Source organism: Pristiophorus japonicus, chromosome 4 (assembly GCF_044704955.1).
Source record: "Pristiophorus japonicus isolate sPriJap1 chromosome 4, sPriJap1.hap1, whole genome shotgun sequence".
NCBI lineage: Eukaryota > Metazoa > Chordata > Chondrichthyes > Pristiophoridae > Pristiophorus > Pristiophorus japonicus.
Genome location: NC_091980.1, coordinates 293,941,156 through 294,002,103, shown reverse-complemented (window position 1 = coordinate 294,002,103; position 60,948 = coordinate 293,941,156). Strand labels below are relative to the sequence as shown.

Here is a 60,948-nt window from a genome sequence, read left to right as displayed (position 1 = left end):
CTTAGAGGGAGTGCAATGAAGGTCCACTAGACGGATTCCTGGGATGAGTGGATTGTCCTACGAGGAGAGATTGAGTAGACTAGGCCTATATTCCTTAGAGTTTAGAAGAATGAGAGGTGATCTCATGAAACATACAACATTCTTAAGGGGCTTGACAGGATAGATGCAAGGAAGATGGTTCCCCTGGCTGGAGAGTCTAGAATCAGGGGTCACAGTCTCCGAATAAAGGGTTGGCCATTTAGGACTGAGATGGAGAAATTTCTTCACTCAGAGGATGGTGAAGCTTTGGAATTTTGCACCCCAGAGGACTGTGGACTCAGTTGTTGAGTACTGAGAGAACCAAGGGATATGGGGATAGCGGAGTTGAGGTACAAGATCAGCCATGATCTTACTGAATGACGGAGCAGGCTCAAAGGGCCTACTCCTGCTCCTATGTTCTTAAGTCACTTGCCGTATTTTTCAAAGAGAATAAACTATTCATCGAGGGTTACATGGTATTTGGTCCTCTAAACCACTTCTTAAAACCTACCTCTTTGACCAAGTTTTGGTAACTTGTCCTAATATCTCCTTATGTGGCTCGGTGTCAAATAATGTTTGATAAGGCTCCTGTGAACGCCTTGGGACATTTTACTACGTTAAAAGCACTATATAAATGCAATTTTTTGTTGTATCATGTGCAACAGGGTACACTGTAGTGACAGTAAAAGCTGTAAGCTGATCTTACATTTCCACCTACATAACCTGGCCAGCGCTGAGAAAAGGACAAGAGTAAGGATGAAATAAGACAAAGTTGGGGAGTCAGAGAGAAAAGTGGGCATTTTAAAAACTGCAACAAAAAAAAATGTTTTAAATGCTGTGAAGTAAAAAGATATGAGAAGTAGAAAATAGAGGGCAGAAATTAAATTCATAAAATTGAGACCTATAAATATAAATATGATCTTCACCATTGTTCTTATCCCAGAAACCATTTTTAATTAAATCTCATATAAGCCAGCTTGATGTGAGCTCAGAATTCTATACACAGTAGGTTGCTGCTCTGTAGAAGACTATAACCAAATCTCCTACCCGTCTGAGAATAGGTAAAGAGAATAAAGATAAAGTTTCACACAGACCCTTTGTGCTGGTATCAAGGTCGCGATGCGAGTTCAGGACTCTGCTTCATGTTCTTCTCTCTGGTGCAGACTAGCATCATGCAGACTTCCGATAATGGCACAGCCGCACTGGACAAGTCAGCTCATGAATTTTTTTCTATGTTACAAATTAACTTTAAAGAAAAATGTTAAAAAACGATAGTGAAGGTACTTATAATGGTAATCACACCAATTTATTTCTTACACTAAGTAAATTTAGGGAGAACACCACAGACAGCATTGGGGAAAGGAGGAGGAACAGAGCAGAAAAAAATGTTTCTGGGGTTCTCTGGACCAATGGTCAACTTCAGGACTTAGTGAAATAAACTTCTGCCTCAGTCTAGTTGTCTTATGTGCAGATGACTGAATGCAGATTAGAGCCGTTAACTTCAGACAGGAAGCAAATTGCCACATGAGACTTTAACAGATTCTAGTCCCACAAGTAGAGACTAGAGAAGCTGGGATTGTTCTCCTTGGAGCAGAGAAGGTTTTGGAAAGATTTGATAGAGGTGTTCAAAATTATGAGGGGTTTCGATAGAGTAAATGGGGAGAAACTGTTTCCACTAGCAGGAGGGTCGTTAAACCGGGGGCACAGATTTAAGGTAATTGGCAAATGAACCAGAGGGAAGACGAGAAGAATTGTGTATTACACAGAGAGTTGTTATGATCTGGAACGTAATGCCTGAAAGGGTGGTGGGAGCAGATTCAATAATAACTTTCAAAAAGGAATTGGATAAATACATAGGGGAAAAATTTGCTGGGCTATGGGGAAAGAGCAGGGAGGGGAGTGGTTCTAATTGGATAGCTCTTTCAAAGAGCCGGCAGAGGCACAGTGGGCCCAATGGCCTCCTTCTGTGCTGTATGATGCTAAGCTGACGCTTGGTGAAACATCAGAGCTGACCAAGCAAGTTAAAACATTTGAAGATTACCAAGTCTCTGTGGCATTTCAACACAGCCACCCATCTCAACATTAGCAACAGGACAGAGATGGTCCATCGGAGCCAAGGTATGCCAACGCAGTGCGTAAACCTAATTAAAAGATAAATCATGGCTGTTACTGAGCATTTTACTTTAGCGTGAGTGCCAAACAGGGAAGGGTGTTGATACATGATCAAGTGAATGGGGGTTAGTTGGTCACTTCCACCCTCGTCAAGTCTCCAAGAAGCGGAGACACCATGCTAGATATTTCTCTTCAGATAAGAAATACTGCAAATAGTTTTTCCAGTCTTTCTTGAGGTGTGGGGAGACGCACTTTAGATTCAATTCCTTCACTGTCCCTCATATTATTTCACTTTGAAGAGTCAAAAAGCTATCACGTCATGAAAAGAAAACATTTGTACAACTCATGCTACTACTAGCACATTTTGTTCCAACACATTTGGCAGTATCCCATTACAAAGCATAAATAATGCAACTCAAGTGTTCTCTTAACGTTTGTTCTCTTTGTAATCCTCAACTAGGCTACAAGGTCACTACATTGTTTTAAGCTTGGCTGGGCCTTCTCCAGGGCAGGCCAGGTTTAGTGAGGAATTTTTTTTAATGGAAGATGGAAGACGAGCTGCAACACAAGAGGTCTCACTTAGAGTTTGATGGAAAAGGAGCTCCCACAGGAACATCCATGTTCTGCCTGTGGATTGTGGATCACATGAAATGAGCTACGGATCAGTTCTTCACTGTAATCCACCGTCCCTCCCTTCAGGTACACCAGACTGTCGGAGTCAACGACAATGCAAACTCCATCCTGTTCAAAGACCCTAATTTGTAAAGACAACCATACAATTAACAGAGTGTAAAATTAGTATATATATATATTTTTTTTAAAGATATTTCATGCCAGACTCATTTATAATTCATGCTGGAGTTAAATTAACAGTCATGAGCTCTCCTTCAGCACGTCATGTACATTTTGGGAATTCAGGCTCTCTTATGATACAATTGTGCTACAACCCAGAGTGCATCACTTGTACTGCAATGTGCCTTTTAGATTAAGCAACATTTAGACAGAGTCACTGCAGCATCAAGCTGCATTTGAGAGAGTCCCTTACTCCTCCAAGCCTCAATGCTATAAACTCAACTGCATTTGGCAGCTCCCATTTTGAATTTATTGTGATTGAAAGTGGTTCTTTTTGTAATGTGTGTTTTACCTGCTGCTATCCACAAGACTATAAAGCATAGAATCATAAAAGTTTACAGCACGGAAGGAGGCCATTTCGGGCCCATTTTGTCCGTGCCGGCCAACAAGAGGTTATCCAGTCTAATCCCACTTTTCAGCTCTTGGTCCGTAGCCCTGTAGGTTACGGCACTTCAAGTGCACATCCAAGTACTTTTTAAATGTGGTGAAGGTTTCTGCCTCTACCACCCTTTCAAGCAGTGAGTTCCATACCCCCACAAACTCTGCATGAAGAAATTTCCCCTCAATACCCCTCTAAACCTTCGACCAATTACTTTAAATTTAATCCCCCTGGTTGTTAACAATCTGCTATCCTTTGTATCCACTCTATCTAGGCCCCTCATGATTTTATACACCTCAATGAGGTCTGCCCTCAGCCTCCTCTGTTCCAAGGAAAACAAATCCAGCCTATCCAATCTGTCCCCATAGCCAAGATTCTCCACTCCCGGCAACATCCTTGTAAATCTCCTCTGTACCCTCTCCAGTGCAATCACATCCTTCCTGCAATGCAGTGACCAGAACTGTACGCAGAACTCCAGCTGTGGCCTAACTAGTGTTTTATACAGTTCAAGCATAACCACCCTGCTCATATATTCTATGCCTCAGCTAAAAAAGGCAAGCATTCCGGATGCCTTAACCACCTTACCTATCTGGCCCGACACTTTCAGGGATCTTGTTGACATAGAAACATAGAAAATAGGTGCAGGAGTAGGCCATTCGGCCCTTCGAGCCTGCACCGCCATTCAATGAGTTCATGGCTGAACATGCAACCTCAGTACCCCATTCCTGCTTTCTCGCCATACTCCTTGATCCCCCCTAGTAGTAAGGACTACATCGAACTCCCTTTTGAATATATTTAGTGAATTAGCCTCAACAACTTTTTGTGGTAGAGAATTCCACAGGTTCACCACTCTCTGGGTGAAGAAGTTTCTCCTCATCTCGGTCCTAAATGGCTTACCCCTTATCCTTAGACTGTGACCCCTGGTTCTGGACTTCCCCAACATTGGGAACATTCTTCCTGCATCTAACCTGTCTAAACCCATCAGAATTTTAAACGTTTCTATGAGATCCCCTCTCATTCTTCTGAACTCCAGTGAATACAAGCCCAGTTGATCCAGTCTTTCTTGATATGTCAGTCCCGCCATCCTGGGAATCAGTCTGGTGAACCTTCGCTGCACTCTCTCAATAGCAAGAATGTCCGTCCTCAAGTTAGGAGGCCAAAACTGTACACAATACTCCAGGTGTGGCCTCACCAAGGCCCTGTGCAACTATAGTAACACCTCCCTGCTCATGTACTCAAATCCCCTCGCTATGAAGGCCAACATGCCATTTGCTTTCTTAACCGCCATGCACTCCAAGGTCCCTTTGTTGCTCTACACTTCTCAGCGTCCTACCATTTAATGTGCATTCCCTTTCCTTGTCAGCCCTCACACTTCTCTGGATAAAATTCCATTTGCCACTGTTCTTCCCACCTGACCAGTTGATTGATATTCCCGTGCAGTCCGCAGCTTTCTTCTTCATTATCAACCACACAGCCAATTTTAGTACCATCTGCAAACTTCTTAATCATACCCCCTATATTCAAGTCTAGATCATTGATGTATATCACAAAAAGCAAGGGACCTAGTACTGAGCCCAGCAGAACCCCACTGGAAACATCCTTCCAGTCTCAAAAACACCCATCAACCATTACCCTTTGCGCAAGATGTTGCCTACTTTTTTTGGTTTGTAACAACAGAACACAGTGCACAATTCTGGTGCAGCACACACTCTAGCTGGACCTAGATAGTGACTTGAATATAAATGTGGGGGTATTTCCAGATTTCAAAACCTGGGGACAGATGGGAAAATGAGAGAAAGTGTATTCTCAGATATTCAGGATTAGAATCTGATGTTGGTTAAGAAGGATTGAAATTGGCACACTGAACCTATTTTGAACCTGGATGGCAATCTCTCATTAAACTCAATGAGCTCTAACCTTCTTTAAAAGGTAAAAACTTTGCCAAATGCCTGGTAAAATCCCAATTAAAAGGTATATCCAAGGATGGTTGTCATACACAAACGTAGTTCCTTCCTCAAAAGAATCCTAATGGGTTTCTGAGAAATTACTTACTGATTCTAAAATCACACTGACTACTTCGAATGCCTGCTGTCCTCTTTAGATGAGGACTGATAGCATCCCATCAAATATGCTATTCATGACTGATATTCAACTTACTTCGGGAGATCAGGAGAACCTGAGTGCCCAACCATCACCTGCTTCACAATCCGGCGAATAATGCCCATCTCTATGAAGGAAGCATACTTTCCAAAGGGAAAAGGTGAATGATCGATAGTACAATAAAGTTCCCAGTGGCTTATTAGGGCAGCCACATACCACACCACAGAATGGCAGACCATAGGCTAGCATCTCCGTTCCTCCACACGATCTGTGCAGTGCCTCCCGTGAAGAAGATTAGAACTAAATCAGAAAGGTGAGCAGATCAGAGTAGTTTTAGCAGGCCATAGCCTATTCTGCATGTGTGATGTCGGGTGAACTTTACTATTGAGCAACAAAGCGTGGAACACCAGTGAATAGATAATGTTTTTTTTTTTACCTGTCATCTGGTTCTATTGTTTTATCCAGTATGAATTTGTACTGGAATCCTGAGCAGCCACCTCCTTCCACTTGTACCCTCAGGAACTCATCCTTTTCCAAAATCTTCTGTAGCCGCTGTAACACAGATATAATTAAATGAACTTAAAAATGTTATAATTTATTTAGAAGCTTCATAAAGTTGCTATGAATACAGTGAGCTGTTAGAACATAGAAATCTACAGCGCAGAAGGAGGCCATTTCGGCCCATCGTGTCCGCGCCGGCCGACAAAGAGCCACACGGCCCTCGCTCAGCAGCCCTGAAGGTTACATATAAACCTATGAACAATGAACAATGGCGGAAAGATAAAGAGCATCCGGCCCAATCAGTCCCGTCCCACACTACTGCAACACCTCTTACACCGAAACATTCTACACTCCACCCCAACCGGAGCCATATGATCTCCTGGGAGAAGCAAAAAACAGATAAAAACCCAGGCTAATTGGGGGAAAAACATCTGGGAAAATTCCTCTTCGACCCATCCAGGCGATTGAAACTAGTCCAGGAGATCACCCTGGCCATATTCGATTCCCTGCAGTACTTACCATCGTACCTGCGCCAGCCAACAACAGGTTATCCAGTCTAATCCCACTTACCAGCTCTAGGTCCATAACCCTGCAGGTTATGGCACTTAAAGTGCCCATCCAAACACCTTTTAAATGTGGTGAGGGTTTCTGCATCCACCACATCTCCAGGCCATGAAATTTCTTACTAATTGACTACAGGTTATATCGCATCATGTTAAGAGTGGAAGCAAGTCTACCTCGATTCCGAGGGACTGTCTATGATGATGATATCACATCATAGTGTGGGAAATTGCTTGTGTTGTGGGTTTGGTCACTGCCTGGGACCAGGGCTAGAATCCACCACAGGCCGATGGAAAGAAAGCCACTTTCTCCTCTTTCCTCATGAAGGTTAATGAGTTTGGGAGGGGTCTCAACCAAATACAAGGCACAGCACAAAACTGCTCATAATTCTGTACTAATTGGTAAATTCACGCAGAGATACTATAAGCATGAAACGTTACACTGGTTAGGAGAGAGATGTTAGTCTATATCTGGGAGACTGATTTCCCCTACTAATTTAGCAAACAACATAGTTAGGAACTCCTTATTGGTATCCCGTTAGTATATTTAACACTCCCTATAGCAGCTCCATGTCATTTGTAACTAATAGTGGTAAACCGTACCATCTTACTCTCTTTACCTGAACACAGCTGTCACTGATGGACACAGTGTCCTGGGATGCACCAGATTTTGATTCAGTTTCTTGACCAGCTGAGAAGCACCTTCTAGTTATTCGTGAAGCTAGCAATTCCCTGTGGGCCACAAAGCGAGTTGTCTTAGCCAATAACACAGGCTGGCTCTGCAAACAAATGGACAAACACGGCACCCTATTGAAAAACATAAAAATGAAAAATGTCAGTTGGCAGAAAGGTGGGCAAACTAAGAGACAGAATGACCTGGCTTGCGCACATGAGCAAATTGGAAAAAAACTGCAATGCTTAAAAGAAAGAAGTACTTTTGGAGTGTAGTCACTGTTGTAATGTGGGAAACGCGGCAGCCAATTTGTGCACAGCAAGCTCCCACAAACAGCAATGTGATAATGACCAGATAATCTGTTTTTTTTTGTTATATTGATTGAGGGATAAATATTGGCCAGGACACCAGGGATAACTCCTCTGCTCGTCTTTGAAATAGTGCTATGGGATCTTTTATGTCCACTTGAGAGGGCAGACGGGGCCTCTGTTTAACGTCTCATCCAAAAGACGGCACCTCTGACAGTGCAGCACTCCCTCAGCAGTGAACTGGAATGTCAGCCTAGATTAGTGTGCTCAAGTCTCTGGAGTGGGTACTTGAATCCACAACCTTCTGACTCAGAGACGAGTGTGCTACCCACTGAGCCACAGCTGACACATGACACTAAAGAGCCTAGTAAGTCAAATTCCACTATGCTTTGGTCCCAATTAGAAGAATGCAATGTAAATACTTGTCAACACCGACATTAGGACTCAGGGCAGTGTCAGAGCCGCTTTTCTGAGATTGGGGCATCGCACATTGTAGGGACAGAGAAAGAAGCTACACTCTCCATCTAACTGAAAATGTACTTGATCATGCCTACTGGATGCTGAAAGTGGAAAGTGTTCTGCTCACGATTATAACAAGCACTAAAAATGACAATGGGAATTCAGACTGATTTGAAAATCTTGCTTAAACAATGAGCCATGAGAAATGAGAGATGGTCCTGAATTAACTTGTCATTAACCCCAGGATGCATCAGCAAGCTCTCTGCACATATTCATTCTGCTCCCACACCATTAGACTCTGACAGCGACACATCCTCTGATTACGTCAGCATTTCAGTATTAAGGAATTGATAGGAGCTGCATGGGATCAGTGGCTAAAGAGTTTGTTCCAACTGAGTGTGTGACCTTGATGCCTTGCTTATTTTAAATGCAAGTCAGGGGTGAAAGAGAGAAAGCCTTGCATTTGCATTCAAAGCACTTTGCAGCCAAAAAAACATTTTCAATGAGCAATCACTATTGTTTTGTTGGTAGACACTGTAGTCAATTTGCATCTGGCACAAAAGGAGGCCATTTGGCCCATTGTGTCTGTGCCGGCTGACAAAGAGCTACCCAGCCTAATCCCACTTTCCAGCTCTTGGTCAGTAGCCTTGTAGGTTACGACACTGCTAATGCATATCCAAGTACTTTTTAAATGTGATGAGGGTTTTTTGCCTCTTCCACTCTTTCAGGCAGTTAATTCCAGACTCCCATCACCCTCTGGGTGAAAAGCTCTCTCATCTCCCCTCTAATCCTTCTACCTTTAAATCTGCCCCCTGGTTACTTGACCTCTCTGCTAAGGGGAATAGGTCCCTCCTATCCACTCTATCTGGTCCCTTCATAATTTCATGCACTTCACTTAAATTCTCCCCTCAGCCTCCTCATTTTTAAAGAAAACAACCTCAGCATATCCAATCTTACCTTGAGATAAAATTCTCCAGTCCTGACAATACCCTCGTAAATCTCTGCTGTACCCTCTGTAGCGCAATCACATCTTTCCTGTAATGTGGTGACCAGACTGCACGTAGTACTCCAGCTGTGGCCTAACTAGTGTTTTATACAATTGAAGCATAACCTCCCTGCTCTTATATTTTATGACTTATATTTTTTTTTTTAGAACTTAAAGAAGGGTAACTTTGAAGGTATGAGGCATGAATTGGCTAGGATATATTGGCGAATGATACTTAAGAGGTTGACTGTGGATGGGCAATGGCAGACATTTAGAGACTGCATGGATGAACTACAACAATTGTACATTCCTGTCTGGCGTAAAAATAAAAAAGGGAAGGTGGCTCAACCGTGGCTATCAAGGGAAATCAGGGATAGTATTAAAGCCAAGGAAGTGGCATACAAATTGGCCAGAAATAGCAGCGAACCCGGGGACTGGGAGAAATTTAGAACTCAGCAGAGGAGGACAAAGGGTTTGATTAGGGCAGGGAAAATGGAGTACGAGAAGAAGCTTGCAGGGAACATTAAGGCGGATTACAAAAGTTTCTATAGGTATGTAAAGAGAAAAAGGTTAGTAAAGACAAACGTAGGTCCCCTGCAGTCAGAATCAGGGGAAGTCATAACGGGGAACAAAGAAATGGCAGACCAATTGAACAAGTACTTTGGTTCGGTATTCACTAAGGAGGACACCAACAACCTTCCGGATATAAAAGGGGTCAGAGGGTCTAGTAAGGAGGAGGAACTGAGGGAAATCTTTATTAGTCGGGAAATTGTGTTGGGGAAATTGATGGGATTGAAGGCCGTGCATCCCAGAGTACTTAAGGAGGTGGCCTTGGAAATAGCGGATGCAATGACAGTCATTTTCCAACATTCCATTGACTCTGGATCAGTTCCTATCGAGTGGAGGGTAGCCAATGTAACCCCACTTTTTAAAAAAGGAGGGAGAGAGAAAACAGGGAATTATAGACCGGTCAGCCTGACCTCAGTAGTGGGTAAAATGATGGAATCAATTATTAAGGATGTCATAGCAGCGCTTTTGGAAAGAGGTGACATGATAGGTCCAAGTCAGCATGGATTTGTGAAAGGGAAATCATGCTTGACAAATCTTCTGGAATTTTTTGAGGATGTTTCCAGTAAAGTGGACAAGGGAGAACCAGTTGGTACATTTGGACTTTCAGAAGGCTTTCGACAAGGTCCCACACAAGAGATTAATGTGCAAAGTTAAAGCACATGGGATTGGGGGTAGTGTGCTGACGTGGATTGAGAACTGGTTGTCAGACAGGAAGCAAAGAGTAGGAGTAAATGGGTACTTTTCAGAATGGCAGGCAGTGACTAGTGGGGTACCGCAAGGTTCTGTGCTGGGGCCCCAGCTGTTTACATTGTACATTAATGATTTAGACGAGGGGATTAAATGTAGTATCTCCAAATTTGCGGATGACACAAAGTTGGGTGGCAATGTGAGCTGCGAGGAGGATGCAATGAGGCTGCAGAGTGACTTGGATAGGTTAGGTGAGTGGGCAAATGCATGGCAGATGAAGTATAATGTGGATAAATGTGAGGTTATCCACTTTGGTGGTAAAAACAGAGAGACAGACTATTATCTGAATGGTGACAGATTAGGAAAAGGAGAGGTGCAACGAGACCTGGGTGTCATGGTACATCAGTCATTGAAGGTTGGCATGCAGGTACAGCAGGCGGTTAAGAAAGCAAATGGCATGTTGCCCTTCATAGCGAGGGGATTTGAGTACAGGGGCAGGGAGGTGTTGCTACAGTTGTACAGGGCCTTGGTGAGGCCACACCTGGAGTATTGTGTATAGTTTTGGTCTCCTAACTTGAGGAAGGACATTCTTGCTCTTGAGGGAGTGCAGCGAAGATTCACCAGACTGATTCCCGGGATGGTGGGACTGACCTATCAAGAAAGACTGGATCAACTGGGCTCATATTCACTGGAGTTCAGAAGAATGAGAGGGGACCTCATAGAAACTTTTAAAATTCTGACGGGTTTAGACTGGTTAGATGCAGGAAGAATGTTCCCAATATTGGGGAAGTCCAGAACCAGGGGTCACAGTCTAAGGATAAGGGGTAAACCATTTAGGACCGAGATGAGGAGAAACTTCTTCACCCAGAGAGTGGTGAACCTGTGGAATTCTCTACCACAGAATGTTGTTGAGGCCAATTCACTAAATATATTCAAAAGGGAGTTAGATGAAGTCCTTACTACTAGGGGGGATCAAGGAGTATGGCGAGAAAGCAGGAAGGGGATACTGAAGTTGCATGTTCAGCCATGAACTCATTGAATGGCGGTGCAGGCTAGAAGGGCTGAATGGCCTACTCCTGCACCTATTTTCTATGTTTCTATGACTCTGCTAATAAAGGAAAGTATCCCGTATGCCTTCTTAACCACCTTATCTACCTGGCCTGCTACCTTCAGGAATCTGTGGACTCCAAGGTCTCTCTGTTCCTCTATACTCCTCAGTATCCCACCGCGTAATGTGTATTCCCTTGCCTTGTTTGTCCTCCCCAAACACATTAACCTCACACTTCTCCGGATTGAATTCCATTTGCCACTTTTCTGCCCACCTGACCAGTCCATTGATATCTTCTTGCAGTCTACAGCTTTCTTACTATAAACCACACAGCCAATCATCTGCAAATTCTTAATCAAGCCCCCTACATTCAAGTCTAAATCATTGATATATACCATGAAAAGCAAGGGTCATAGTACTGAGCCCTGCGGAACTCCACTGGAAAACGCCTTCCAGTCACAAAAACATCGCCGACCATTACCCTTTACTTCCTGCCACTGAGTCAATTAATGTGTTTTGCAGTGCTGTTTGAAAGATAAATGTTGGCCAGGATATGAAGAGAATTTCCCTGCTCGTTTTCCAAATAGTGCCATAGAATATTTTATATCCACGTCAAGAAGCAGGTGGGTCTCATCTGATAGACAATGTAGCACGGCCTCAACACTACACTGAAATATCAGGCTTGATTATGGTGAAGTACAATTAGGTGACAGGGTCCCACAGGCTAAACAAATCTGTGATATACAACCACCCTATATCAGGAACATGATTAATTTACAATCACTTCCTGTCTATTTAAAAAGTTCCTGTAACATAACTCTTTACAGAATCAATTTGTGATGTACCCCTTAAGGTACCCTAAAAAAGGAAAGTTAAAATGAAACTGGTCAACAGGTATTTACTAGATCCCTTTAGAAACCTTATGGATTCAAAAGAGAAAGTACTACAAGTTTTACGAAAGGCTTGGACTCGGTCCCTTTATAATGCACGGATCCTCAGAATTTACAGACATGCAATGAGTGAGTGGTGGTGGGGGGGGAGGGGGGGGAAAGAGGAAGAGAGCGATTGCTAAACGGAATCATTAGGGACCAAAAAATGGGCGAGAAATAAGCAACTTTAAAAATTAAAAATCAAGGACTCTGGCGGGACAAGAGTTACTTCTGCTCCCCTTTAACACAGTGCTCCATGACAGTTGCTTTGTGTTTCACTATCAGCACTGTTCAGTACATTCTGTTTTGTGTTTTATAGTACACAGCAATATTTCAAACTCCCAAAAAGCAAAGCTTAACTGAAACCTGAAGGTAAATTCTGAAACATATGGCCTTGCAACCAACATCACCAAAACAAGCGATCTGGACACTATTACACTGCAATTTGTGGGAGCTTGCTGTGTACAATATGGCTGCCGCATTTTCTACATTACAACAGTGACTACAACCTCAGAAAGTACTTCGTTGGCAGTAAAGCACTTTGGGATGCCCCAATGTTGTGACGGCGCAATATAAATGCAAGTCCTTTCTTTATTTACATAGAATTTCTGTGCCCCTTCCTGTCCATCCCCAGTCTTTGGTCTTTGGAAATAAAGATTATGCTGCATTGTAGTCCGAATCCTGAAACAAACCAAACGTGTTAAAATGCAGAATTTTGCTGCTTTAATAATGCAAATAATTGTGTAGTCAGCCATATGTTAACATCCCACATTCATATCATGCATCTGTGGTGTCTACTTTGAAATACTCTTTCCATATTAAGCAATTGCCTCCTAGATTATTACAACTACAAAACAAACATCATTGTTACCAGAGATCTTTTGATCCTCTATTTCATTTCCCTCCTCTATACCAGAGCTACTCTGAATTAGGTTATGGCTGCATTCTATGGCAGCTGGACCCAAGCACTACTTTCCAGCAGAGTCTGTATAGATGTAACCTAGATCACTAGAGTTACTCTGGATAGGAGAGCAGAAATGCAGAATCTTCAGCAGGAAGAACTACTTTCTACAAGGCAGAATAATATAAGTTTGTTGAAATTACACAGATGAAAATACTCTTCCTTCTTCCCTATTAAACTATATTCTCATTTATAAACCTATTGACACTTTTTCCTTTAACGCTGTAGAACTTTTATATGATCCCTAATGCTGCTCCTTCAGATCAATGACCCGCTTCACCCAGTCTACTTATTTGCTGATGATTCCATTCTATATTCAGTTACTTCCTCCAGAGTGCTCTCATTCGGTCCTCTCTAATAGCTGAATCAGCAGCATGTGCCCAGAGCAGATGGTCCAAGAATGTCCCGAATTTGTCTTTGGGCCTCATCTTAATAACCGGCACTCCCTAAGGGATCAATTTGGGCTGTCTGTCTCTCTGGCAGTGACAAGTGTGAGGATGGGGAGAAGGAGAATGGCAGAACGTGATCGCAGGCAGCCAGCAGTGCTGTGGAGCAGGGGGTGGTGGGGTGTATAATATTCCTTGCTCCTCCCCAGCACCACATTAAAAATAATTACTGGCTTTTTTTTTCCCTGTGGCCATCAGCGGTCCCTAGAGAGACCACTGGCTCAGCTGCTGGAGAACTGGAAGAACTAGTTGGAACGTGCATATTTAAATTGGGCCAATGCTGGTCGCCAGGGATGTCTATAAGAAACAGTGCAGGCTCGAAGGGCCGAATGGCCTACTCCTGCACCTATTTTCTATGTTTCTATATCGTGGTGGCCATACTGACAGCTCAGATTGGTCCCAGGATCTCACACCCAAAAATTGGTATACACAGCGAGCATTTGATTCCCCAAAGAAACAGGTGCACACATATAAATTTCTCCCCACTACATCTCCATGTCCCACAATAGGGCAATGAAAATCTTGTGTGTCTTCCAGTTAAATTTCAGACAGTTTTTCCACAAGTGCAACCAATTGCTTCTTAATCATTGATGACTCTATCCTAAGTCCTTTCTTTGATTCAAAGGGCTGAATGGCCTACCCCAGCTCCTATTTCTTGTGCTCATTTATTACCGTCTTGTGTCCCTGCTCATCTCAAATAGAACTCTCACATTTCCAATGCAAATATGGCTGATTTCCCCTTCACCAGTATCATTTTTTTTCCTTCAGCAACTCTTTTAAAATGCTAAATCTGCCCAAGACTTGAGTATATAAAGTCAATTCTAATTGTTCCCTCATACACCTCAGAAAGAAAGACTCTGAGGCATCCTGAGGGCGCCTTTCACAACCTCCGGGTGTACCAAAGTGCTTTACAGCCAATATAATACTGTTGAAGTGTATTCACAGTTGTAGTGTAGGAAACATTATGGTCAGGATACCAGATAAAGAATGTACGTTGATCCCACTAGCCTCTGACCACTGTCATTCTCTCCAATTTAAAATCAACATTGCTCAGTGCTTCACTGGACTTTTTTCTCTTGTCCCTTTAACTCAAAATAAGCCATCCTGCGCTTTTCTTGCTACCTAATTTGAGTGCTGAAATCCAGATTTAAGATCACCTCATTCATTTTATTTCTTCTTGGATGTGGATGCATGGCATGCAGGCCAGACATTAGTGATAGGACATTTGTGAATCAATTGGATTTCTCATCAATCTGGCAGCTTTCATGGTCATTTCTGATGCTAGCCCACATATGACCAGATTTATTGAATTCAATTTCACAATTTGCTGATGCGGTGGATTTTAACTTGTGACCTCTGTATCACAATCGCTAGGCTATGGCAAGCCTTACTCTAACTCAATTTCCCCAAGAACTCAAAATTGTGGAACTGTTTATCTCCCTTTCTGTCCTCCCAGTGTTAAAAATTTTAAAATGTAAGTTTGGCATCTGTTGGTCATCACCTCTTAATTTATACTGCCTTTCTCCTATTTATTTTATCCTTGGTAGTGTTCTATGCTATGGGCATTTCGCCTTGGTTTCTCAGCTAAAAAAAAAAGAAGTGCTGACTAATAAGAGGTGGCAGAAATACTGGAGTTTCAAACCTTTAGCTTAATGAAAATGCACTCAAGTATAAATCCACGGTTAGCTGGTTCACAGTGCAATGTCCTACAGCTTTTGGTACTGAAAGTATTAAGTGTTTAAATTTCTCCACTCTTAAAAAAAATTAGTCTACAGATTTCTTATAGATCACTGTACATACTACATTCCACACTCTGTCTGTGAAACAGTCCCAGTTGAAGGCTACATTTTGCAGACTGCTGGGTTAGCATTGAGTTAAGCAGTATAAGAAAGTGACACAACAATCAACTAAGAATTGAATTCGATGGAATGTAATAATAAGAATGGATTTCCACATACACCCCAACCCACACAGAAATACAATAGTACACTTAGGTTACAAAGTGGTTTCATTTTCCACTTTACAACAATACTAAAGTTATGGAGTCGTGGACAGACCTCCACTGAAGGGGGCATTCTCATACGGTTTGGAGTTTTGACAGTATATGGGAATATAACCCGTGTGATGTCAAATCTGCTTTAAACAGTGCTCAAGTGGTCCTTTGGATCTCTTGAGAACTTATCTGGAATCAATTTAAATGTAAATGTAAACTGTGTGTAAGGATGAATGCAAGTACGGATTCAAGTGTAAAGTCTTCTCCTGTGCAGAACTCCAGTTGAAATTTTGCAGTATAAACAAGGTGTTGCCTGTTTGGAATAATAGTTTCAATATAAATGCAACCCAAGAGAGGAGTGTGTGTATTTTTTTAATTTTCATGCAAGTATTTGGAGTTTTTAAAATATCTTAGCCTTTTTGACTCTCTCGTGCTGTAGATAGTTCTTTAAATAACCAAGCCACAAAGCTTCCAGTAACTGCAATGTTGAGCAAGTGGGCAAACTGAAGTAAAAGTTCAAGTCCAGGTTCTGCACTAGCAATGTGAAGGCCGAGCGATAAAACAAGGCCAAATGATAAAACAAGGCCAAATGATAAAACAAGGCCAAATGATGTGAATGAGTGCCAAGGAGGTCAGTTCAATGGCTGTTGTTCAGAATAAGCAAACGATATTTGGGTTGTGCCCATTCATGTGGAACGCAGCATATTTCTTCAGTTCCAGTAATATTGTGTGGCTTGCTTCAGCAGTTGATATAGTTAGATTTTAGCAACTATATGCCAATATCAATTTGTTCTCAACATACTTATATACTATATTTTAAATGAAGAGCTTGTAATGTTAGCTACTTTTAAAAACGTGACAAGAAACCCAAGTTCACAGTGCAAGACTCCATGTTGGTTTAAAAATTACATTTTTCACACATCTCACTTGTAAAAATAAACATATTAAAATGGATTTACAATCAGCCTCACTTATTTTACATTATATATATAATTTCTAACATTTCCCAGTATGGTTTTATTTTAATGAAAAACTACTGTCAAAGCTGTGACTTTCTGCAGCAAGCAGGCACAATCAATAGTGACAGAGGTGGTCACACACAAGACTAGTCACACTGGCAGTTGCATCAAGTTTGCCATTGGCAATACCGCAACACTACGACTCGTCCGCAACTGTGGAACAAAATCAATTTGATCTTAAGCTTCAATTCAGATGATGTATGAAATGATTTGATCAAATAAAGTGCAAGTTCCACACTGGTTTGATAACAAGTGCATACGAATTGGGATCTGAAAACCTGGCTTGCTTCTCTTTTACCAATGATGAAAGCTCACTGAAAATGTTAATAACTAATATCTCTGAGATAAAACAGAGAAAAGGTGCGGAGGGCAATCATTTTTTAAAAATTGGCTCTGGATTTCCAATGTCCAGATAAAGATATTTCCAATGTCCACCAAAAAAAGAGCAATCTCAAATTGGAGCCCATTCCTAATGTCAGCCTTTCAAAGAATCATAGAAATTTACGGCACGGAAGGAGGCCATTTCGGCCCATTGTGTCCGTGCCGGCCGACCAAGAGCTATCCAGCCTAATCCCACTTTCCAACTCTTGGTCCGTAGCCTTGTAGGTTACGGCACTTTAAGTGCATATCCAGGTACTTTTAAAAATGTGGTGAGGGTTTCTGCCTCTACCACCCTTTCAGGTAGCGAGTTCCCTCCAAGTGAAAAAATGTCCTGTCTAAACCTCCCACCAAGTACTTTAAATCTGTGCCTCTGGTTGTTGACCCCTCTGCTAAGGGAAACAGGTCCTTCCTATCCACCCTATCTAGGCCCTTCATAATTTTATAGACTTCAATTAGGTCTCCCCTCAGGCTCCTCTGTTCCAAAGAAAACAAACAGTCACAGCCTACTCAGTCTTTCCTCATAGCTAAAATGTATCTAAAGAAGAGAACGGCCAGTGTTTTTATTCTGTCACTTCAGAGCTGATGGAGAGGTAGCTGTCCCAGTGATGCAGGCTCGTCCACAAGAGTCCTCTGTGAACATGACCTGTTTGGAGGGCGCTGATCCGACTTAACTATAAATGACAAGCAAGAGGCTTTTCACAGTTACCGTTGCTCACCTTCTCCAGCAAAGCTCAACAGCAGCTGACAGCAGGCCTTTCCTCACCAGCCCGGCTGCTGTCATCTTGCCCCTGGGTAACCAAGGCGACCCCTAACCTCAACCCCTTCCCAAAAAAGCAACCCAACGACAGCCACCGGAAGTACCGCCCCGCAACCGCCTCTCCATTGGCGCAAACGCACGCCGGGTTTTTTTTTAAAAGCGGCGATCTCCATTGGGTACTGCGCACGCCCGTCACAACCGCCGCGTTATCCCGCCTCCTCTGTGGGTGCAGTGGGCAGCGGGTCTGAGGGACGACAGTGATTGGATTGCGCCGGGGAGCGGCGCGGTTTGATTGGCTTTTTCTCCTGTCAATTAAAGTAGAGGATTGGCGGCGGGAGCCAGTTACGCACGCCGTGAAGCGAAGACCGTAACTGCACGACCTTGGGCAAATGAGCGGAGCATTTAAAAAAAAAAGCATTTTTAATACTTATTTTTTTTCTTTTTAAATAGCGATTGTATAGGATATAAATTTAAATATTCAAAAGTATTCCAGTCAATGTTCGCTCATGTTGAGGCGGTTCCGGCCGCGCCACGAGCACAGGACGAGGGCAGCGAGTGAAACAAAATGGAGCCCGCGGAGCAGGAGCGAGTCAATGGTGCCGCTGTTCTCCAGCCTCCTCCTCCCCTCCTCCCTCTCTGCTTTAGGATGGGCGGGCTATCACCCCATCAGTCCTCCCGCCCACCCTATGGGCCCGCCCAGGGGTGGGTTGGAGCTCGGGTGAAGCCGGGAATTGGGCTTCTTAAGCCGCCCCGACTCGAGCCCTCCGCTGCTTAGCTTCTCCCCCTGTCAGCCCGGGATGATGGCGATGGAGACGGTGCGGTGCGGGCTGCTGGCCGCCCTCCTGGCCCTGGGGGCTCTGTGTGGAGCCCAGCCGGTGAAGTTTAAGGACTGCGGTGAGTGAAAGGATTCCCCCCCCTTTTGAAATAAAATAACTTGTGGAAAGAAGCTGCTATTCTGTGAATCACGGTTCTTCTGAGATCCTTCAAGCCTCTAAAGGAAAGCGCTGGCATTTTATGAAGCGCCTGTCACCAGCTCAGGATGTCCCAAAGCGAAAGTGCTTCAACTGAGCCAACTCTGGCACCTATCTCCATTATGATTTTTATAATGCATTTGATTCTCTTCTGCTAAAGGTTAGAGTTAATATTTTCCGTGATTTATTTTTGAAATGGAGTAACTTTCTGCTAAAATCAGAATTTATCTGTAGTATGCCACCTTTTGAAAGCCACCTTTTTAAAGAGCATCTGTCTACATGCAGGTACTGGGGGTTTGGGGGCACGAGATGTGAAGTAGAAATAATGATTGGCAAAATCTCTACAAAGTTTTAAAGTCTTGGGCTCTTATTGTCTTGAACAGTGTCTTCATTGAATGTCAGTTTTAGCGTTCCATCAAACTGTTTGATGGGGCTGGTGCATCAAGTGCCCATTAGCTCTCCCTAGAGAATTAATATTTCTTTGCAGAGTTTTATTTTTTTGGAGATTTTTGTGGGTTACTGCCAAATTTCAGAAAAGTTTCTGATGGGACTCGAATATCAAACAAACTCTTAGCTTCCAGAAACCCTGTATAACTAAAGATCTGAAAAGTGGGTGGGTTAACACTTTAATTCAAAGTTTTCACTTTTTTGTTTTGGCTTTTTCTGAGTCCCACCTGAAACTTTTCTGTAATTTGGCAGTAACCCACAAAAAGTTCCAAACAAATAAAATCCTGCAAGGAAATATTAATTCTCTCGGGAGAGCTAATGGACACTTGATGCAATAGCCCCATCAAACTGCTTGCTTATAATGAAATACTAAAACTGACATTCAATGAAGACACTGTTCAAGACAATAAGAGCCCAAGATTTTAAAACGTTGTAGAGATTTTGCCAATCATTATTTCTACTTCACATCTCGTCCCCCAGTACCTGCATGTATACAGATACTCTTTTTCAAAAGGTGGCATACTACAGAGATAAATTCTGATTTTAGCAGAAAGCTAAACTCTTACTATATTTCAAAAATAAATCACAGAAATATTAACTCTACCCTTTTTAGCAGAAGAGAATCAAATGCATTATAAAAATCATAGGTTGCTGACTTGGCTCAATTGAAGCACTTTTGCTTTGGGACATCCTGAGCTGGTGACAGGCACTTCATAAATGAGAAATTGCAAGCTCTCCCCTTGTTTAAAACCACTGTGATTATTGCTGTGCTGGTTATGCTTCTGTTACTAACTAACCCATTATAATGTCTTGAGGTTTAGTTCCTGTAGTACAGTCTTGTGCCTGTCACACTGCATATCATTGAGCTGCACGCATGAAAAATTCAAACTCCTAAAAATGAACTGTTAACAACTTAAATATTTTTTCCTCTTTCTATTTTCCCCCCCCCCCCCCCCCCCCCCAAAAAAAATAGGACCTGTGAAGTCAAAGTTGTCGTCTTCTGTTTTGAGAGGCTTATGTTATGGCTCCTGGTACCAGAAAGCTCTACACTAGTAGATGCCCACAAACAACCTTGTGCAAGTTCCAGGTTGTCCTGTGTCTGAAGAATTTATGCTTGGCTTTCGTACACTGGCCGGTGCGGACACGATGGGCCAAAATTACCTCCTTCCGTGCTATAAATTTCTGATTGCCACATCTTCTCTCTGATGAGAGCTGGCAGAAATCTTTGTTTTGATGAAAATATGCACAGTTAGCAGACCATAGAGCAACTTTTCCCCCTCCTGTGCTTGTACATTTAAAAAGAAACTTTATATTTAGATCAGACTTCTTGATCACCCAAACAAGAATGGGCTGCTAGTCATGGGTCATCTGGTTAAAATATAGTCAGTAGCCCTTAAATATTGGTGATTTAAAATCTTGTGCTTGTTTGTGTTCACAATTTGGTGAGTGGTATGGTCCCTGTAAGCAATATCCACAGATGTTACTCAGGTGGATTTGTAAAAGAACATGCCATTTTCAGTCTTTCATTCCACCTGCAGAGGACTCCTAGAAGTACCTGCGCTAACGGGACCTTGTCTAGAACCTCAACACTTGGAAAATTTCATGTAGCTTCTTATGAGGTTTGCTCGAGATTGCTACTGTACAAGTGGACTCAAGTTATGTGGAACTGACTTGCTGTGCGGTGGGGGTGAAAGGAGAGGGGATGGTGTTCACTGACAGGTCTAATTGCTTTCAGAAATAGCCTATTAAAACAAATTGAACTGCTATTTTCTCTCATCTGTGCTTTACCTTTTATGCAGTAATCCATACATTCATGCATCAAACTTCTTTCATCTGTGCAACTGTCTGAGTTCTGTGATGACAACTGTCCCTTGTATTACAGGATCTGCAGCTGGAAAAATTATTATAGTGGATATCACCCCCTGCCCCTCTCTGCCATGTGTACTTCGCAAAGGACAATCCTATGCTGTGAATGTTACCTTTTCCAGCAGTAAGTGTCTTGATTTTAAAATGCAAAGCTTAAAAAGAATAAACCTTTCCACACAGTCTACTAGTTCTTGTCTTGTTGGGACATTTATTTAAAAAAGGCATTTTTCTCAAATATGTACAACAACTTGTATTTATATAATACCTTTAACATAGTAAAACATTCCAAGGTGCTTCACAGGAATTTTATGAGACACAAAATTTGACACCGAGTCACCATAAGGAGAAATTTGGACCAAAAGCTCAGAGGTAGGCTTTAAGGGGCATCTTAAAAGGAGGAAAGAGAGGCGGAGAGGTTTAGGCAGGAAATTCCAGACCTTGGGGCCTAGGCAACAGAAGGCACGGCCATCAATGGTTGAGCGATTTTATAATTTGGGATACCTCGCAGATTAATAAATATTTAAATTGTTTTCACCCTGAAGCACCTTGGGATGCCTTTTGTACATTAAATGGACAATGCAAGTTATTTATAAATGTTAAATCTGAAATTATTCTGGAAATGCACCTGCGTATTCAGCTTTCTTTTGCAAGAAAATAAATGTATCTTCCTACTGAGCATGTAGGATGAATATTGGGTGCAAAAATAAATGTGTTCCTAAATGGATGAGGATGTATGAAGGGAAATGTAGCAAACCAAACTACAAATCCTGTAGAAAAAAGTGAGGAAAACTATTGGAAAGTTCAGGAACCTCCATCAGACAGAACTGGAAAAGCAAAATGGTTATCGGAGGAAAATTGGAGAAGCCACTAGTAGCATACAACTCGGTATAAGGTTCTAAAAGTATGATTGGATGTCCTAGTCTGGTTCAAAAGGCTCAACCAGTAAATCCCAATGGATGGTATATACTAAGTGTAGTAAGAAAGACTGGATGAAAAGGAGAAAGATTTAATTTGCATCTAGCTGTCATTGACCTGAGTGCTTGAGCAATATTTAAAAAATGCTTTTTGGTTAATATAACTAAGCAACAGCTAGGAAATACAAGAGAAGGTCTGGGTGACCGTTTCCTATTGTCTATATTTTGTGCTTTCCCCTTAAACACTCAAGTGGCAGAGAATGGAATTATAGGTGTGACCCTGTGTTCTGCTCTCTGCCTGTAACTTTTTTAATGTGATGTCCTTAGTCTTGAGTAAATGAGAGCTAACTGTTGTAATTTGTCCTTCTTCAGAAACATCAAGTCAAACAAGTTTGGCTGCAGTTCATGGTATCGTGAGTGGAATTCCAATTCCATTTAATATTCCCAACGACGATGGTTGTAAATCTGGAATTCAGTGCCCCATCCGGAACAATCAGAACTACCACTACATCAATTCCTTACCGGTAAAAATGGAATACCCATCGGTAAGTGTCATCCTAACAACATGCCTTGTACCTAATCATTCTGTTTGGTCTACAAGTTATTTATCTCTGCTATCCATTCCAACCAGCATGAATGAGTGTTTTAACCAACTGACTAAGTTTGTTTCCAAAGACACTCCGAATGCAGGTTGGTGTATCACTGCAGCCTAGCCAGTGGAATGTTGTATAATGGATTTTCTTTTTGAGGTATCTGCAACCTTCTGTGAACTACAGGAACCTTTGCCATTTTCAGCTTGCTGTAGTATATTTAATTCAGAAGCCTACTGTCTAGCATCCAAATACTGTGGCTAATCCAACAAAGCTGTGCTTTGAGTATCACTTCTACTGCTGCCTTGACAGGACTTCCATATTGGTGGTGCACATTTTGATGTGCTGTATTTCTCTCTTGGACACCTGTCTGAGCTGGATAGAAACGGCAAACCCACACTGCTGTAACAACTGACTCCCTAGACCATCCTGCCCTCAGACTAGTGCGAAAGAGAGCTGTAGTTCTGAGCTCACCTCCCTGCAGGTGCAGAAAAATCTCTGGTAAGCTTTAGATGGCCCACTTGTTCTTGATATGAGAAAACTGTATTATTGGTGGCACAACTGAGTAGTTGTGTGACCAATAAAATGGAAAGCTCCAATAGGTAATATTGCTTTAAATATGTCAGCTTAACTAGTCTTTGCCATTTGTTCTCAAATTGAGGAGCTGTTATGGAATGTGATATTGGGAGGGGAGGGATGGTGGGCAGACTCTTGCCTTTCTTGGGCTGGCCTTTTGCTTTCAAACTGGATTTGTAGGTATGTAATCTGTCACAGTAGAAAACTCTGGGAATACTTCAAGTGGAAAATTTGTTTAGTTGTAATATATAGTATAGACCTAAAGTTCTTGCACATAACAAGTGTAGCGTCCTTGGATACTCTTTGCCACGAGTGCCTGCTGGCTGTCTTCTCTCCATTAATCAGTTAATACTTGTTATCTGGTGGTACTTACTCTTGCATCTGCAAATAAATTACTTTCAGCATGGCTTGAATTTAGTATACCTGGTCAATTTTGGAAAATGTAGGTTCTAATCCACCAATGCCGGACTAATAACTTTTCCAACCCACTGGCCCAACAGAAGTAAAACACAAAACCATGGGCAGGAATGCACTTTGTTTAAAAGCCACAAGTGGACTGTTCTGATTCAGGAACCAGGGATTTGCAAGCCAAATAACTGGCGCTTGTAGTTTGGACACCCCAGATCAACTATCACTCTGGTATAGTGCTGGACAGCAGATAAATGGTGACTTGAATAGCAGTGACTGAATCGGTATAATTTGTTAACTATATACTTTTAGGATTGGAATGAAATGGTGATTTTTAACGTTATTAATTGAACTAGTGCTTTGAGAGATGTGCACATGTGATGCACTTTTTGATGACTTAATGTGTGTGTGGTTTTATAAAACCTTTCTGACTTCTATCATTTCCCCTTCCCCAGATTAAATTGGTGGTTGAATGGGAGCTGAAGGACGAAAATGACAAAGACATCTTCTGCTGGAGGATCCCTGTCCAGATTTCCAGCTAAACTAGATCACTGTTACCAGCTATCATAATAGTACTCAAAATGCATTTTATCAACTGTGTAACCAGATAGTGGTTTCTAGATACTGTATATTCAAGAGGAGAAATTCAGCCAAACATAAGCAAATGTGGAACTCATTCATATTACAAATGATTTTTTTGCACTAATTTTGTAAGTTTTGAAAATGGATTTCTAGACTGATCTGTCCTAGCCTTAACACTGGTTTTGTAAACTAACCTGAGTGAATCAATAAAGATGTGAATTACAGTTGTCTTTTTTTTTAAATCCAGGGTTCTGTAGGAATTGAGCTGTTTCAGTAACCATTTAAAGATGTGCTTGCACTACAGAGGAGATTTACGAGGATGTTGCAAGGACTGGAGAATTTTAGCTATGTGGATAGGCTGGAGTTGTTTTCATTGGAACAGAGGAGGCTGAGGGGAGATTTATTTGAGGTGTATGAGGGGCTAGATAGAGTGGATCGGAAGTACCTATTCCCCTTTGCAGAGAGGTCAATAACCATGGGGAATAGATTTAAAGTAATTGGTAGAGGGGAGTTGAGAACTTTTTTCACGCAGGGGGTGGTGGGGGTCTGGAACTCACTGGTTGAAAGGATGGCAGAAGCAGAAACCCTCATTACGTTTAAAAAGTACTTGGATATGCACTTGAAGTGCCGTAACTTACAGACCAAGAGCTGGAAAGAGGAATTAGGCAGGATAACTCTTTTTCGGCCGGGACACATACAATGGGCTGAAAGACTTCCATCTGCCGTAAATTTCTATGAAACCATTGTGATTCTTTGTAAACTAAGGGATGTGCCTGTTTAATGCCTACTAGTTATATATGCTTGCAATGTGATCCTGTATCCAGTTGAGCTACCTTTGTTCTCGTTATGGAACTGGGTACTGGAGAACCTACCAGAGGAACCACGCTCTGCTAACTGGTCTGGCTGCTTGCCTACCCTGGCTGCTTGCCTACCCTAACTGCTTTCAACTTTTTAGATACCAGCAATTAGGTCAACAGCCAATAAACCTGTAAATTTCAAATTTTTTTTTTAAAGAAACCTTTAATAAATCAAATTAAAATTTTGTTACCATTTGTGATGATGCACTCCTTCCTCTCGCAGAAGACCGCGAGCGTACCGGTGGACACAGCGTGCTCCATCTCCAGGGACACCCTGGCGCGAATGTAACCACGGAAGAGAGGCAGGCAGTCTGGCTGAATGACTGCCTGGACCTGTTAATGGCCACCTTGACCAAGCCTGGGAGGAGGCCCTCTGACCTGCCTGCTCCCCTCTGCATCAGGTGCCCAAAGATCAGGAGTGTGGGACTGAAGTGCAGCCAGAAATCGAGGAGCAGCCCTTTCAAATAGAGAGGGGCTGTAATCTCACAACCTACATAAACATGGAATACGGAACCCCCCCGGCCCAATCTTATGTTTTTTTTGTCTCCAATGGCAGCTGTTCAGTAGTCTGCCATTAATACCCTATCTAGACTAACCTTTTTCTAACTTCTGCCATTACCATTTCAATTCGGCCCATCATACCTTTTTGTCTCTAATCTCTCCTGCCGTCCACCCTGTCAGACCTTTCCTTTTGTTCTTTCTTTCCCTCCCCCTTTCGGTGCTCCTTTTCGAACATTCGCCAGTTCTGACCAAGGGTTGCCGACTCTCTTTTTCTTTCCACTGTTGCTGCCTGACCCGGAGATTTCCAGCACTTTCTGTTTTTATTTATTTCAGGTTCCAGCATCTGCAATCTTTCCATTTACCAAGCTACTTTTGTAGCTGTTAATTTTTGCTCAACTGCTCAGCTTTTTGCCTTGTCCACAATAAGAAATTTGCTATCTCCTTTGCTTGGTCTCTAGTTCGTCCCTGATCTTTGCTCCTTCAGATCCAAGGGGTGCAGACTTGAGTGCATTTTGCAATGTTCCCTCAATTTTATTGACTGGCCTAGCAACATGCCGATTGGTGAAATCAATGGCCAAATCCACGAGCGGAATGGAAACATCATCATAGGCAGTCCCTTGAAATCGAGGAAGACTTGCTTCCACTCTAACAATGAGTTCTTCGGTGACTAAACAGTCCAATTTGGGAATTGCATTTCTGAGCCTAAAACAACGAGTGATTAGCTGATCGCTGGGAGTGTGTTGATTTGGCTTTTTGCCTGTCAATCAAACTCCGCTCTTGGAGCCAGTACTCGTATGGTTATATAATGCTTAAAAACATTTTCGAATGAGGGGAAAAAGTTGATCACGATTATTGCTGTAGAACTTTAACTGAAGTACTCATGATCATTTTTGCTGGGAAGGTATTTTGAAGCCATTTGGAGCATGTCATGATCATGTGGTGAAAGCGGGGACTGAAAGGGGGAGGGGAAGAAAAAACAAAAGGGAAGGTCTGTGACAGGGTGGACGGCAGGAGAGATTAGAGAGACAAAAGAGACGATGGGCTGAATTGAAATGGTAATGGCAGAAGTTAGAAAAAGGTTAGTCTAGATGGGGTATGAATGGTGGAATAATGACCAGCTGCCATTGGAGACAGAAAAAACATATGATATGTGTGGGGGGGGGGGGAGGGTCCTAATCTGAGGAAGGACGTTCTTGCTATTGAGGGAGTGCAACAAAGGTTCACCAGATATTTCTGGGATGGTAGGACTGACATATGAGAAGAGACTGGATCGACTGGACCTGTATTCACTGGAGTTTAGAAGGATGAGAAACATAAAATTCTGATGGGACTGGACAGGTTGGATGCAGGAAGAATGTTCCCGATGTTGGGGAAGTCCAGAACCAGGGGGTCACATTCTACGGATAAGGGGTAAACCATTTAGGACCGAGATGAGGAGAAACTTCTTCACTCAGAGAGTTGTTGACCTGTGGAATTCCCTGCTGCAGAGAGTTGTTGATGCCAGTTCATTGGATACATTCAAGAGGGAGTTAGATATGGCCCTTACGGCTAAAGGGAATCAAGGGGTATTGAGAGAATGCAGGGAAGGGTACTGAGGGAATGATCAGCCATGATCTTATTGAATGTTTTTTTTAAATTTCAAAATATACTTTATTCATATAAAAATTTGTACAGTACATTCAGAAGCAGTTTAGTTTAGCTGCGGTCATGATCTTATTGAATGGTGTTGCAGGCTCGAAGGGCCTGCTCCTGCACCTATTTTCGATGCCATCTCACTTCGTTTAAATGGGATCAGTCGCCGCGTGTGGGGTGGGGGCGGGGCCAGCGATCGGTGGCTGTTGAAGGGCCTGGTGCCCCATGACAGGGAGGAGGGGCCAGTGACGCATGGGCTGGGGGGGTGGAGCTAGCGACGGGGGGGGGGGGGGAAAGGGGCAGAGCCAGTGACGCGGGAGGCGGGATGATGGACAGGGGGTGGGCGGGATGATGGACAGGGGGTGGGCGGGATGATGGCGGGCCGCCTGATGAGGCGTTGGCGGGGACTCGCCTCCTCCCCGGATGGGCGGGCCGGGCCTGCCGAGCTCGGGGAGTTCTGTGAGTTTGCCCCCGGGACCGAGCGGGATGATGGAGACGGTGCGGTGCGGGCTGCTGGCTGCCCTCCTGGCCCTGGGGGTTGTGTGTGGGGCCCAGCCGGTGAAGTTTAAGGACTGCGGTGAGTGGGCATTTGATCAGTTGTAGTTTTAAATAGTTTTTCGAGTGGGTCTGGTTCCTGAATCTTTCACTGAAGTTAAACCCTGTTTTATTTCTGACATATATTAATGTCTGCCCCCTCAGGTGGCTGTAAAAGATCCCATGGCACTATGTCGCAGAACCGCAGAGGAGTTATCCCCGGTGTCCTGGCCAATATTTATCCCCCAATTAACCTCACTACAACAGATTATCTGCTCATTATCACATTGCTGTGGGTGGGAGCTTGCTGTGCGCACTTTGTCTGCCCCGTTTCCCACACTACAACACACCACAAGTACTTCATTGGTTGGAAAGCGCTTTGGGACATCCGTGGTCGTGAAAGGCACTGTAAACAGTCAAGTTTATAATTGTGTGTGTGTGTATCTGCTTTCTGCTCAAATCAGAATGTGCTGCTGAAGTTGATGTGTGCCACTTTTTTAAAGACTATATAGACACACGGTCAGAGACACCGAGATGGTTTACGGAGGTGTTAAAAGGGTTGTCAGCCATTCTTCCCCAAGTCATTTCAAATTCAACTGAATCGACATGCCATCTAAATTATTTCCTGTTTTCCTCCGGCCTTTGTTGCATTCATCGTGCAGACTGACTTGAACGGCTAAAGGCCAATTTTATTGTGATGTCCAAGTGGTGTGATGTTGTGACTCATGTTCATGCGCTGTTATCATTGCATCAAGTATTCATTTCCCTCCGGCTTTGAGAATTGAGTGGCTTCGTGCAGAATCGTGCTTATTAAAAGCGTGTGGGTTCTTGAATGACTTGAAGTGTTGTTCTGGGTAGGGCCATTGCTGATGGTGTCAGCTGAGTGCTCTGGCTCGCATTAGTTCATTCTCTGGGTGTTCAGACTTGAATAAACAGTTGGAGAGAAAGAGAATCATTGACATTTTAAATTCAACTTGCCATTTTGATCAAGCTTTTTAGGATTCCCTTGCAAACGAAAGTATTACATTTTGGTAGGATGAACGGGGAGGACACTTATTGGATGCGAGCCTGGGTGGGGTTAGAGGAACAAGGGAATCTTGGAGTACAAATACACAAATCACAAAACCCTTCTTTGGAACTGGGACGAAGACTCTTGTCCTGAGAAATGGTCTTCGACCTGAAATGTTGACTTGATTTCTGTTTATCCACAGATGTTGCCTGACCTGCTGAGCATTTCCAGCGTTTGTTTTTTGTTTTCAAATTTCCAGCATTTGCAGTATTTTGTTTATCGCATTTGCAGTTTGTGTGACAGCACTGTGGTGAAAATTGGCTGCCGCACTTGCCTGCAAAGCAACAATGCTGACACTTCAAAAGTATTTCATTTAAATGCTTTAGGATGCCTTAATGCCATTTTAAGTGCTTTCTGTTATCAGCCCTTGGTGTTTGTTCAGGTTTGGTTCCTGTATTACACAGTTGTGTAACAATTATACAGTTTCTCTGTTTGCTGTAATGTATTATGCAAAATCTCAAACTGCTAAAAAGGCCAGGTTAAACAAATACACAAGTAAAACCAGGAACCTTTTTTTTATAAATATCCTTGTTTTAGTTTTTCTTCTTTGTTTCTCTTCCTTCCTGCTTTCTACACAAAGATTCCAGCCCATGAAAACTATTGAATAACCTGTACAGTACACTAGACTTATCTACTCCAATGCATTCCTGGCTGGCCTTCCACATTCTACCCTACATAAACTTGAGGTCATCCAAAACTCGGCAGCCTGTGTCCTAACTCGCACCGAGACCCATTCACCCATCACTGACCTACAGTGGCTTCCGGTTATGTAATGCCTCGATTTTAAAAAATCTCATCCTTGTTCACAAATCCCTCCATGGCCTTGCCCCTCCCTATCCCCTTCAGCCCCACAACCCCCCCCACCCCCCGAGATATCTGCACTCCTCAAATTCTGACCTCTTGAGCATCCCTGATAATCACTCAACCATTGGTGGCCATGCCTTCTGTTGCCAAGGCCATAAGTTCTGGAATTCCTTGCCTAAACCTCTACATGTCTCTTTCCTCTTTTAAGACGCTCCTTAAAACCTACCTCTTTGACAAGCTTTTGGTCATCTGACATAATTTCTTCTTGCGTGGGTCGGTGTCAAATTTTTGTCTTTATAATACTCCTATGAAGCGCCTCGAGACGTTTTAGTACGTTAAAGGCACTATATAAATACTAGAGTATGATCCAGACTCTAGTAGTAAGTATGTCATTCACCGCAAGGTGGATTTGAGCTATGCCACCTGCAAAATGTCCTCAGCGAGACAAAAAAAGGCAGAAATTGAGAGAGATTCCTCTCTGAAATTCCGAAGCTAATCACACTCCAGGAGACGGCAGTAATTGTCATTAATTATAGCTAGCCCTCCACCTGCCTTCTATCACCCAAGATGTCATATTTTCAGGAACTCCTCCAGCTCTCTTAAAAGTACAGTGAATCCAAATGTGCAAACCCCCCCCCCTTTTTTGGAGGTGCTATTCGCATTATTTCAGACCATGCGGCACTTTTACGTAGCACGTTTTACCTTGCTGTCAAAGCATTGATCGGGGCCATCCACTTTCTTCTGCAACAGAAATCGGCGATTAGCTTCGGGCTAGTTGACACCGTTTTAGCCACGTGCATTAAAACGCTTTACACAATACAGGTAAATGTACTGCACATGTATATTTACTTAACATCTGCCACCATTCAGTGTGGAACTTTGCAGTCTTTCTCTTTCGCCAGTTTGGAATTCTGGCATGAATTTATTGATCACAGCACAGCTTAGTGCAGCTTCTAGGTTTTTGTCCAGCAGTTGCGAGAGGTACTTCAGATTGATTGTTGACTCGTGACACACCAGCTCCAGTTCTCCATCCAGACGGTGGTTGGATGCTGCTTGCCCTTTGTTGTGACATGCCCCATTGGAACTGGTCCGTATTGGTTTGGCTGAAGGGTTCTTCCAATTGGTTGAGCTGACCACTCCCCTAATGTTGCTGGTACTGAAATCCAGCGTAGTCACCCATGTGACACAACATTTGAGCAGATAATCAATAAGCAGTAACCGAGGAAGTAAAGCACAATAGTGCTTTAAAGAACACTTTGCTTTTTGTCTCACCGTTTTACACACACACGCGCAGGTTAAAGTGCATGTGCTGTGCAAACGAGTATTGTGATCATATGTCCAACGATGGTGTCCATTGCACACTCTTTATTCTTTCTCAGGATGTGAGTGTCGCCGGCAAGGATGGCACTGATTGCTCATCCTCTTTATTTACCCTGCGACGGAGTGCTTTCTTCTTGAAAGTGAGTTGTGATCACGATTGAGTGGCTTGCTAGGCAATTTGAGTGCAGTTAAGAGTCAACCACATTGCTGTGGGTCTGGAGTCACACATAGAAAGAAAGTCTTGGATTTATAGAGCGCCTTTCACGACCATGAATGTCTCCCTTTACAGCCACTGAAGTACTTTTGGAGTGTAGTCACTGTTGTAATGTAGGAAACGCGGCAGCCAATTTGTGCACAGCAAGTTCCCACAAACATCTATGTGATAATGACCAGATAATCAATTTTTGTTATGTTGATTGAGGGATAAATATTGGCCAGGACACCGGGGATAACTCCCCTGCTCTTCTTCAAACTAACGGCATGAGATCTTTTACATCCACTTTAGAGAGCAGACGGGGCCTCTCTTTAATGCCTCATCCGAAAGACGGCACCTCCAACTGTGCAGCACTCCCGCATTAGAGTGTCAACCTAAATTTTTTTGTGTTTAAGTCCCTGACTCAGGCAAGAGTGCTACCCATTGATCCACAGCTGACACTGTCTCAGGCCAGCCGAGTAAGGATGATAGATTTCCTTCCTTAAAGGACATTACAAGACCAGATGGGTTTTTGCGACAATCCCAACAGCTTCGGTCACTTTTACTGATTCTAACTTTTTTCACTTCTTACAATTTTTAAACTGAATTTAAATTCTAAAACAGCCCTGCTGGAATTTGAACTTGCATTCTCCGTGTTATTGGTCTAGGCTTCTGGATTACTAGTCCAGGAACATAACCACTACACTGCCATACTAATCCAAAATGCAATTGACCACATCTCCATTCCTAATTAGGCACATGTGGCTAAGTGCTAATGTATTGAACAACACTGCAATAGGTGATCACCCACTCCTGCCCCCTCATAACTCTGCTTTCTCACTTGACTCTGCATGATCTGGGGTGATCATGCTCGGGAAGGTGTGATCCAGAAACACTTTTTTTGTCCTTCCTAATGTTGTGTAGTGCAGAGTTTTGGGCTCCACTTCCGCCGTCTTAGTTTGGGGATCCAAGATGTCCACAATCATTCTCCCTCTACGTACCACAAGATGCAGGTTTGTTCGCTGGCAGCGGTTAAGGTGCTATCGTTAACTATCCCAAGGATGCTGAGACTGTGGGAAAAGTCAGCAACAATTCCCTGATTGCTGTCCAATAACTCCTATTGTCCAATTCCTACATATAAATATTGAGGAATGATCGGATCAAGATAATGCTGTGCCCTTCAAAATTGAATCGCTTGAGGCCGCTAACGATTAAGGTGGCTCTATGAATTTTGGGCACTAATCTGCTGCATGAACATTGACCATTTAGGGTAAGTGGTCAGAGGGTGACATGCACCCATGGTGTCAGATGTGGCTCAATGCGTAACACTCTCGTCTGAGTTAGAAGGTTGTGGGTACAAGTCCTACTCCAGGAACTTGAATGCAGAAATCTATGCTGATACTCCCAGTGCAAAACTGCGGGAGTGCTGCATTGTCGGAGGTGCCGTCTTTCAATTGTGACATTAAACCGAGGCCCCGTCTGCTCCATCAGTTGGACTTAAACAATCCAGTGGCTCTCTCTCTTTCTCTTCTCCTTTCTCTGCCCCCCCTCCCCCTTTTCTCTGGGGGGGGGCCTCCCCCTTTTCTCTGGGGTGGGGGGGGGCCTCCCCCTTTTCTCTGGGGTGGGGGGGGGCCTCCCCCTTTTCTCTGGGGTGGGGGGGGGCCTCCCCCTTTTCTCTGGGGGGGGGGGCCTCCCCCTTTTCTCTGGGGGGGGGGGCCCTCCCCCTTTTCTCTGGGGGGGGCCCTCCCCCTTTTCTCTGGGGGGGGCCCTCCCCCTTTGCTCTGGGGGGGGCCCTCCCCCTTTGCTCTGGGGGGGGCCCTCCCCCTTTTCTCTGGGGGGGGGCCCTCCCCCTTTTCTCTGGGGGGGGGCCCTCCCCCTTTTCTCTGGGGGGGGCCCTCCCCCTTTTCTCTGGGGGGGGCCCTCCCCCTTTTCTCTGGGGGGGGGGGGCACGGCCCCCACACCCCCTTTTCTCTGGGGGGGGCATGGCCCCCGCACCCCCTTTTCTCTGGGGGGGCACCCCCTTTTCTCTGGGGGGCACGGCCCCCACACCCCCTTTTCTCTGTGGGGGTGTACGGCCCCCACACCCCCTTTTCTCGGGGGGGGGGGGCACGACCCCCGCACCCCCTTTTCTCTGGGGGGGCACAGCCCCTGCACCCCCTTTTCTCTGGGGGGACACGGCCCCCGCACCCCCTTTTCTCTGGGGGGCCACACCCCCTTTTCTCTGGGGGGGGGGCACGGCCCCCACACACCCTTTTCTCTGGGGGGGGTACGGCCCCCACACCCCCTTTTCTCTGGGGGGTACCACACCCCCTTTTCTCTGGGGGGGGCACAGCCCCCACACCCCCTTATCGCTTGGGGGGGGCCGCCCCGAGCGAAATCAGCTTTGGACCACTCTCCAGGAGGTATCATTTCCATTGCCTACTTCTGCCATTTTAAATGATCGAGTGTGATTACCAATTTAACTTGCAGTTACATGATTCATGTTTCCTTTTTAAAAAAAATCAACGTGACCTTGACTGCTTCGCCGTCTTACTCAACGTTTCCAAACTAGTGTTGGTTTTAAATCGCAGTCAAAGTTGCAATAAGAATGTACTTGAATCCAATAGATGCATAGTTCACTTAATTATGAATGAAATAATATAATTATGCAATTTCCTGATCAAGCTGGATATGGTTTTGTATATTACTACTTTTGCTCAATGTCAGGCAGCTGTTACATTATTGAAGCTCCTTTAGAATACCTGTACAGGATTTTCCCTCCTCTGGCTCCGAACAACTTGGTGATATACTGCTCTCTTTTTGACTGACCATCTGCAAAAATCCCTGGAATGAATTGGCCTGGTGTAGATTTTTTTTTGGTTAGGTGGGGACAGGAAGCGTGCAACCACTGGCATGAACAGTTAGCCTACCCAGTCTTGTGATGTGCTGTACCGTCCCAGTGTCCTGCCCTTGCAGCCGTTGCATTAACCAGTGAAGACATTGTCTTTTCTCTTTGGTTGACGTTGCTTTTCTCAACATGCAAGATTCCTGAATCTCCTCATGCCCTTTTTACACCTCGACTGCGAGTAATCCCGTGTGCTTGTCTGCAACGGTTACTTCACCCCAAAATTGGCAATGCACTGTACATCTGCATCAAAGTTTATTTCTGAAATAGATGTTTTCTGAGGAGCCTCCTGAAGTAAGGAGGAAGCCGCCTAAAACCGAGACACCCTTAGCATTTCACGTGATGGTTTCATGTGCTTTAAAACCGCTGCTGCTGTATAATTAGTCATGTGAGAACTTGTTGCTGTTCCTGTGGTGTAGGTTGGGGGTGGGGGGTGGGGGGGGGGGTGAGGAGAGAGGAGTATGAATTGAAAGATCCAGTTCATTCTCGAGATAGCCCATTGCTTTAGCTAATTGTCCACTGTGCATGTACTTTGGTGCTAGGTGTAGTTCATCCATATTCTGCATCAAGCTTCTGTTAATTTATCCGTGCACCTCTTTGGGATAAGTGACATTAACTCTCTTGTTACAGGTTCCAAAACAGGACAAATTAATACTGTGGATATCACCTCCTGCCCCTCTCTGCCATGTGTACTTCACAGAGGACAAACATACGGCGTGAACGTCACCTTTACAAGTTGTAAGTGAGGTTATAATGCAGAACTGAAAGGATAAAAACTTTCCATCTTCTGTCTACTGAGTGCAAGTTGTTGTCTTGTTTTACTTCTCCAATAGGTGAGACAGCAGTTTATACCTCCATAGCTGAGCAGAGAAAGCAGGGGTTCCACATTTACATCTACTGGGGTCATAATTGACTCGGAAGTGAGCTTCTGACCGAACATCCACGGCATAACTCAGACCGCCTATTTCTGCCTCTGTAACATCGCCCCTCTCCGCCCCTTGCCTCAGCTCAACCGCTGCTGAAGCCTTCATCCATGCCTTTGTTACCTCTAGACGTGACTATTCCATCGCAATCCTGGCTGGCCTCCCACGTAAACTTGAGGTCATCCAAAACTCGGCTGCCCGTGTCCTAACTCGCACCAGGTCCCGTTTGCCCCTCACATCACTCCTGTGCTCGCTGACCTACATTGGCTCCCGGTTAAGCAACGCCTCGATTTCAAAATTCTCATTCTTGTTTTGAAATCCCTTCATGCCCTCCCTATCTCTGTAATCTCCAGCCCCATAACCCCCTGAGATATCTGCGCTCCTCTAATTCTGCTCTCTTGAGCATCCCTGGTTTTAATCGCTCAACCATTGGTGGCTGTGCCTTCTGTTGCCTCGGCCCTAAGCTCTGGAATTCCCTGCCTAAATCCCTCTGCCTCTCCTCCTTTTAAGACATTCCTTAAAACCTACCTCTTTGACCAAGCTTTTAGTCACCTGCCTTAATTTCTCCTTGTGTGGCTTGGTGTCACATATTTTTGTCTTGTAATACACCTGTGAAGCACCTTGGGACGTTTTACCACTTTAAGGCACTATATAAATACAAGTTGTTGGATGTGAGCAAGCAAATGAAGATGTAGAAATCCTGTGGGGAGCCATGTGAGGGGTGAGGGAAGAATACAGGAACCTCAAATGTTTAAAATATCAGCAGCAAAGGGAGATCTAGGCTTTGAGAAAACCCTTACAAAAGGATATACTTGCTTTGGAGGCAGTTCAGAGAAGGTTCATTAGGTAGATTCTGGGGATGAGGGGGTTGACTTATGAAGAAAGGTTGAGTAGGTTGGGAAATCAGAAGAATGAGAGGCGCGCTTATCGAAACGTATAAGATTGAGGGGGCTTGACGAGGTGGATGCAGAGAGGATGTTTCCACTGATAGGGGAGACTAGAACTAGAGGTCATGATCTTAAAATAAGGGGCCGCCCATTTAAAACCAAAAATGAGGAGAAATTTCTTCTGAGGGTTGTAAATCTGTGGAATTCGCTGCCTCAGACCTGTGGAAGCTGGGACATTGAATAAATTTAAGACTGAAATAGACAGCTTCTTAAACGATAAGGGGTTATGGGGAGCGGGCAGGGAAGTGGAGCTGAGTCCATGATTGGATCAGCCATAATATTGAATGGGGGAGCAGGCTCGAGGGGCCGTATTGGCCTACTCCTGCTCCTATTTCTTATGTTAATTGCAATTCCATATGAAAGGTTGCTAGATCTTGAGGTAACGGCTATCCTAGGTAAAACTTGGAGATGATGGGTAAGGAAGAGAATGAAAGAGAGGAAGCAACAGCCATTTGTTAAGAGAGTGTTATTGGGCTAGAATGTTACACCAACTGGAACATTTCAAGGATTGATGCTGGCTCCACTATTGTTTTTGATCAACGTGGCTCAGAAATGCAACGTAAGCTGGCCAAATTTCCAGTGGGTTACCAAACTGAGGGGGCGGCAGAGTCTGAAGGAGCTGAGGAGTTCTGGAAAGACCTAGTCAATATTTCCAAATGGCAGAATTATAGCAGCTGAAATTCAATGAGAAGTGCAAGGTCTTTTGGGGTGGGATGGGCGGGGATACGTGGGACATAGTGAATGGTGTCAAACTAGGAGGAGAGGGGAGGCTGAGAGATATCTGGGAATGATGATACTCCACTGTGCAATCATTGCAGAGTAGAAATGATCAAAGCAAACCATGCTGTATGATATTGTTAAATCAGAGGACGAGTCTAGCTGTAGGACTCTTGTCTGGCCCCATCTTGAATAGTGGTTTCAGCTCTGGTCACAGAAGTACAAGGAAAACAGCAAAGTGTGCGTTGCAAAGATGAACCAGAAGGCTGCTTTCCTCGTATCTGAGGAAACGTTAGCAAAACTTTGACTCTTTAAACCTTGGAAGGAAGCAAATGAGATTGGATCTTTCAGAAGTTAATCCTCAGTAGGTACGAACTGATTTAAAAAAAAAAAGACAAGTTGAGGGTTGTAGTCGGGAAGCACTTCAGTGATCAACACTTGATCTTGGGTTCAAATCTCTGGAATCATTCAGGAAGCAGAGATAGTGTAATGGGGAAACTGTAGGTTTCAATGGATAGATTTTGACACGGTAAACTGAATAATCTTGTTTGTTGTGACATCAGCTTTTGGGTATTGACCATGCTGGCTTTCCAGCATTCTGTTTATAAAACTTTAGATGATGCAGTCTTGGAAATGAGGTCACACCAGAGGTGAACAGAGAGTAGCTGCATTTATTTCCACCCACTGAAACATTTTAACATTTATTTACCAAAATTGCAATCCCATTTTCTTCGTGCACTGACCATCAGATAGACTGGATGGAGAAGTGCTCTAACACACTGTCCTGCCCTTTTTTTGTATCTCCAAAATGGGGTTCAGATCCAGCACCGGCTGATGGGTGTCTCCCCTTGCTGTGCTGTTGCCAACTGAAATGAGTTTGAGCTGATTATAACTTCCAACCGAGCGGCCTCAACACAGATATCTCCAGCAGAGATTCGAAAGATATCCACAGAGTAGGGAGATGAGAGTTCTGCTAAAGTGAAGATTCGGGCACATTATTCAAGAATAGAGGGAGCTTTAATGTGCATTTAGCTGAGGTATATCTTGTTTGAGTGTAAATTTGTTTTTGAAACAACAATTGGTTGTTTCAGAACTGGCCAAGTGCCAGCTGCTAGAAGGAGCAAGGGCAGTCTCGGGCCAGTCCTCCCTATCTTAGAAACATGGAAACTAGGGGCAGGAGTAGGCCATTCGGCCCTTCGAGCCTGCACCGCCATTCAATAAGATCATGGCTGATCATTCCCTCAGTACCCTTTGCCTGCTTTCTCTCCACACCCCTTGATCCGTTTGGCCATAAAGGCCATATCTAACTCCATTTTGAATATATCTAACGAACTGGCCTCAACAACTCTCTGCGGTAGAGAATTCCACAGGTTAACAGCTCTCCGAGTGAAGAAGTTTCTCCTCATCTCCATCCTAAATGGCTCACCCCTTATTCTTAGACTGTGATCCCTGGTTCTGGAACTCACCAGCAACGGGAACATTCTTCCTGCCTCTAACCTGTCCAATCCCGTCAGAATTTTATGTTTCTATGCGATCCCCTCTCATTCTTCTAAACTCCAGTGGATACAAGTCCAGTTGATCCAGTCTCTCCTCATATGTCAGTCCTGCCATTCCGGGAATCAATCTGGTGAACCTTCGCTGTACTCCCTCAATAGCAAAAACATCCTTCCTCAGATTAGGAGGCCAAAACTGAACACAATATTTCAGGTGTGGCCTCACCAAGGCTCTGTACAAGTGCAGTAAGACCTCCCTGCTCCTATACTCAAATCCTCTAGCTATGAAGGCGACATGCCATTTGCCTTCTTCACCGCCTGCTGTACCTGCATGCCAAACTTCAATGACTGATGTACCATGACACCCAGGTCTCGTTGCACCTCCCCTTTTCCTAATCTGTCACCATTCAGATATTCTGTCTTCCTGTTTTTGCCACCAAAGTGGATAACCTCACATTTATCCACATTATATTGCATCTGCCATGCATTTGCCCACTCACCTAACCTGTCCAAGTCACCCTGCAGCCTCTTACCATCCACCTCACAGCTCACACTGCCACCCAGCTTAGTGTCATCTGCAAACTTGGAGATATTACATTCAATTCCTTCTAAATCATTGATGTATATTGTAAATAGCTGGGGTCTCAGCACTGAACCCTGCGGCACCCCACTGGTCACTACCTGCTATTCTGTAAAGGACCCGTTTATTCCAACTCTGCTTCCTGTCTGCCAACCAGTTCTCTATCCACATCAACACATTACCCCAATACCATGTGCTTTAATTTTGCACACTAATCTCTTGTGTGGAACCTTGTCAAAAGCCTTTTGACAGTCCAAATACACCACATCCACTGGTTCTCCCTTGTCCACTCTACTAGTTACATCCTCAACAAATTCTAGAAGATTTGTCAAGCATGATTTCCTTTTCCTAAATCCATGCTGACTTGGACTGATCCTGTCACTGCTTTCCAAATGCATTGCTATTTCATCTTTAATAATTGATTCCAACATTTTCTCCACCACCGATGTCAGGCTAACTATAATTTCTTGTTTTCTCTCCCTTTTTTTAAAAAATGGTGTTACATTAGCTACCCTTCAGTCCATAGGAACTGATCCAGAGTCAATAAAATGTTGGAAAATAATCATCAATGCATCCACTATTTCTAGGGCCACTTCCTAACACAATTTCCTGACAAATGATTTCCTTCAGTTCCTCCTTTTCGCTAGACCCTCGGTCCCCTAGTATTTCCGGAAGGTTATTTGTGTCTTCCTTAGTGAAGACAGATCCAAAGTATTTGTTCAATTGGTCTGCCATTTCTTTGTTCCCCATTATAAATTCACCTGATTCTGACTGCAAAGGACCTATGTTGGTCTTCACTAATCTTTTTCTCTTCACATATCTATAGAAGCTTTTGCAGTCAGTTTTTATGTTCCCTGCAAGCTTCTTCATACTCTATTTTCCCCCTCCTAATTAAACCCTTTGTCCTCCTCTGCTGAATTCTAAATTTCTCCCAGTACTTAGGTTTGTTGCTTTTTCTGGCCAATTTATATGCCTTTTCCTTGGATTTAACACTATCCCTAATTTCCCTTGTTAGCCACGGTTAAGCAACCTTCCCCGTTTTAATTTTACTCCAGACAGGGATGTACAATTGTTGAAGTTCATCCATGTAATGTTTAAATGTCTGCCATTGCCTGTCAACCCTTTAAGTGTCATTTGCCAGTCTATCCTAGCCAATTCACGTCTCATACCATCGAAGTTACCTTTCCTTATGTTCAGAACCCTAGTCTCTGAATTAATACTATCACTCTCCATCTTAATAAAGAATTCTTGTGCTTCTCCCTCACTCCAAGTGGCAGAGTATGGAATGACAGGTATGACCCTGTGCTCTGCTGGTTGGCTGTAAACTTCCTTTTAATGTGACCTTAGTCTGAGTAAACTTGTGGGCTAACTGTTGTAATTTGTCTTTCTACAGCAACCTCGAGTCAAACAAGTAAGGCTGTGGTTCATGGTATCCTGAGTGGAATTGCAATTCCATTTAGTATTCCCAACGCTGATGGTTGTAAATCTGGGATTCAGTGTCCCATCCAGAATAATCAGAAGTACAATTACATCAATTCCTTACCAATAAAGAGAGAATACCCATCAGTAAGTGTCTTCGTTAAACATTAGAATGCATAATAACATGCCTTGTACTTGATCATTCTGTGGCCTATTCATTGAAAGTAGGGCTAAAGAACTGGTAGAACAAACCACTCCATGCTGTGTGGGGATGAGTATAACCATTTAAACAGGCATTTGTTTGCAGATTTCCCTAGCATGCAGTGTGGGGATCGTCATTTCAGCCTATCCAGTGTCCTATTGTTCAGTGGGGCTACAGGCTCTTGATGACTTCCATATTGGTGGTGGAGTCGTTTGATGTAATGTGCTTTCTCCGAGCAATGCGTGTGGACACTCCCTCTGGGAGCTGAATACGAAACTGTTCACTTAATTAGTCTTTTGCATGTGTTCCGGGTTCTGCTCAATTCCAGTGTAGAGATATGGTAAAGATTTTTGAACAGGACAGGGTTAGTAGAAACCAAAAAATATGATTCAAAACTAATGCAGCAGTTATACCTAATTGAGGAGTTTCTTCACACTAAAACACGAGTGGTCACTATTTAAGATGACAATTCACCAAAGGGAGTTCTCAAGGAGTGTGATTGTGGAGGAGGGAAGCAGGCTATCCAATCTTTTCTAGAGTTGGTTGCTATGAAGATGTATAAAATTATGATGGAAAATGCCTTGTGTGTATATATGTGTTTCCTAATCAAATCAGTTTTTGTTTTGCATGTACGTGCAATTTAAGTCTCCGACCAACGCAAAGGCTGCCTACTTTGCTGCGGCTAGAAGTGCCTGCCTGCTCCTAGCTCACCATTTTTGTTGGCTGTTCCCCTTTGGTCATCTTTACTCTTGTATCTCTGTTAGATTATTTTGTCCTCAAGGCTTATATTCTAATTGCTACACTGTTTGCTTTTGTCTTTTTCAACTTTATGGGCCTGGTAGATTTTTAAAAGGGCCAAGGTAGTTCCTAATCCATCAGTCTGGGAGTAGTGCTTGACTGATCCACTGGGCCTGCAAAGGTCATAAAGTGAAGACTAGAGGAAATAAGGTTCAAGGCCACAGGATGGGAAAGTCTGATTCAGGGACCAGGACTTTTTGCAGGCCTGGAGCTTGTGGTTTGGACACTGCAGGTCAAATATCGGCACGGCTGGATAGGCGATTAATGGCGATGCGAACAGCTTTAACTGCATTAGGTCAATTTGTTCACAGTATTTTTAGGAAAGAGGAGATTCTTGCCTTTATGAATACACATGAATGTCGAAGATCACCATCGGAGCTGGTGCCTGAGAATGAAATGATTAACTCATTTAAAATCTGGCATATGCTAATGAGCTTTTTGTGGTGGATGTGGCAAGTTTTTGTGACTTATTTTCTTTTCCCCTCTACCCCAGGTTAAGTTGGTGGTTCAATGGGAGCTGAAGGATGACAATAGCGATGACATCTTCTGCTGGGTGATCCCTGTTGAGATTTCCGGCTAAATCAGATCACTGATTACGATCTTCAATAATTATTGTGCAAGTCAGCTGCACAATGGAGAAATTAAGCCAAACTTTGTTTAAATGGAAAATATTTTTACAAAATCTTGCACTAATTTGTAACTTTAGTATACATTTTCTGGAATTTCATTGTGATCTGTCCTTGGTTTTACTACGAGGATTGGTTTTGTAAACTAACCTGAGCGGGTCAATAAAGACATTAACTACAAGTTGTATGTGTGTTTTGTTTTAAATCCAGGAGATGTTTCCATGGTGTTTAAAACACGGTGGTGCTTTGATTTTTTTTTAAACCGAGCAATAAACTGGTTTAATGACTCCATTCTGAGCCTCTTTCCAGTTGTTGAGATGCCATGGGGGTAGGTGGCTACTTCCAGGCTGTGTACCTGGCTTTTGGAGGGAAGAAACAACAAAGTGGTCAAAGGTGATTTGTTGCTCCTTGCCTTCAAGGATTCAGCCTCAGCTGTCTGGACTGACCCACCGCTGCGACCTCCTGGCCTGTCTGGAGTGCTTCTAAGGCCCTGGGCACTCACTAGCTTTCCAGCTCATTCACCCAGAGTTATTCCTGGCTCTCTTGCAGCCCATTTGCTCACTGCCTGCTTAAATAGTTTCCTAGCTAAGTTTTACTAGAGAGGTTCAGCCCAAAAAACTATTTGAGTTGGATCGCCTCTAGGTTGCCTTGCTTTCTTTATCGTGCATGTTCCTCTGACCTCTTGTATTTGTCACTACCCACATCCCCTTCCAGCGTCACCTCCTTCTGTATCTACCCCTGGGGAAAAAAACACTTGCCCACGTTGCTTACAAGTGCACTTTCAAAATTCCAACTGCCTAGCCTTTGGCTCTTTCCCCCACAGTCTCTGCAGTTTGCTCAACCACTCTCTCATGTCCATCGTTGATGCCCTTGTCTCCAGCAAAACCTTCACTTTCTCCCTATCTGATCCTTTCCCTTGGTATGGCCCTATCTTTGCTCCTTCAAGTCCAAGAGGTGCAAATTTGACGGTACCTGGTAGATTACCAGATCTGACTGGGTCTTTACTCGTTGGAGTTCAGAAGGATGAGGGGTGATCTTATAAAAACATTTAAAATAATGAAAGGGATAGGCAAGATAGAGGCAGAGAGGTTGTTTCCACTGGTCAGGGAGACTAGAACTATGGGGCACAGCCTCAAAATACAGGGGAGCCAATTTAAAACTGAGTTGAGAAGGAATTTCTTCTCCCAGAGGGTTGTGAATCTGTGGAATTCTCTGCCCAGGGAAGCAGTTGAGGCTAACTTATTGAATGTATTCAAATCACAGATAGATTTTTAACCAATAAGTGAATTAAGGGTTACGGGGGAGAGGGCGGGTAAGTGGAGCCGAGTCCACGGCCAGGTCAGTCATGATCTTGTTGAATGGCGGAGCAGGCTCGAGGGGCTAGATGGCCTACTCCTGTTCCGAATTCTTATGTTCTTATACCAAGTTCTATCAGACCTCACTACAAAAAACACCCACTACTCTAGGATTCATCATGGGATAACAATCGGCTTCTTCACTTCACTACCACCCAGCTCTTTAAATTTCTCTCCCTTTTCCTCTCTATCCTTGCCTCGCAACAACTGCGGGACCTTGTGCTCTTTGTTAGCAAGATGTTTGGCTGCCTCTGCTGTTCTAGTCCTGAACGTCTGCCTCTCCAGTTTCTCTCCCATGCCTGCCAAGTTCATCTCCTGCCTTGACCCCATTCCCACTTAACTACCTATTGTGTATAAATCCCTTCATGAACTTGCCCCTTCTGGTCTCGAACTTACTCCAGACCTACAAACCCCCTTACTCCTCCAACTCCCCCCAACTCAATTTTTTTTCCATTCCTCAAACTCTGCCTTGTGTAGTCCCTCCCCTCCTCCTCCCCCCAAGTTGTTAAAATTACAGAATGGCTGCCTTCCATGCTGTAACCCCATTCAGCCCGTCGAGCCTGTGTCAACTCTCCACTAGTCCCACTTCCCTGCCCTTTCCCCGTAGCCCTACAAATTGTTTTCTTTCAGCTACTTATCCAACACCCTTTTCAAAGCAGCTTGAGTCTTCCTCCATCACCCTTTCAGGCAGTATCTTAAAAATCTTCAATTTGCGCCAGTGTAAGTAAGTTAGGATTCTTTCGGTTTAGTTTTTTTTTCAAAAGGGAGCGTTGCCAGCCACACAAATCAGTTTTGTCCATTTAAGCCACTTTGGACAGCTAATAGTTGCTCCAAACTAACTTAGGCCAGCATATGTGGCCACTTGTGGCTGCACAGAGAACCTTGCGGCGAGCTAAGAAATCAGCGCAGGTAGCCAGAGATTGGGTGTGTGGGAGGAGGTTAGTGGAGAGGACTTTGCAAAGCACTAAACACCTTCACAACAATATTCAAGGAGCATAAAAACCATCAATAATAAATAAAAAATAAAACTTGAGTCCTACCTTCCTACCTCGGCCCAGGAAGTCAGCGGGCCCCCTCCGACTCCCACTCCCCCTCTCTGACTGCCCGGCGCGTCTCGTGAGATCCCATGCTGCAGCATAGCTGGGGACAGAAGCTACTGCGCATGCGTTGAGCTGCCGGCACTGCGTTTTGTGCAGGTCCCTAGCTCCGCCCCCTAATGGACAGACCAGACCACGCCGCGCCAATCATGGGAGAGTCCACAGAGCGGCCAGAATCCAGGGAGATCTTTTTGGTGCCGTTTTCACCCTAGGAAGTCAGTGCATCTCCACTGAGTGTACAAAAAAAAACAGGAGGGCCAAATTTGAGCCCCATATTAGGATAGTTGAAATCCCTCATTACTCTCGTTCCTGCATCTCTAATTTCTCTCAGGATTTGCTCCTCCATATTTTTCCAACTGGTGGTCTATAGAATGCACCTAGTAGTGTAGTGGCAGCTCTATTATTTCTTTACTCTAGCCATATAAATTCTGTCCTTGATCTCTCCAGCACTAACATTCTCCTTAACCAATACTGCCACGCCAGCACCTATCTTTCCTGAACTTATAACCAGGAATATTTAATATCCCAATCCTGCCCTTTTTTGAGCCAGGTCTCAGTTAATGCCACAACATCATATTTCCATGTGGCAATTTGTACCTGCAGGTCACTTAACTTGTTTGTTTATTACGCTTCGTGCGTTCATATACATAGACTGCCAACCCACCTTAGACCATCCTGTATTCTCTCTTAGTTGGACCCCACCTAATATCTTTCTATTTCTTACTTTTGTGCTTTCTGTCTCTCCCAATCCTTTGAGCAGTTTATTTCCCCTTTTTAATGTTACATCCTGGTGTCCATCCCCCTGCCAAATTAGTTTGCACCCTCCCCAACAGTACTAGCAAACCTCCCCGTGAGGATATTGGTTCTGGCCCTGTTGAGGTGCAGTCCGTCCAACCTGTACAAGTCCCACCAGCCCCCAGAACTGGTCCCAATGCCCCAGGAATCTCCCTCCTGCACCATGTCTCCAGCCACGCATTCATCTCTATCCTATTTCCTCCTATTTCTATACTCGCGTGTGGCACTGGGAGTAATCCGGAGATTGCTACCTTTTGAGGTCCTGCTTTTTAATTCTTTTCCTAGCTCCTTAAAATCTGCTTGCAGGACATCATCCCTCTTCCTACCTGTGTCCTTGGTACCAATATAGACCACAACCACTGACTGGTCACCTTTCCTTCTCCGATTGTTCTGTAGCTGCTCAATGACATCCTTGACCCTGGCACCAGGGAGGCAACCTACCATCCTGGAATCACGCCTGCGGCTGCAAAGACACCTGTCTGCTCCCCTAACTATCAAATCCCCGACCACCACCCCGCCCAGGTGCAACTGAGCCACCCTGTGGACTTGCCTCTGGCTATACTCCCCAGAGGAACCATCGGCCTCACCAGTACTCAGAACAGAACACTGGTTGGAGAGTGAGATGCACTCGGGGAACTCCCGCATTACCTGCCTGGTCCTCCTTTCTTGTCTGGCGATCACCCGTTCCTTCTCTGCCTCTGCACTCCTTATCTGTGGGGTGACCACCTCTTGAAACGTGCTAGCCACGTAGCTCTGAGTCTCGCAGATGTACCGCAGTGACTCCAGCTGCTGCTTAAGCTCCAAACCCGGAGCCCGAGCTCCTCCAGCTGACGACACTTCCTGCACACGTGGACGTCCAGGACACGGGAAGCGCCCTGAATTCCCACATGGCACAGGATGTGCACTCCACTGACCGAGCTGCCCTGCTATGCCTTTATTCAACTAATTACTAACTTTACAGAAACTTAAGATTACAATGAATCTAATTCAAGTTAATATAATATAGTATTAGTTACTAATCTCGAAGCATCTGCTTTATTACTAATCAGCTATTTAACCTCAGCCCCTATCCTGAAGAGAAAAAGAACGGTGGGTGCTTTACCAAACAGTTACCAGCTATCCTGTGATGTCACCCCTTCTGTTTTTTTTCAAATTACCGCTCAGCTGCCTTTATGCTGCCTCCGCTGTCGGTACTCCCACGTCCGCGCTCCTTCAGCCATCTGGGCTCCACATTCTAGAATTCCCTCCCAAAGCCCACCTACCTCTGATCAAGCTTGTGGTCGCCCCCTCCTAATATCTTCTTTGGCTCAGTGTACATTTTTTTGATTCCACCTTTGTGAAGTACTTCAGACATTTTTCTACATTAAAGATGCTGCTGGTTGTTAAAGACTCTTCAGCCCAGTCTCGTAGTGGTGCCATCTTATCCCAATTGCTGCTGCAGCTCACTGCTGCCATGTGCTCTCTTACTTTGTGCCCAGCTGGTGCTAGTTTGCTCCCAAACCTAGCTCCCTATTGTGAAATGGGCTTATAATGATGAACGAACCTCGATTTGTACCATGCTCTTCAACGCCTCAGAATGCCCCAAAGCTCTTCCCAGCCAATGAAGTACTTCTGTACAATTATTATTGTAATGTAGGAAATTGTGTTCAGCAAGGCCCCACAAACAGCAAGGAGATAAATGTCCAGTTAAGCTGGTTTTAGTGTTGGCTGAGAGAGAAATGTTAACCAGAGCAATCCTGCTCTTCAAAAATAGGGTCTTTTACATGCACCTGAAAGGGTAGATGTGGCCATAGTTTTACATTTCAGCCAAAAGACAGCATCTCAGACAGTACAGCCCAGCCCAGCACTTCACTCTTTGCCTAGATCACATCTCCATGGCAATATTGCTACTGCTGAGCCACGGCTGATGTCACGCAAGTGAATAGAATGGTGTTTTCTGGGCTGCTTCCAGTCACCAAACCTTTCTCACAAGGGTTAGATTTTGACTTCTGGCTGGCCGCCCGTTCTGATAGCCTCATTTGCATTTGGCAGGTCACCTGTGAACACCAAACTAGCTTCTTGATGCAGCCCACCAATCTGGCCTCGCTAATACGGGCTGACTGCGATGCTGGTAGAGGCCTGTAGATAGCTCGGGGAAGTGGGGAACGTGAGGCAAGGCCCAGCCCGCAGTGGCGTGCAGTATTCTTGTAGAATCAGCAGGAGCACGCCTGATCCTTCCTACTTCACAAAATGTTTCTGTCCGTTCCCTGATCAGAAATACTCATGGGCAGAGAAGGTGCATCGCAATCTCCTTCCGTGTGTCCCCTGACATTGTGATCGGGGTTCCAACTACGTCATGACAAAGACCGCTTGTTTCAGGCTGGTGCTCTAACTGCCCTGCTAAAGGCGTCCGTAAAAGTTGCAGTGGACCCATTGTCTGGGTTGACGGGGTGATGAGAACAGCAACCCCATTTTTAACCCCTTACCACCCCATTAATGCTGATTTCCCCCACCCCCCGTGAAAGTCGCTCCCACAACTTTCTACTTTCCCTGCTTTTCCCCCAGTACTTCTACAGTCTGCTAACACACCCAGTGCCTTGCTTTACCGCTGACACCACCCCTATCTTACCAAACCTGAGCCTTTCACGCTCTCCCCTCTTCCCCCACCATGATTTCTCTGCCCTGTTTCACACTCCAAATTGTCAACGCCCCTCTGCCTGCTTACTTTCATGTTCCATCTCACACCGCTCTCCTGGCTATAGCCTCTCCTAGCCTGATGCCTCAGCCCTACATTTTCTATCTACCATCCATGTTGGAGCATGTTTGAGACATTTCCTCGCTGGCCACACCTCTGGTTTGTGAGCATGCTAGGCATTTTTTTCGCTGAGAGAGTTAAGAAAGAAAGACTTAAATTTATACAGCGCCTTTCATGATCACCGGATGTCGCAAAACGCTTTGCAGCCAATGAGGTACTTTTGGAGTGTAATCAATCATTGTTGTAATGTGGGAAATACTGCAGCCAATTTGCTCCCACAAACAGCAATGTGATAATAACCAGATAATCTGCTTTTGTGATTGTTATGTATTGATGTGTGTATCGTCCTGGTACCTTAAATGTAATGTAAGCACTACACCACAGAGGGCGCTGTGGTGGGAAACCTGGAAGTACCTGCAACAGGTGCTATAAAAGGCTGACCACCACCCTTAGAGGCACTCTGGAGCTGAACAATAAAGGACGAAGGTCACAGCAATTAGATTTACACCAGACCGTGTGGAGTCAGTGATTTGTGTGCTACATACACCACATTGGCGACAAGGAAGCGGACGAACTCCACACAACCATGGCTACTCTGGGCTCGCTAAAGGATTTTACCGTGGGCAATGATTGGGAGGCCTTTACGGAAAGGCTCGAGTACTACTTCACAGCAAACGACCTGACGGAGGACACGGACGCAATGAGAGAGAAGCGTAAGGCGATATTGCTTTCCAGTTGTGGAGATGAGATTTACTGTCTCGGAGGGGAGCGGAGGCTGCCGGAGCGGCGGAGAGCAAGATGGCGGCGGCCTCAGTCCAGAGCATCAAAGATGGCGGCGCCCAAGGAGAAGCCTCGTGGAATCCTCCTGCATCAAAGATGGCGCCTTAAAAAGGAAATGCACCCAGGAGTCTTAAAAGGGCCTTACCATGTGGTGGTCCCCACAAAGGACTTCTATAAGGCAGAGCGAGTCTAAAATGAGCTATGTTAATGTGAGATGGCGAATTTATAATAAGAATTAATTTTTTAATGCTGAATGGCCACTGTATTTGTGTAAAATAATGGATATGAAGTACAATTAATGATAAGGACTAACAAGGAAATCAGGGATCCGTTACCAGTCAATAACTAGTTAATGTACCAGATAACATGTACCATACTAATGCACTGTCTATGCCTACCTGCCTTCTGTTGGACAAGTGTGATGTATTGATGTGTGTATCGTCGTCCTGGTGGGGGGGTGGGGGGGGGGGGGAAAGTGTGATGTTATATATTGATGTGTGTATTGTCCTGGTACCTTAAATGTAATATAAGCACAATGCTACACCACAGAGGGCGCTGTGGTGGGAAACCTGGAAGTGCCTGCAACAGGCAAAATAAAAGGCTGACCACCACACCTGAGCTGCACTCTGGAGCTGAACAATAAAGGACGAAGGTCACAGCAGTTAGATTTACACCAGACCGTGTGAAGTCAGTGACTTGTGTGCTACATACACCACAGTGATGTTGATCGCAGGATAAATATTGGCTAGGACACTGGGGATAACTCCCTCTGCTCTTTTTCAAAATACTGCCATGGGATTGTTTATGTCCTACTGAAAGGGCAGACGGGGCCTCGGTTCAACATCTCATCTGAAAGACGGCACCTCCGACTGCAGTACTGCACTGAGAACGTCAGCCTGGATTATGTGCTCAAGTCTGGAGTGGGACTTGAACCTACGATAGGTGTTGAGTTCATCAGTAAAAGAACAGACAAGACCCATACCAACATGAGATAGGGGAGAAACTTGCAGTAAGAGTAAGACAGAAACCATAATCTATTTAGACAAAATACTACGGATTTAGACAGGTACCACATAGAAGTGTTTGACAGCAAAAGTAAGAAAGACAGACAATGTACATAATTGAGTGGGAAGAAGCCCTTTACAGGGGGAGAATTTTTTTTGAAGGTCTCATAGTCCTGTCATAAAATAGCACCTGAGTAACACCACAGGTGATGCAAACAGACATGGAAAAATGACAGACAGGAGAAGATTGACTGGTCTATCCACCTGTCCCATATAATTGATGTCTTGTGCATCACAATACAGCCATGTAACTCCTGGGAGAGGTGAAAAAAAACAGAAACCCAGGCCAATTACTGAGACAAGAGACGCGCATAAAATCAATCCTTCATTTTCTGCATGTTGAATGGTAATGTTTATGGCTGGTGTATTAAAAATAACCAACTTCAAATTGTGTGCATACTTTGCAGAACTGTGGCAGAACAGTGTCAATAACCTTTAAGATCAGAAATGGTCACAGAACTGGAGGACGAATACAAAATTAATGAGTCTCCAGCAAGACTCAAGCTTTGTGAGTGTAAATGATTGCTGTCTGAATTACATTTATTGTGTCGTTTTTTTTGTGCTGCCAACATGTTTGTTGGAAAGTTAGTACACAATCTGCTAATATTCTCATTTATTAGAAAGACTTGGATTTATATAGCGCCTTTCACGACCACCAGATGTCTCAAAGCACTTTACAGCCACTGAAGCACTTTTAGAGTGTATTCACTGTTGTAATGTAGGAAATGCAGCAGCCAGCTTGTGCACAGCAAGCTCCCACAAACAGCAATGTGATAATAACAAAAAAAAAGATTATCTGCTCATGATTGAGGGATAGATATTGGCCAGGACACTAGAGATAACTCCACTCTCTTCTTCGGAATAGTGTCACGGGTTCTTTTACATCCACCTGAGGGGCAGACGGGGCCTCGGCTTAACATCTCATCAAAAAGACAGCACCGCTGACAGTGCAGTATTCCCTCAGCACTTCACTGGAGTGTCAGCTGAGATTTATGTGCTCAATTCCTGCAGTGGGACCGGAACCCACAACCTTCTGAATCAGAGGCAAGTGTGCTACCCACTGAGCCACACAGCTGACATGTTCATGTTAGTGAATCATGAACCTACTGTCTGTTATGTCTCTGTAATGTACCTATGAATGACTCCACGAGGCAATGTGTTGTACTCAAACTGTAGTGACCTTGGTCCTTTATTCGTAACTCCAGAGTGAGGCAGCCACCTGGTGGCTACCCTTTCAAACAGCCCCTGCCACCATGGCAGGAAACCCCGGTCTCCACCAGTTGCACCCTCTAGTGGTGCCAGCATAGTATATACACAGTGTAAACCTTATTGATAGTACATCAGGTAAACAAGCCTCCATCTTATGCAACTATACAGTGACTACATCATAGGCAGTCCCTCGAACCGAGGATGACTTGCTCCCACATCAAAAAAGTTCACAGGTATTTCAATGAAGAACCTAAAATTCCAGGTCCGAACTAAATCTTGAAGGGTGGAAGATGCCTGTGCTTGTATTTTTTTAACGTGTGGTGACTGTTGCACACCAGCCACCACACAGGCTTGACAGAGCTAGGTCTTGTCCAGTAGCAAGGATTAACCAAGACGACTGGAGATCTGCTCTGCTGCGCGGACCTAGTGCGCACACATATTGCAGTGTGGGCTGGGCCCATGCTGCCCCTGGGCCCTCGCCTCTTCTACACAGAGTATATCTATAGTCTGCATATATAACACTGCCCAAATGACATTTGAGAGGCAGGTAATAATTATTTTCTTAGTCTCTGCCATGATTTCATTTTGTAAAACAACATCAGTTTGTACTGGTTCAAAAAGTGGAAAGACAAACCGTGGAATATATAAAGCCCAGAATGAGAAAAGGGCACTTGACACACACACACACACACACACACTGTGTTATGTACTGTCAACATCTGCTAAGAAAAATTGATAATTTAATTGCAAGTAAGTTCTTTTATTAGGACAGAGTGTGCAGAACTGGATGACTGAGATATAATGTTCTTAAGCAAAAAGAGATTAAAAGGATTGTATTCCTGGCTGAGTGTCCATGTGCAAAAGAAGTTAATGCTACGTCAACAGATTTTAAAAAGGGCTGGATGGATTTATGGCAAGGAATGGTGTATGGAATATTAATATTCCTGGGACTGCAAATATTACAGATGAATAATGTAGGATGTGAGATTGACAGTAGTCTTGACTTTTGGTTAATTTAGCTTTGGGGAGCAGAGAGAAACCTTGCAGTACCTTTCCAAAGCTACACACATTCCAACTACATGCTTGCCGATGAAATTTACGTGGTTAGGAATAACTTATTTTGGCTTACAGACAAATGTCTGAGATATTTCCCAAACCTTGAGTTCAGTCTTGTTACATCATTGCTGGCAAGATGTGGTCAGCAAATGGTCAGTAATCTCACTCAAATCCTCTATCTTTACTAATGGGCATTCTTTAATTGGGCCTCCTGACCAGATGCACATGAACCTGTATTTACTTACAGAGAAATCCATCTGCGACCTTTGGTCCATCTGCGACCTTTGGTCCAGCGCGCGGCTGTCACTGGAGATGGAGCATGCAGTGTCTGCCGGTACGCTCGAGACCTTCATCGACCGGTGGGCATTGCAGGGACTGGAATTTTTGGAATCTAGAATTTAAAATCCTCTACCCCAGAGAGCTGTAGAGGCTGGGTCTTTGAATATATTGAAGGTGGAATTAGACAGATTTTTGAACTATAGGGGAGTCAAGGGTTATGGGGAGCGGGCAGGAAAGTGGAGTTTGAGGCCAAGATCAGATCAGCCATCATCTTATTGAATGGTGGAGCAGGCTTGAGGGACCACATGGTCTACTCCTGCTCCTATTTCTTGTATGCTTATCAATCCCAGAAACAAAATTTTGATTTTATTTGTTAAGTTTTGTTTAAATTTGGTTTAATTTGCAGTTTATTAGAACACAAGAAATAGGAGCAGGAGTAGGCCATTTGGCCTCTCAAGCCTGCTCCACAACTTTATTGGTTGTGCCCCGTTAAAAGGGGGAACTTGTTTCCTGTCCGATTGGTGATGGCACCACTCATCATTCACCGAATTTCAACTTAAAAAGGTGTAAATGGTCCCGATCTCTTTCAATGTTATTAACATTTTAATGCTCGTCACCTGGACACATAGCTTGAAAAAAAAAGGATATGGGCAAGGGATTAGAGTAGATAGCTCCAGTTTGAATCAACACCATCTGTGCTGTATGACTCTACGAACAGCAAATTTAGGTCTGGATTTTCGGGTTTTTGCGATTTCATAGAAACATAGGAACATAGAAATTAGAGGCAGGAGTAGGCCCTTCGAGCCTGCACCACCATTCAATATGATCATGGCTGATCATTCAACCTCAGTACCCGTTTCCTGCTTTCTCTCCATACCCCTTGATCCCTTTGGCCATAAGGGCCCTATCTAACTCCCTTTTGAATATTTCTAACGAACTGCGGTAGAGGATTCCACAGGTTAACCACTCTGGGTGAAGAAGTTTCTCCTCATCTCAGTCCCAAATGGCCCACCCCCCATCCCTAGACTATGCCCCCTGGCCCTGGAACTCCCCAGCAACGGGAACATTCCTCCTGCCTCCAACCCGTCCAATCCCATTAGAATTCTACATGTTTCCATGAGATCCCCTCTCATTCCTCCAAACTCCAGTGGATACAAGCCCAGTCGATCCAGTCTCTCTCCACGTCAGTCCTGCCATCCCTGGAATCAATCTGGTGAACCCTCGCTGCACTCCCTCAATAGCAAGAACGTCCTTCCTCTGATTAGGGGGCCAAAACTGAACACAATATTGCAGGTGTGGCTTCACTAAGGCCCTGTACAACTGCAGCAAGACGTCCCTGCTCCCACACTCAAATCCTTCACTTATGAAGGCCAACACGCCATCTGCCTTCTTCACCGCCTGCTGTAACTGCATGCCAAACTTCAATGACTGATGTACTATGACAACCAGGTCTCGTTGCACCTCCCCCCCCTCCTAATCCGTCACCATTCAGACAATACTCTGTCCTTCCATTCCTGCCACGAAAGTGGATAACTTCACATTTATCCACCTTATACTGCATCTGCCATGCACCTGCCCACCCACCCAACCCGTCCAAGTCACCCTGCAGCCCCTTAGCATACTCCCCACAGCTCTCACTACCACCCAGCTTAGTGTCCTCAGCAAACCTGGAGACACTACACTCAACTCCCTCATCCAAATCACCGATGTACATTGTAAATAGTTGGGGTCCCAGCACTGAACCCTGCGGTACTCCACCGGTCACCGCCCGCCTCTCTGAAAAGGACCCGTTTAGTCCCACTCTCTGCCTCCTGTCCGCCAACCAGCCCTCCATACACATCAATACATTACCCCCAATACCATGTGCTTTAATTTTGCACACTAATCTCCCGTGTGGGACCTTGTCAAAAGCCCTTTGAAAGTCCAAATACACCACATCCACTGGTTCTCCCTTGTCCACTCTACTAGTTGCATCCTCAAAAAATTCTAGAAGATTCGTCAAGCATGATTTTCCTTTCATAAATCCATGCTGACTTGGACCGATCCCGTCACTGTCCTCCAAATGTGCTGCTATTTCATCTTCAATAATTGATTCCAACATTTTCCCCACTACCGATATTAGGCTAACCGGTCCACAATTACCTGCCCTCTCTCTCCCTCCTCTTTCAAAAAGTGGTGTTACACTAGCTAACCTCCAATCAATAGGAACCGATCCAGAGTCAACAGAATGTTAGAAAATGATCACCAATGCATCCACTATTTCTCGGGCCGCTTCCTTAAGTACTCTGGGATGCAGCCATCAGGCCCCGGAGATCCACCGGGCCTTCAATCCCAATCAACCTCCCCAACACAACTTCCCGACCAATAAGGACCTCCTTCAGTTCCTGCCCCTCACCAGACACCCGAACCTAGTATTTCCGGAAGGTCATTTGTGTCTTCCTGCGTGAAGACAGATCCAAAGTATTTATTCAATTGGTCTGCCATTTTCTTTGTTCCTCACCATAAATTCACTTGATTCTACCTGCAAAGGACCCACGTCGGTCCCCACCAATCCTCCTCTCTTCACACATCCTCAGAAGCTCCTGCAGTCAGTTCCCATGCTCCCAGCAAGCTCCCTCCCACACTCTTATTTTCCCCCTCCTAACCAGACCCCCTTTCCTCCTCTGCTGAACTCCAAACCTCTCCCAGTCCTCAGGCACGCTGCCCCTCCCTCCCGCCCCCTCCCCGCCCCCGGCCAATCCACATGCCTCTTCCTTGGATTCAACACCATCCCCAATTTCCCCGCTAGCCACGGCCGAGCTACCCTCCTCTTTTTATTTTTTATTTTTACTCCAGACAGGGATGTACAACTGTTGAAGTTTATCCATGTAATCTATAAATCTCTGCCATTGCCCATCCAGTGTCAACCCTCTAAGCATCATCTGCCGGTCCATCCCAGCCAACCCACATCTCATACCACCGAAGCCACCCTTCCTCAAGCTCAGGACCCCAGTCTCTGAACCAACACCGTCACTCTCCATCTTAATAAAGAACTCCACCATACCATGGTCACTCCTCCCCAGGGGGCCTTGCACAACAAGATTGCTAATTAGTCCTCTCTCATTACACAACACCCAGTGTAGGATGGCCAGCTCTCTAGTTGGTTCCTCGACATATTGGTCAAGAATGCCATCCCTAATACACTCTAGGAAATCCTCCTCCACTGCATTATATATATATAAAAAGGAAAAGAGTGACTAAAGTAAATGTTGGTCCCTTAGAAGATGAGAAGGGGGATTTAGTAATGGGAAATGTGGAAATGGCTGAGACCTTAAACAATTATTTTGCTTCGGTCTTCACAGTGGAAGACACGAAAACCATGCCAAAAATTGCTGGTCACGGGAATGTGGAAAGGGAGGACCTTGAGACAATCACTATCACTAGGGAGGTAGTGCTGGACAGGCTAATGGACTCAAGGTAGACAAGTCCCCTGGTCCTGATGAAATGCATCCCAGGGTATTAAAAGCGATGGCAGAAGTTATAGCAGATGCATTCGTTATAATCTACCAAAATTCTCTGGACTCTGGGGAGGTACCAGTGGATTGGAAAGCAGCTACTGTAACGCCTCTGTTTAAAAAAGGGGGCAGACAAAAGGTAGGTAACTATAGGCCGGTTAGTTTAACATCTATAGTGGGGAAAATGCTTGAAGTTATCATCAAGGAAGAAATAGCGGGACATCTAGATAGGAATAGTGCAATCAAGCAGACGCAACATGGATTCATGAAGGGGAAATCATGTTTAACTAATTTACTGGAATTCTTTGAGGATATAACGAGCATGGTGGATAGAGGTGTACCGATGGATGTGGTGTATTTAGATTTCCAAAAGGCATTCGATAAGGTGCCACACAAAAGGTTACTGCAGAAGATAAAGGTACGCGGAGTCAGCGGAAATGTATTAGCATGGATAGAGAATTGGCTGGCTAACAGAAAGCAGAGAGTTGGGATAAATGGGTCCTTTTCAGGTTGGAAATCGGTGGTTAGTGGTGTGCCACAGGGAGCGGTGCTGGGACCACAACTTTTTACAATATACATAGATGACCTGGAGGAGGGGACAGAGTGTAGTGTAACAAAATTTGCAGATGACACAAAGATTAGTGGGGAAGCGGGTTGTGTAGAGGACACAGAGAGGCTGCAAAGAGATTTAGATAGGTTAAGCGAATGGGCTAAGGTTTGGCAGATGGAATACAATGTCGGAAAATGTGAGGTCATCCACCTTGGGAAAAAAAACAGTAAATGGCGAGAAATTACAACATGCTGAGGTGCAGAGGGACCTGGGGGTCCTTGTGCATGAATCCCAAAAAGTTAGTTTGCAGGTACAACAGGTAATCAGGAAGGCGAATGGAATGTTGGCCTTCATTGCGAGAGGGATGGAGTACAAAAGCAGGGAGGTCCTGCTGCAACTGTACAGGGTATTGGTGAGGCCGCACCTGGAGTACTGCGTGCAGTTTTGGTCACCTTACTTAAGGAAGGATATACTAGCTTTGGAGGGGGTACAGAGACGATTCACCAGGCTGATTCCGGAGATGAGGGGGTTACCTTATGATAATAGATTGAGTAGACTGGGTCTTTACTCGTTGGAGTTCAGAAGGATGAGGGGGGAATCTTATAGAAACATTTAAAATAATGAAAGGGATAGACAAGATAGAGGCAGAGAGGTTGTTTCCACTGGTAGGGGAGACTAGAACTAGGGGGCACAGCCTCAAAATACAGGGGAGCCAATTTAAAACCGAGTTGAGAAGGAATTTCTTCTCCCAGAGGGTCGTGAATCTGTGGAATTCTCTGCCCAGGGAAGCAGTTGAGGCTAGCTCATTGAATGTATTCAAATCACAGATAGATAATTTTTTAACCAATAAGGGAATTAAGGAGTATAGGGAGCGGGCGGGTAAGTGGAGCTGAGTCCACAGCCAGATCAACCATGATCTTTTTGAATGGCGGAGCAGGCTCGAGGGGCTAGATGGCCTACTCCTGTTCCTAATTCTTATGTTCTTATGTTCTACCAATTTGGTTAACCCAATCTATATGTACCCAATCTCTCGCAATCAATCTCTCTCTCCCCCTCCCTTGTCCTCGCACTCGACACTCTCTCGCTCTCGACTCTCCCTTCCCCTCCCTCCCACTCGCGCTCTCTCACTCCCCCTCCCTCCCTCTCGCGCTCTCTCTTTTCCCGTCCCTCCCTCTCTCCTTCCCACTCCCTCCCTCCCCCTCGCGCTCCCTCCTTCGCACTCGCTCTCCCTCCCTCCCCCTCGCGCTCCCTCCTTCGCACTCTCTCTCCCTCCCACTCTCTCTCTCCTGCACACTCTCTCTCCCTCCCTCCCCCTCTCTCTCTCCTGCATACTCACTCTCTCTCTCTCTCTTCTGCACACTCACTCTCCCTCTCTCCTGCACACTCACTCTCCCTCTCTCTCTCCTGCACACTCACTCTCTCTCTCTCTCTCTCTCTCCTGCACACTCACTCTCTCTCTCTCTCTCTCTCCTGCACACTCACTCTCTCTCTCTCTCTCCTGCACACTCACTCTCTCTCTCTCTCTCTCTCCTGCACACTCACTCTCTCTCTCTCTCTCCTGCACACTCACTCTCTCTCTCTCTCTCTCTCCTGCACACTCACTCTCTCTCTCTCTCTCTCTGTCCTGCACACTCACTCTCTCTTTCCTGCACACTCACTCTCTCTCTCTCTCTCTCCTGCACACTCACTCTCTCTCTCCTGCACACTCACTCTCTCTCTCTCTTGCACAATCACTCTCTCTCTCTCTCTCTCTCTTGCACACTCACTCTCTCTCTCTCTCTCTCCTGCACACTCACTCTCTCTCTCTCTCTCTCCTGCACACTCACTCTCTCTCTCTCTCTCCTGCACACTCACTCTCTCTCTCTCTCTCCTGCACACTCACTCTCTCTCTCTCTCTCTCCTGCACACTCACTCTCTCTCTCTCCTGCACACTCACTCTCTCTCTCTCCTGCACACTCTCTCTCTCTCCTGCACACTCTCTCTCTCTCCTGCACACTCACACTCTCTCTCTCTCTCTCCTGCACACTCACTCTCTCTCTCTCTCTCCTGCACACTCAATCTCTCTCTCTCTCTCCTGCACACTTACTCTCTCTCTCTCCTGCACACTCACTCTCTCTCTCTCCTGCACACTCTCTCTCTCTCCTGCACACTCTCTCTCTCTCCTGCACACTCACACTCTCTCTCTCTCTCTCCTGCACACTCACTCTCTCTCTCCTGCACACACTCTCTCTCTCCTGCACACACTCTCTCTCTCCTGCACACACTCTCTCTCTCTCTCTCTCCTGCACACTCTCTCTCTCTTCTACACACTCTCTCTCTCTCCTATGCACTCTCTCTCTCTCTCCTGCACATTCTCTCTCTCTCTCCTGCACACTCACTCTCTCTCTCTCTCTCTCCTGCACACTCACTCTCTCTCTCTCTCTCTCCTGCACACTCACTCTCTCTCTCTCTCTCTCCTGCACACTCACTCTCTCTCTCTCTCTCCTGCACACTCACTCTCTCTCTCTCTCCTGCACACTCACTCTCTCTCTCTCTCTCTCTCTCTCCTGCACACTCACTCTCTCTCTCTCTCTCTCTCCTGCACACTCACTCTCTCTCTCTCTCTCCTGCACACTCACTCTCTCTCTCTCTCTCTCTCCTGCACACTCACTCTCTCTCTCTCTCTCTCTCTGTCCTGCACACTCACTCTCTCTTTCCTGCACACTCACTCTCTCTCTCTCTCTCCTGCACACTCACTCTCTCTCTCCTGCACACTCACTCTCTCTCTCTCTTGCACACTCACTCTCTCTCTCTCTTGCACAATCACTCTCTCTCTCTCTCTCTCTCTTGCACACTCACTCTCTCTCTCTCTCTCTCTCCTGCACACTCACTCTCTCTCTCTCTCTCTCCTGCACACTCACTCTCTCTCTCTCTCTCCTGCACACTCACTCTCTCTCTCTCTCTCTCTCCTGCACACTCACTCTCTCTCTCTCTCTCTCCTGCACACTCACTCTCTCTCTCTCTCTCTCCTGCACACTCACTCTCTCTCTCTCTCTCCTGCACACTCACTCTCTCTCTCTCTCTCCTGCACACTCAATCTCTCTCTCTCTCTCCTGCACACTTACTCTCTCTCTCTCCTGCACACTCACTCTCTCTCTCTCTCTCCTGCACACTCTCTCTCTCTCCTGCACACTCTCTCTCTCTCCTGCACACTCACTCTCTCTCTCTCTCTCTCTCCTGCACACTCACTCTCTCTCTCCTGCACACACTCTCTCTCTCCTGCACACACTCTCTCTCTCTCCTGCACACTCTCTCTCTCTCTCCTATGCACTCTCTCTCTCTCTCCTGCACACTCACTCTCTCTCTCTCTCCTGCACACTCACTCTCTCTCTCTCTCTCCTGCACACTCACTCTCTCTTTCTCTCTCCTGCACACTCACTCTCTCTCTCTCTCTCTCCTGCACACTCTCTCTCCCTCCCTCCCCCTCTCTCTCTCCTGCATACTCACTCTCTCTCTCTCTCTTCTGCACACTCACTCTCCCTCTCTCCTGCACACTCACTCTCCCTCTCTCTCTCCTGCACACTCACTCTCTCTCTCTCTCTCTCTCTCCTGCACACTCACTCTCTCTCTCTCTCTCTCTCCTGCACACTCACTCTCTCTCTCTCTCTCCTGCACACTCACTCTCTCTCTCTCTCTCTCTCCTGCACACTCACTCTCTCTCTCTCTCTCTCTGTCCTGCACACTCACTCTCTCTTTCCTGCACACTCACTCTCTCTCTCTCTCTCTCCTGCACACTCACTCTCTCTCTCCTGCACACTCACTCTCTCTCTCTCTTGCACAATCACTCTCTCTCTCTCTCTCTCTCTTGCACACTCACTCTCTCTCTCTCTCTCTCCTGCACACTCACTCTCTCTCTCTCTCTCTCCTGCACACTCACTCTCTCTCTCTCTCTCCTGCACACTCACTCTCTCTCTCTCTCTCCTGCACACTCACTCTCTCTCTCTCTCTCTCCTGCACACTCACTCTCTCTCTCTCTCTCTCTCCTGCACACTCACTCTCTCTCTCTCTCTCCTGCACACTCACTCTCTCTCTCTCTCTCCTGCACACTCAATCTCTCTCTCTCTCTCCTGCACACTTACTCTCTCTCTCTCCTGCACACTCACTCTCTCTCTCTCCTGCACACTCTCTCTCTCTCCTGCACACTCTCTCTCTCTCCTGCACACTCACACTCTCTCTCTCTCTCTCCTGCACACTCACTCTCTCTCTCCTGCACACACTCTCTCTCTCCTGCACACACTCTCTCTCTCCTGCACACACTCTCTCTCTCTCTCTCTCCTGCACACTCTCTCTCTCTTCTACACACTCTCTCTCTCTCCTATGCACTCTCTCTCTCTCTCCTGCACATTCTCTCTCTCTCTCCTGCACACTCACTCTCTCTCTCTCTCTCTCCTGCACACTCACTCTCTCTCTCTCTCTCTCCTGCACACTCACTCTCTCTCTCTCTCTCTCCTGCACACTCACTCTCTCTCTCTCTCTCCTGCACACTCACTCTCTCTCTCTCTCCTGCACACTCACTCTCTCTCTCTCTCTCTCTCTCTCCTGCACACTCACTCTCTCTCTCTCTCTCTCTCCTGCACACTCACTCTCTCTCTCTCTCTCCTGCACACTCACTCTCTCTCTCTCTCTCTCTCTCCTGCACACTCACTCTCTCTCTCTCTCTCTCTCTGTCCTGCACACTCACTCTCTCTTTCCTGCACACTCACTCTCTCTCTCTCTCTCCTGCACACTCACTCTCTCTCTCCTGCACACTCACTCTCTCTCTCTCTTGCACACTCACTCTCTCTCTCTCTTGCACACTCACTCTCTCTCTCTCTTGCACAATCACTCTCTCTCTCTCTCTCTCTCTTGCACACTCACTCTCTCTCTCTCTCTCTCTCCTGCACACTCACTCTCTCTCTCTCTCTC

At 45.0% G+C, this 60,948-nt stretch overlaps 3 protein-coding genes across 4 annotated transcripts; 2 read left to right on the top strand and 1 right to left on the bottom strand.

Moving 5' to 3' along the window:
* Positions 1 to 1,298: 1,298 nt before the first annotated feature.
* On the bottom strand, positions 1,299 to 17,810 carry LOC139263464 (iron-sulfur cluster assembly 2 homolog, mitochondrial-like). Of its 2 annotated transcripts, none has more exons than XM_070879589.1 (4): positions 17,698 to 17,810; positions 7,143 to 7,329; positions 5,898 to 6,013; positions 1,299 to 2,884 (listed from the first exon to the last, which is right to left on the bottom strand). In XM_070879589.1, exons 1-4 carry the CDS (start codon positions 17,760 to 17,762, stop codon positions 2,710 to 2,712), a joined length of 543 nt encoding a protein of 180 aa, XP_070735690.1. In that variant the 5' UTR covers positions 17,763 to 17,810; the 3' UTR covers positions 1,299 to 2,709. The 2 variants fall into 2 exon arrangements, with proteins under 2 accessions (XP_070735690.1, XP_070735691.1); XM_070879590.1 differs by having other exon boundaries at positions 7,143 to 7,254.
* Positions 17,811 to 18,434: 624 nt separating this feature from the next.
* LOC139263463 (NPC intracellular cholesterol transporter 2-like) lies at positions 18,435 to 24,316 on the top strand. Its single transcript, XM_070879588.1, has 4 exons — positions 18,435 to 18,632; positions 21,039 to 21,146; positions 22,309 to 22,481; positions 23,966 to 24,316. The coding sequence occupies exons 1-4, from the start codon at positions 18,536 to 18,538 to the stop codon at positions 24,050 to 24,052; spliced, it is 465 nt and encodes a 154-aa protein (XP_070735689.1). The 5' UTR covers positions 18,435 to 18,535; the 3' UTR covers positions 24,053 to 24,316.
* A 3,149-nt stretch (positions 24,317 to 27,465) lies between these two features.
* Positions 27,466 to 41,772, top strand: LOC139263462 (NPC intracellular cholesterol transporter 2-like). Its single transcript, XM_070879587.1, has 4 exons — positions 27,466 to 27,659; positions 34,517 to 34,624; positions 39,940 to 40,112; positions 41,459 to 41,772. The coding sequence occupies exons 1-4, from the start codon at positions 27,506 to 27,508 to the stop codon at positions 41,543 to 41,545; spliced, it is 522 nt and encodes a 173-aa protein (XP_070735688.1). The 5' UTR covers positions 27,466 to 27,505; the 3' UTR covers positions 41,546 to 41,772.
* The last annotated feature ends 19,176 nt before the right edge of the window (positions 41,773 to 60,948 follow it).

Bases quoted from the DNA above. Each gene is read 5' to 3' on its own strand.
- LOC139263464 (XM_070879589.1), bottom strand. From the start codon at position 17,762: ATGACAGCAGCCGGGCTGGTGAGGAAAGGCCTGCTGTCAGCTGCTGTT. The intron at 6,014-7,142 runs GTAAAGAGAGTA...TCTGTGTTACAG, and splicing joins TCAGTGACAGCTGTGTTCAG to CGGCTACAGAAGATTTTGGA. The intron at 2,885-5,897 runs GTAAAAAAAAAA...TTTACAAATTAG, and splicing joins ACAATAGAACCAGATGACAG to GGTCTTTGAACAGGATGGAG.
- LOC139263463 (XM_070879588.1), top strand. From the start codon at position 18,536: ATGATGGCGATGGAGACGGTGCGGTGCGGGCTGCTGGCCGCCCTCCTG. The intron at 21,147-22,308 runs GTAAGTGTCTTG...GTCCTTCTTCAG, and splicing joins GAATGTTACCTTTTCCAGCA to AAACATCAAGTCAAACAAGT. The intron at 22,482-23,965 runs GTAAGTGTCATC...CCCCTTCCCCAG, and splicing joins TAAAAATGGAATACCCATCG to ATTAAATTGGTGGTTGAATG.
- LOC139263462 (XM_070879587.1), top strand. From the start codon at position 27,506: ATGGGCGGGCCGGGCCTGCCGAGCTCGGGGAGTTCTGTGAGTTTGCCC. The intron at 27,660-34,516 runs GTGAGTGGGCAT...CTCTTGTTACAG, and splicing joins GGTGAAGTTTAAGGACTGCG to GTTCCAAAACAGGACAAATT. The intron at 34,625-39,939 runs GTAAGTGAGGTT...GTCTTTCTACAG, and splicing joins GAACGTCACCTTTACAAGTT to CAACCTCGAGTCAAACAAGT.